General features: G+C 48.5%; 1 long non-coding RNA gene across 2 annotated transcripts; it reads left to right on the top strand.

The window, feature by feature from the left end:
- The first annotated feature begins 36,047 nt into the window (after nucleotides 1–36,047).
- Nucleotides 36,048–49,454, top strand: LOC143694801 (uncharacterized). 2 transcript variants are annotated; one of them, XR_013183523.1, is made up of 3 exons: nucleotides 36,048–36,211; nucleotides 41,745–42,059; nucleotides 49,383–49,454. It is a non-coding gene; the product is annotated as an uncharacterized LOC143694801 (long non-coding RNA). The 2 variants fall into 2 exon arrangements; XR_013183522.1 differs by lacking the exon at nucleotides 36,048–36,211 and adding an exon at nucleotides 41,083–41,557.
- The last annotated feature ends 21,335 nt before the right edge of the window (nucleotides 49,455–70,789 follow it).

Raw genomic sequence — 70,789 nt, 5'->3', positions numbered from 1 at the left:
TGCTTTTGTACTCTTTCAAGATATTTACATTCATTTAACATACACATTCACTGCCCATTGGTTGTAGGAAAGAAACAAAGTTCTCAGTGGGTGATGAGGAAGCCATGGCATTCTGTGAGCCAGCTAGAGTCCAAATCTCTTAACTTTCTCTCTTTCATCACATCTCCATGGTGGCAACCTTGGTGTCTTCCTCAGGAGAGATATGGGGCTTTCCTTTTCATCAGGAAGCCTTTGCTGGCTCACAAGAACAGCACAGAATGTCTTTCCTGCACCAGGTGGCTCTCCAAAATGCAGTTTATTCCATCCAAGAGGTCACAGCAGTCCAGGGTGGTGGGTGACAGAGCTGTGCCCACAGCTGTCAGCTCCAGCTGCAGGCAGGCCTGGAGACCCTTTGGGTTTGGTTACAATGCATTATAGACTTTTCTTTGGTTACAATGCATTATAGACTTTTCTTTTGGTCACAATGCATTATAGACTTTTCTTTTGGTTACAATGCATTATGGACTTTTCTCTGCTTAATACAGTAGGACCAATCTATACCTTAACTATTACCTATAGCCTATCATAACTACTATAATAACCATATTCATGTTACTATTCTCCAATCACTCAAAGTTAGTGCATTACAGTTTCAGCTAGAAGTTGTTTTTCAGTTTTCTTGCAGTGGAAAATTCTGAGACCTTTTTTCTACTTACCACATTTGCTGACTTGTTTGCCTGTGCTATCTTTGTGCTTGGTAAAAACATCTTGTTTGGGGTGGGTTTATCCTTTGCTCTAAGCCATAAAAACCCCTTCTAACTAACACATCCTTTGCCTCTTTGGTTATCCAATAAAACTGGCTCAGCAATTATTTTCTTCTATATCAAAACTTGCTTTCATTTCTATTCCTTCTTCAGATTCTACATTTAAAAAATCTTTCTGCTAAGCATAGATATCTGTGAGACTTTCTTGTCAAACTTTCATCCTTCCCAACATTTCCCTGTGCTTCAGGGCTGGGCTCATGCCTGAGCTCAGCTTTTTAAGGCCTGGCAGGGCAAATAAAGAGGCTTTTTGCCCTGAGCTCTGCCCAGAGAACATGGCAGGCTCTGCAGAGCAAGGGTGACTTTGGGCTATGCTTTGGGGATGGGCAAAGGAAGTCTGTGAGCACTAATCCTGCGTGGATCCACCTGCCCAGAGGGGCTGGGGGTAGGATTAGCCAGGGCACAGTGAAAACAGTGCAAGGGCTATGCACAGCTTAGGGGCAGACAGATCTGTGAGACCCCCAGGGATGAGCCCCAGCAGGGACAGGACCCCTGGGACAGTTAATTGTCATTGATGATGCCCTGTGAAGGCTGACCTGGAACAGAGACTAGACAGAGTTAGAGAATAAAGTAGGGATTTATTAAAAGGCCTCAATAGATCCACGTTGGGCAGCACAAGAGCCCAGCCAGGGCTGCACCCAAGGGGAACCAAAATGGTCCCAAAATGCACAACTGGTCATGGGGTCTCTCACTTTGATCAGTTCTGCTCCATTTGCATCTTGCAGTTCATTGTCCCATTCCAGCTCCAGCCCATGCAGTCCCATCCTGCTTGTTTTTCTCTCTCCAGCCCATGGTGTTTGTGCTCTTGGGGCTGAGATTTGGATCATTTGTCCTTGGTCCCCAGCTGGAGCAGGAATTGTTTTGTCTCCCTGCTCTGTGCACAGAACTCACCATCCCATAATATGAAGCTCAGACCCACACACTAAAGCAGCACAGAATGTGAAAAATAGAAAAGCTAAACCCTGAGGCCTCATAATGACCCTGAGCAGCCTCACCTGGAGCCTCCCACACCCATGGTCTGGCTCCATTTAACCCAGCCTGGGGTTGTTGCTCTTTCCCTTCCTCTGAGTGGGGTAGGAGGGTGCACATCTGGGGACAGAGCTGAGCTCCTGCTCCAGGCAGGTGAGGCCAGCTGCCACAGGTGGCAGGACCTGTTTCACAGCTCCCTCTGGGCCCTACACCCTGGCTGCTTTGGAGATGAACATCCCTTCCTGGATTGTTGGTACACACCTGATGGAGGAACAGCTTTTTGGTAGGAAGAGGCTGGGTGGGAAAAATTCATCACAGTATGGGGAAGGAGAGGGTTTCATCCAGCAGATGTGGTTTTGGGAAAGGTGAGCTCTGCCCTGTATGGGAATGTGAGTAGGTCTGACTGTTTGGCTGCATCTTTGTCTTGGTTTGAATGGACAGGTGTCTGCTAAGGAGGGCAGGAGTCTTCCTTGAAATGGACAGTGTAAACCTTCTCTTTCTGAATTATTATAGTTTTTAAATTAAGGGGTTCTCAGATAAAGATATGGGAATCGGAATAACAGTTCTTTAATAGGAAAATTAAAAATACAAATGTAATAGTACAAAAAAAAGAAGAAAACAAACTGCTAACAGAGTCAAAATATGACCTGACACCCTGTTACTCAGGGTGTTAGTAGCAGTGTAATTAAATAGTGGCTGTAGTCTTAGATTGACAGCTGCAGTTCTGTTGAAGTAGTAATTTTGTAGAGGGGTATGGTTTTCCTCTAAAAGTCTGGTAATAGTGTAGATAAGTTTAGTCTTCTTCTGGAAATCTAGTAAAGAAGACAGCTGCTCTTCTGGAAATCTAGTAGGAAAAAGCTGTTTTAGTACTCTAAGTCTCAGATTATATCTAAATAAAAATGCTTAGCTCCTCCCCCTGAGTAGAGCATCTCACAGTAAGATGATGTAATTTTATCAGTCATGCAGTGATACTCAATAGCCTATTAACAGAAGGTATTGCCAAGAAAGACAATTTGTTTGTAGAAGAGATAAAGAAAACTGTTTAATTAACAGAAAAGATGTCCCACTTCTAACAGATAACAAATAGAATACACACTCCTAATTAAATCTTTCAACTTGAGACAGTCTTCCACTTCCCACTCCTGGCTGTGCCTGTGCAGGCCAAGCTCTGTGGTGAGGACACAAGATCCAGGCTTTGTCTCTGCTGGCCTGGCCCAGGGAGGATGCAGGGAGGTGGGGGAAAGTGGTTCTTTTATCCATTCCCTGCCATCTGCATAAATACCCAGGAGAGATTTCCAACTTTTCCTTCAGTTTCCTGTGTGCTCCTGTGGGTGTTGCCCGATGGGTGAGGAGCTCAGCTTTGGAGGCAGAATGTGGAGGTAAACTAAGGTAACATCATGGCAGCTGGGTCAACATGATGATTCTTAAGCTGCTAAATTACCACAGGTTATGATGTCCCACTTAATTCAGGAGATTTACAGCACATTGGTTCTTATAAGTGCCTTTCCAGAGCTTCTCCATCCACCTCTGCTTCCCAAACAAATCCATTCTCATATATGCACGGCCACGCCCCAGACAGTGCATATATGGCAATAGGTTTGCATGGGAAAAATGTTTTGTGCAATTGAGAGCCCCGTGGGGTGTTTATTTGACTTCATTTTTAAACTTTTAGGTCATGGTATTTTTCTATATTCTGTTTTTTGGAAATTTGGCATCGGGCAGGGAACATTGCCTGGCCATGCTTTGCAAGGCTGAGTGTGTCTCTCCTGGCACAGGGCTGCTTTCTGCAGTGATGCTGGACGAATCTGTTGAGCAGAAGGTGGTAGAGGAGGAATTAACTTTAAAAACATACAGACAACACATATGCAAAGTATTCCTCTCTAATGCAGCACCTGGGATTTGAGCAAATGGCAATAACAGAGTGGGGCTGCGTGGGATGCAGGGCTGGCCTGGGCTGAAGGCAACAAAGGTCCAGCCAAACACAGGCAGGGCTGAGGAGCTCCTGGCAGCCACTGAGGAAATGTTGAGAGTTTTTAAACATTGTTATTTTTGCCACTGTGTCTCTGTTTTCCTGATAGTTCTCCCCGTCTGGGTACCCTGGGTCAGTGGTCCCCTCTGGCTGAGCTGGATGTAGGGATTTCATGAGCAAAATGTTCAATTTATGGACTTTGAAAACACTTTCTCTCTACTTATTGCATTAAAAAAATATTATTAAAAATATAAAAAAGTAACAATATTTAAATATAAATAGAAAGAGAAATTGAAATATATTGAAATATAAATAAAAAAAAATATAAATAAACTAAGAAATTAAATAAATTAAATAAAAATAAATTAAAACAAAATAAAATAAATAAAAATAAATTAAATAAATAAATAAATTAAATGAAAATAAAAATTAAAATATATTAAAATATGTATTAAATTAAATAACATTAAATGAAAATTTTAAAAATTATGTAACAAATAAATTAATTAAAATTAAATAAAAATAAAAAGAAATTAAAATATATTAAATTATGTATTAAAATTTATATATATATAAAAGTTTGTTTGTGGTATATATTAAAAAAATTGTTTAAAAATTATATATTTTTGCTAGCAAGAGGGGAGCCTTGCCTGGCTGAGCAGGGGCTGCTCTATATGTCCACTACCAGCAAAGCCCATCTGCTGAAGAGGTTTGGGGCAAAATTGCCTGTTAACACATGGATGTGCAAACCCTCACCTTGCAGGCAGACTCAGCCCTGCCACACTGGGGACAGTGACTTGAGTGGCATTTGGGTCCAGTGACAAGGACAGGAATCCAGGAGCTGCTCTGGCGAGGGGCAGGTGCAGGGAAGAGGCACCATATGTTAAACAGCCTGCAGGAACCTTTCAACCTCCGTTGTAAAAATCCCCCATCTTTCTCCCTGTATTTAATGCATCTTTGTACGGACACTAATTCCTCAAGTATCCACGCCAGGGTTGACTTTTAGTGTGTTTGTCCAGGCAGGCTGCCAGGGAGCAGTTCCTACAAGGCTCCCGAGCTCTGCCGTTTGTTGAGGCAGCCGTAAATCACAGCGCCCCTCGGGGCAAGGCTTTTCCTGACAAAAACGGCGGGGACGAGCAAAAGAGAGACAAGACAACAACAAAATGCAAAGGGTTTATTTACACCGGGGAAGAGTAACTGTCCTGAATGAAGCAGATGGGGGACAATGAGGGAAAGCTCCATCTCCACTCCCCCCATCTCCCTCTTCGTTGTTGGGCAATACAGTGAAAGGGGAACAGTCTGAGGCTGATGCTGTCAGCTGAAGAAGGTGATGAGGAAAGCCCAGCTGGCCAGGTCAGGCAGGGAGACACTTGCTGAGATGCCCAGGTCTTGGAAGCCTCAGACTCAATTGGAGCTTTGGTAATTGTTGGGGTCTCTGTTGCCGATTCCCCGACTTCTGGGACTCTGTTGGGAGAGACCCTCCTGGAGTGGTCCTGTGTCAGGAAAGAGAGATGCACTGAATCTTTTTGGTCTTCAGGTTCTTGTTTATTGTTATCTTATCTAGAGTTTTGCACGCTGTCCACATCAGGCTCAGCACACTGGAAAAGCACAGCAAAAATGGCCAACAGTCTCTTGTTGCAAGGTCTTTTAACACTAAACTATCCAATTAAGAACTGACAGCTAGATTATTTCCATTTTTAACCCAATAACTGATCCCCAAAAGCCCACAATGAGGACTTTTCCACCCAATTACAAAATGCCACCCAAAGAAGGAGAAGAAGCATGAAGAAGAAACCCAGGATGACACCCTGTGCCTTCCATCTACAACATCCTAAAAATCCCCAAACCTAAATTTCTCACCAAGTGATACACCTGCACTGCTCTCTACAATCTACTTCACACCTCAGTGGATCCTAATCTATTCTGGAGCTGGAGTTTAGGAAACTTTCTCCATGAATGAGGGTCAAAGTCAGTGTTCCCCTGGGAGTCAGGGCACCCCAGAGCAGATGGGGAAATATTCCTGGTGCCCTGGGTTTCCACAGGTAATAGTGGGATTATAACCCTAAAATCCCTTGTCCCAAGCCCCTTTGGTTAATTTTGTCCCCCTGCAGTTTATTTTGTGGGGAGGACGTGTGACACCCCTGCCCTCCCCATCCCCACTTGGCAGCTGGCTGTGGTTTTGAGTGAAAAGATGATTTGGGGAGGAAACAAACTCAGTGTTATCAGATGGGGAGACCTCACCCCAAAACAGGCACTTCTGAGGCAGCACCTCCATCCCAGTGTGGGCTGCATCCCATTCTGCTGCTGCAGCCCTTCCTCCTATGCCTACCCCCAGCCCTGCTGCAGCATGAGTATTTATTTATCCCTGCCAGCTTTCTGTCTTCCCTCTTTTTCCCAGTTTATTTATGGCTGTTGCCTTTCAGCTCCTGGCCAGTGCAGCCTGAACTTGGCCATTATGTGTGGTTTGTTGCAGAGGCCATCAATCTGTGGGGCCAGCACGCAGCCTGATGCACTTCCCTCATCATCATCAATTTTCCCCATCGTGCTGGTGCATCCCTTTGGATGTGGGGCAGCTGCTGATGTGCCCCTGGTGGCCTCTGCACTCCCAGCCCTGGACACCCTGACAGAAGCCTTTTGTCCTGGGATGCTCACAGCCATCAGGTGGGCCTGCAGAGTCCACACATTCAAGAAGGGCTTAAGGTGCCTTCAAAGAGGTGACAGGAATGCACTGCACAGAAAAAAAGTACATAATTTTGCTCTAAATAAGTACTGTGGAGTCCTGTATTTAAGCCTGGTATTTAAGCTCTTTAAGTTTAAACTCTTAAATTCTCTATATTAATTGGGCAGTAAAGTTGTGCCTGTGCTATATCCTGGGTGAAGGCAGAGGTGGGCTCTGCTGCCTTTGAAGATGACCCCCTCAAAGAGCTGCAGCTGTTGCCTTTTTTGGCCCTGGGAAGGCTCCCAAGGTGTTTTGTCCATCTTGCTGTGTGTGGGTGCCCCTTGCACCTTGATCTGTGAGGGAGTGGCACTACTTCAACAGCAAATGGCAAAGCTCCCCCTCATTTTAGACTGATGTCAGCAGAACGATGTGGGTACCACCAGCTGCAGGGATCTGTTTTGGAGGGGAGGCAAGAGACACTGCTGAGCTCTGCCTGCTCAGTGCCAGCAGTGTGATAGCCCTGGATTGTGCCAGTTTTTAGAGGTGCAAATGTCCCAGAGCAATAGCTCAGGCTGCAGGGAGATGACACCCAGCTCAGCCCAGGTGTCTAATGCCTCCCTGAACTGTCTCAACCATCTCTTCCTGTTAGGGGCAGGAAAGCAGCTGAAAATGAGAAGGTAATTCTTAGTGACATCCATGGTTTTATCCTGATTTATCCTGAATAAGTCAGAACTGGAAATAAAGCACTGTTCAGTTAAAAAAAAAACCCCAAAAATCAGGAGAGCTGCTTTGTGACCATGTTCACAGGGGTCTTAGGACGAGGGAAGAGACGAGGATTTGACTCTATGTTTCAGAAGGCTTGATTTATTATTTTATGATATATATTACATTAAAACTATACTAAAAGAAGAAAGGATTTCCTCAGAAGGCTGGCTAAGAATAGAATAAGAAGGAATGATAACAAAGGCTTCTGTCTTGGACAGAGAGACTGAGCCAGCTGATTGTGATTGGCCATTAATTAAAAACAACCACATGAGCCAATTAAAGATCCACCTGTTGCATTCCACAGCAGCAGATAACCATTGTTTACATTTTGTTCCTGAGGCCTCTCAGCTTCTTAGGAGGAAAAATCCTAAAGAAAGGATTTTTCATAAAAGATGTCTGTGACATAGCTTCAGGTCTGCTGGGTTCACATGCCTGGAGCTGAGGAATGATTTTTGTGCCTGGATGTTGATGCTCTATGTGGGTGCTCCATCTCTACTGAGGAGTGGGTTTTGGGGATGCCAGCAAGGTGCCTGGCATCTTTTGCCAGAGGGACCAACATTTTTTGGGCTAAAGCAATGCAGGGCTGGCCGCTGGTCAGACAGGAGTGCTCAGGAGCTTAATTCCATCAGAAGCACGGGTCGGAGTCCCTGGAGTGCCCCGTGGATGCCGAGAGCAGCGCCTGGGATGTCGGCTCCTGCCAGTGTGAGTGTGTTACCGTGGCTCTGCTGCTGCCTTGTGGTGGGTGATGCTGGGCTGTCACCGTCTGACCCGTGGGGAGGAGCAGAAGCCCAGGCTGGGCTCGTGTTGCTGCCTCATTTGAACAGAAGCGTGCGGCTGACATCTCTCCTTCCCGGGGGTATTTTTAGGGTGGCACTTAGACCTGGCACACGTACAAGCAGCTGGAAAATGCGTGGCATTTCCTCTTCCTGACAGGCAATCCGGGGAGGCTGGGTGATGCCTGTAGTCCTGCTGTGCTGGCTGCCTGCAGGTGACAGCTATGGAGAGCAGGGGCACTGAAATAATGTCACCCCTGGCCCTGCTGCCCAGCGGGTTTGGCGAGGTTGGTGCTTGCAGGTCTGGCTGAAATACAGGCAGGGTGCAGTGCCTCTGTGCAACTGAAACACTGCTGGTTCCCAGTGTGGGCTGGTGCTTCAAATCACCAAAACATTGCTGTGTGCACAAGGAGATTTTCCAGGGGGCAACTCCATCTGCTGTGATGGGGATTTCTGCTGTTGGTCTGGTGTGAGCTGAGAGTGCAGAGCCTGGGCTGGCTTTGTGCACGTTGTTGAGCCTGACATCTTCTGCTGCCATCACAGCTTGAGAGGGAATAGCAGCCTGGTCCCTTGCTGGTCCTTCTGCCCTATGTGCTTGCTGTGAGAAGAAAAGTGTGACCTGTGGTCTTGCCCTTACCCATCTCCCCACCTCTCCTTCCCTCCTCCTCTCTCCTTTCACCTGGAAAAAAAATCCACCATTGGAGACCCATCTGGAGAAGTCTTTTAGGAGGGGAAGCCCATAAATTTCCCTCTGGCTCCCCTGACCTTTGGTTTCCCAGGGGAGGTGTGTGGAGGGAGAGGAAGCGTTTTCCCCATGGCAGTGACACAGAGGACAGGGTCTCCCCTTGCTGAGCCAGATGTTAGATAGATCTGCAAACCCAGGCTGTTGGGGTGGAAAGGTGCCCTGAGCTTGGCCTTGAAGTCAAGGAGGAGGATGCTGGTAGGTGGGCTATGAAAGCTTTGCTCTGCTGGGGATGGCACTGAGGGAAATGGAACCCTCCAGCTTTGTCCAGCAACAGATTCCCCCACCACACGTGCAGAGGGGAGCGGAGGAGGCAAACTTGATCTTGGTATTTCCATTTCATCCATTACCAAGTGCATGGCTGTTCTGAAGCCATGTGAGGCTCGGAAGCACAATTCCCTGGAGCCTGGAGGGGAGGAAAGTGCAGCCCTTTGTCAGGGCTGGCTGTCACAGCAGCCTGGCCCACGGCACACGCGTTTGGGTTTCGGCGCAGACGTTCCCCGCGGTGTACCTGGCTCTGGCTGAACAATACCTGCTTTCTTCCCTGCACCCTGAGGGGGGCTGCCCTGCTTCCAGAGGGGAGATTTATGAGGTGCTCGGCTGCAGGGGACTCTGATATTGATCCCCCCTGCTTGGGAAGAAAGGGAAGGAAAAGGGCTCGTTTTCAGTACAGTAGTTGTCACAGTGGCATCTGGATTTATCCTGCTCTGGAGTAATGCAGTATGGGGTAGCACTGGGTAATGTCTCTACCCATAAAAGCTGGGTTTCAAAGCTAAACTCGGCTTTGGTTTCTAGCAGTGAAGTATTAATGCTGGATCCATTAGTCCAAGGCTTCCTGTGTCCTTCCTGTGAAAAGCAGACAAGCTGAATCCAGGTGCTTCCACTGAATTCTGCTGCCCAGCTTACTGCTGCCCCAAGCCAGGCAGGCTGGAGCACTGAGCTGTTACACTGTTAATCCTAATGCCACCCTTCATCCTTGTTAAGGAAAAATGAGTGTTGGGCAGCCAGCTGTGAACCTGAAGGTATCACCTGGTGCTCTCCCTTGATGTGTTTTTGGCTGGGCAGGTCTGGGAGGTGTCCCCAAACACAACCCAAGTTGTGGCACTGCTGATCTGCTCAGTGAGGGCACTTGACTCTTCAGGCTAAAAAACTGCTGGTCTGGTGTCTTCCAGTTGTCCCTTAATTTTGCCTTGGGAAGGTCTGGGTCAGGTTCATTTCAGGTTAGATGGTGACACTCTGCCTGGGGTGAGGGCAATAATGTACCCATCCCGGGCCATGCTTCTGTTCTGGTTCCCTGGAGGATGCTGTGGCTCCACTCTGGTTTGGAAAAGGGTTTTTCCTTGGAGATTCCTCGAGGAAATGTGCCAACTATCCTCCTTTTAAGGAAGATGATGTGTAGCTTCCAGAGGCTCTCAAATGGGCAGAGCCTGGGCTGTGTCCAGAAGAGTTGTTTTATTCTGAAGGAGACACCCCAGCCTCTCTGCAGAGGAATGACAGATTGACCACTGGACTGCTGGCTGAGAAACATGGTAAGAGGAACAGCCCAAGCCCTGTGTACACCACAAATGGCCTTTCCACCCTGTTCTGGACACCTGTGAGACAGCAGATACCCCTGGGACTGCACTCCTGCAGTGGCAGTGGAAGGACAGCAGTGATTTATTTGTTGAAGAAGCCAGAAAAGATTCCCTTAGGCACTTGGGGGTATCTCCAGCTGACTGTGACCCCTCTGAACTGCTGCATGGGCTGAAGCAGGGTGTTCTTGCCAGATTAATTGTGTTTAATAGACCCATCATCTCATTACTGTGGGTCCTCCTCCTGGACTGATTTCATCCATGATTTTGGCACTCAGTAGGGATTGAAAAGGTCCAGCTCTGTCCTCCCTTGTGTGTGTGTGTCTGTCCTGGTGTATATAACAGCTCAGGGCTTGAGAGGGGGTAGTTGATGGCCACTCTTCCACAGACAGCTCTGCACCTGTTTCTCCCCAGTGGTTTAAAGTGTAATAAAAGGATATAAATACTGCAGTGACGTTTCCTGGGGCCAGCTCAGAGCTCCTGGGCACCAGCAGCCCGTTGTGGGGCCATCAGCTGTGCCTTGCTCTTCAGGGAAGGCAATCCCAACTCCTTGCTGTAGCAGCATCAGGAAGAGATGGCTCAGATTTTTTCCTTTTTAGGGGACTGTTTGCCAGATGTGTTTATGAAAATGCATATCAGCACCAGAGAGAGGCTTCTGGGACTGCCAGTTATCTCAGTGTGGAGCTGTGGAAGGGGTGGGTTATATTTTGGGCAGTTCTATTTTGCATGGCCCGTGAGGTGCTGCAGAGGGAAAGAGACCCAGGGAGCACAATGATTTCCCCCTCAGCCTTCTGGGGGTGATGGGGTCCTGATGCCTGGTGTGGGGGGATCATCTTGAGCTGTTTCCTTTTCTCAAAAGCTCTGATTTTTCACTCGGGAGGAGGAGGAGGAGGAAACCCTTGTTTGCCTCGAGTCTTGTTTGTGCTGGTTGTTACTGGGAAGGAGCGTGTTCCTGAAGGCTCTGCTGACACCAAGGGTGGCCCCAGCCCCTGTCCCCACGGTGCCCACCTGTCCTCTCTGTGGTACCAGCCTGTAATCCTGCTCTCTGACATCCCCCTGGGTCATAGGCAGTGCCATGGGTGGGAGGATCGGGCCGTCCCTGGGGCAGCAGGTGTCGCTGGCCGCAGGTCCCCGTGCCGGGTGTCCTGGGAGCGCTGCCGCCGCTCTCCAGGGAAGGAGCCTCTTTCCAGGAGATGGCAGCAGCTTTTCGGAGCTGGGACCGCATTTCCAGCCTGTTTCTGAGGACAGGCAGCTGCGAGGCAGGATGAATGAACAGTCGGGAGAGAAGGCCAGGCTGGGTGACTGCAATAGTGACTCTTATGACAGTGGGGACTCCGGGTTGATGGCAAGCCTGTCCCCAGTGATGCTCAGTGCTACCTTTCAGTACTTAAAGGGGGCTTATAAAAAGAGAGAGTGACTTTTAATAGTGGTAGAACAAGGAGGAACATTTTCAAACCAAGAAAGGAGAGATTTAAATTAGATGGTAGAAAGAAATTCCTCCCTGTGAGAGTGGTGAGGCCCTGGCCCGTGTTGCCCAGACAAACTGAGAATGGCCCGTCCTGGAGGTGTTCAAGGTCAGGTTGGATGGGGCTGTGAGCTCATCTGGTGGAAGGTGTCCCTGCCCATGGCTGGGGAGTGGTACCAGATGATATTTAAGGTCCCTGCCATCCCAGACCTTTCTGTGATGATTCTCTGCTCCTGGGGCATGGTCACTCCTCCTGTGCATGTCCCTGCTGTGGTGGGATCATTCATCCCTGGCACCCCATTGCCTTCCTTTCACCTGGGCCACAGCACCCTTTGCTCCTACTCCCTCCCTGTTTTGGCTATTTTACTCTTCCATGACAAGCAGGTACCAACAGCCTGGCTGCTTCCCATGGCTGCCCTCCTCATCCTCCTCCATCCCCACCAGTTGACTGTGCAACAAGACCCGGGCAGGGAGGGCTCCCCCAGCCCCAGCTGACACTTTCTGGCTTTGTGGCTTTGCAAGCAGCTCCAGAAACAGCTGGAGGCTCCCTGGGGTGCAGAGACACGGGCTGCTCATAAAACCCCCTGTCTGTCAGTCCTGGTGCCTGGATGCCTGTCTGCTGCCTGAACTGGGGAAAAATGGGGATTAACAGAGGGCTGGGGGCTGGTTCCCAGCAGGGTGCACCACAGTCCTTCCCTGGGACACATCCCTGTGTGGTGCTGGACTCCAATGCCACTTTGGGACTCCACTGCGAGGGAGATTGTGCCAAGAGAGATGGTTTAATGGGAAATTTCTCTGGGCTGAGTCAAATACTGGGTCATGGTTGGTGAAGGTGGTTTGGTTTCTTTGGAAGTCCCTGCAGATGTGAACAGAATGGGCTTCAAGTGCTGACAGTGAGGAATGTGAAGGGAGGTGAGTGCTCTGTGAATCCATGGGTCAGTCACTGCTGACCTGCTCCTCTTGATGCCTTACAAGCTCAAAGGCTTTGGGATCATGGCTTCTGAGTGTTTATGTGCAATCTTTTGATTCCGTTGTGCCTCTGGTTTTCTGCCTTTTTATAAGTGGGAATAATGATACAGAAATTCTTTTAAAAGGACTTTGATATCTAAGGCTATGCAAGCAGGCATGGCTGGAGTTCATTGTGATGAATTTTATTTAGTGCCCTGCCTTAGGTACCTGTCCCTATAGGACACAAAACAATACAAGTGCACACACTGCTGCTCTCAAGGTGGAAAAGGGAGGTTTATTTTCTGACTCTAACATTTATAGATTTCTAAAAAGTGACAGTGGATTGGAGGGTGAAAGTGCCACCTCTCCAATGACACTGGACAAACCAACAGTCCATCAAATTTCTCTTCTTCTATAACGGAATGCAAAACAATAAGTTATTTACAGAAAGTGTGCGAGAAAGTTTGTTACAAGAATGTAAACACTAGAAGGCTTAGAAAATCTTAAAAAATCAGAGCAACTTTTGTAGCAGGAGGCATCAACTTCTGCATGCCAAGAATGAGATGAAGGCAAAGGCTTGGATCTTGGGATCTTTGGCAATCCTTATGCCTTTGACAAAGAAGAGTGAAGCCCTGCCTTTTAACCAAACAGTGCCTTGTGATGATTTTTTTTTTTTAAACAAAAACCCAGTGAGTGGGAAGGGAGCAGCCTCCCAGGCAGTGGCAGGGGTGCTGTGGGCTGCCAGGAGACAGTTTGCAAAGCGAGGGGAGATAAGACACCAAGTGACAGCCGCTAGTGAGCTGCTTCCAGAGGGCAGGGTATAAATAGACAACAAAGAGATTTGGTGTCAGAGCAGCTCTCGCACCTTTCTGCTGCCCAGCCTGGCAGGCGCGAGCGGGGCAGTGCAGCTGGGGAGCCAGTGAAATCTGCTCCAGGGTTTAAGTGCACATGGATAATGGAATGACAAGATAAGGCATTTCTCAGCCTGCTATGGAGCTCTGTCCATCTGCAGTGGGCTCGCTCTGCGGTGCTGACTGGCCATAGCAGGTGGCACTGGGATGGACCCCCCAGCCGGAGCCTGGAGCTGCTGGCTCCAGCCTTGGCTGCCCAGACAGCTCCTACACAAGGCTCTTGCTGTCCTAAAAAGGTGCCCTGCTTGTCTCAGCTCAATCCCTTGTAGTTTAGGGTGATACCTGCCATGTGTTGCCCCAGGTTGAGGCTCATCCAGCCTTATCCACTGCTCTTGGATAAAGGGCTCTCTGTGGGGTCCTGCCCACTGGTCATTCTGGGCAGCCTCACCTAGGATCTTCCTCCCTGTTTCCCTCTCTGGCTGGGCTGTGCTTCCCCCTCAGGTGCTGCTCTGCACATGCTCCATTTCCTACCTGCTCTCAGGGTAGGAACAAAACCACCAACCTAATGATGCTATGGCTTTGATGAGGTGTTGCAAATATTTGCCATAGCAGCACTGGCAGCCCAAGGGTATTTAAAATACCGAGAGTGGCACACCAGAAGTCAGCAGGTCCTTTCCAAGCTTGCTGGCTATTTTCAAAACTACCATAACTTTTCATAACGTTACCTATGGCATAATTTTGATGCTTTTCAGGCAGCTTTGTGCTGTTTGGGGTCTGGGTTTGTCTCCTAGCTTGCTGTCAGACTTGGCAGGCTTTGGCTCCTATGATGAGCATGTCCTGCCCTGAGCAGTTTGCGTGGATGCTGTAAAGCACCACCATAAGGACTTCAATGACTTGGTGAAAAGAACAGATTTAGGCTGAAGAAGGAAAAGGAGCAGAAAGACCTCTTCTATGGCAAATCAGCCCAGGCTGTGAGAAGGAGAAAAGCCCAAGTTTTTATGTGCTGGTGTAAATCCATGCTGGCTTTCTCAGGGAGAGGCATCTGTGGGGGTGTGTGGGGCTGCTGGGGCTTGCAGCGAGCTCAGCTGTGGGGATGCTGCGGTGCTGGGCAGGGACAGACAGACAGACTGACAGTGGTATGTGGGGCACAAAGCAGGGCTGCCCCCCTGCCTGTCAGCCATGTGGAATTCCTGGGAGACGGAGGGCCCTTTGTGTGGGGATCAGCTGTCGAACGGGTGCCTATTTTTAGGTTGGCAGATCCCATGCTATGCGAGGGGAAGGCTGATGGTGAGAGAGGTGTGTGCTCCTGCACCCCAGGTAGGGTTTTCTGCTGTAACTTGTACCCCTCTGCATCCAGATGTAGGTGCAGAACTGAGCAGAGACTCAGTATGTACACACAATTCTGTCTGGTGATGGGTTTGCTCAGCTTATTGCAGAAATGAAGTGAGCTACGATGGCAGCACTTCCATGCACAGACATCTGATGTGTCTTCCCCACTGGCTAGCTTCAGCCTGAGCTAAGGGCAAGGAGGGAGAAAACCCCAAGGCTTCTCACTTCTCTCAGAGTTTGAACAAAATGGGTGACCTTATAAAAAGGTTAAAAAAAACCCACAATCTTTCCATGTGCTTGAGGGGAACACTGTGTGAGTACAACTTGTATCAGACACTGGAGAGGCTAAGCCAGATGTCTGAGGGCGTAGTAAAGGGGTTTCACAAACTGCACTGCTCCACAGCTGTGTACAACAGCGTGGATCTTCCTGTGCCAGTGGCTCTGCTCTGCGTAGATGGCCCTGTTCTTTTATCACCAGGTGGATGGAAGTGCATCCATGTGTACAAATACAGCTTTTGGAGGTTTGCTCGCTCATCTCCAGATATGACCTGAAAGCTTTGCTTAAGTGCAGCTGAAAACAAGTCATTCATTGAGCAAAACCAGCCTCTGTGTAGTTTTTTTTTAGCTAATGTATAGAATAATGAAGCTTTTTCTACTGACCAAGCTCATGGATTCATCATCCCCACTGGTGATGCTGAGGGAGAGGAAAAGAGCCCAGAGCTGCTCTCTTTAATAAGAAATCCTTGCAACTGCTCTGACAGAGAAATAACTTTGCCAACAGCCTGCACACTTTCTTTACATGTGCTAAACTGCTCGAGATGCAGCTGAATTTCTTTAAACAAAAGGCATTTGTTTAAAAACATTCTGACAAAAGTGTTACAAATGTTTTATGTTTGGGTTTTTTTTTCCATGGGAATGAACTTATGGAAGTATCTTTACCTGAAGTAGGGTTTTCAGTTACATGAAATTTACACGTACATGTTTCTTTCTTTGCCATTTTTCTTACAAATGTTTGGGTTTGTTTTGTAATTTTAGAGAAATTAATATTGTCTCTATTTTTCTTGACTACTTTCTAGTAGATAAGAAGAGAAAATAAATATTGTCTCTATTTTTCTTGACTACTTTCTAGTAGATAAGAAGAGAAAATGAGCAGAAAGGAAAACCTTGCAACAATTCCCTGGACAAGTGGGAATGGCTTTAAGCTGAAGGAAAGTAGATTTAGGTCAGGTATTAGAAATCTTGACTGAGAGGCACTTGTGCAAGTTGCTGAGAGAAGCTGTGGATAGCACATTCCTGGAAGTGCTCAAGGCCAGGTGGAGCAATTGGTTTAGTGGAAGGTGTCCCTGCCTGGGGCAGGGGTTTGGAACACAATGATTGTTAAAGTACCTTCTAACCCAAACCATCCTAGGATTCTATGAACAATTCACCTGCCTCCCAGACTTGCTGCTGAACATTTTGGAAACCTTTTTGAAGGCTCCTTCCTGTGGAAGGATCTTTTCCTCTGCAGCCAGACCTGATTAGAAATTAGTATTCTTGGAAAGGATATTTTTTCTTCCCAAAAAGGAAGACAATTTGACATATTTTCTAAAGTTTTTCTAAAAATACATAATCAGAGGTCTGGGCTGATCAGGGTGTAAATGTAATGTGCTACTGAGGTGTGGTTTGGAGAGCTGCTCAGTGCCACTCAGGGAAAAGACAAGGAACACTGTGATTGCTTTGCTGATTCCATCCCTTTCCTATCACGGCTGGAAAACCACAGAAATCAGAAATCCTCTGCTCTCAGGCTGCAGTAATGCCTGCAGCAAGTGAGCCCTTGGTTTTTACCTGGTGTAAAGCAAGGGTGGTTTATAAAAGGAATGCCAAATGCCTGCACTGCTGGGCTGCAGCAGGGCTGGGTGGGTACAGCTCCCTGCCCTCCTGCTCTGGTGGCAGTGCTTACTCTCAGTGCTCTTTGAGGAAATCCTCTGCCTTTGTGGAATGGGAGAGGGGATGTGCTCTCCAGAAGCTGCCCTCAGCTGAGGTCAGTGTGTCTGTGCATGTACCTGTTCCAGTTCTGGGAGGGTGCAGTGTCTCAGAGGCTCTGAAGCCTCAGCCTCCTGTCAGTTTTATTTTCTTACTGATTTCTGCCCCCATCCTGGAATAAACATCTGCATATGTACAAGCCTTGAAGAGGAAGCAGAGTCTGTACCTAAACACTCTCCTGCACTGAGCCAGGAGCTCCCAGCCCACACAATTTTGGGGTACTTTCTACAAGAAATGAGACTGTCTGGGTGTCCCTTCCAAGCAGATGTAAGTTAGCAGTAAAGCACAGAGCACTTTGTCAGCCTGCTGCTGAAACCTTGACATGTGGGGATGTGATAGTCTTGGATCTTAGATCACCTCTGAATAATGTCAGCAATCAAAAACAATAATGGGGGAATGAGAAATTCAGGACACCAACTGCTCCTCTTTGAACAAAACCCAACAACCAAACAAAAAAAACCCAAACCCCAAAACCCCAAGCAAAGCAATAAAAAAGCCAAAAACAAACCCAAACCTCAGCCTTGGTCTGGGCAAAGAAACAGCAGGGGCTTGCCAGCACCAGTGGCTTGCAGCAAAGTCTCAGTGTTTGCAGAGCAGTGGCCAAGGTGTTACGGTTTTGACTCTAAATGAGGTTAATGAAAGTTGCATGTACTCAAATCCCTGAGTGCCACTTTGAAAATGCAGGAGCTAACAGTAGTTATTTATTGATTTCATTTTGTCCCCCTGGCTCATGTGGGAGGTTGGAGGAGGGAGAGCAGTGGCCTGTATGTGTATGAAAAGGTGGGGGAGAAAAAGTGTGTATGGATCCAGGGAATGTGAGGCTGGCACTTGAAATTTGTTTTGTTTTGTTTTTTCCCTTCAAGCACCAGTTCAGATGGTCCACAGGGGGCCTTTCTTTTGTGCCTCCATCCTCAACTAGGCAGCCATCCTGGCCAGCTCCTTCTACCTCGCCTGCAAGCTGCAAAAACTGGCAGGGCAAGGAGGAGTGGAGACCCACTGGGAAAGCTTCACCTCACAGGGACAGCAGGTCAGAAACTCAGGGGAAAAGCAAACTTGACTCATATAAAAAGGTCAGTTTTAAAAAATATCTTTTTTCTTCCCTCTCTTTCTAGTTTTTCAGAATCTCAGCCCATAAAACTTGGCAGTTCCTCAGGGTGGAGGAGGGTGACTCTTGGTTTACACGCAGCCATTGGTACCCCAGCATACCCAAAACATCTGTCACTGGGGGAAATGAGCATTGCTCTGGCAAGGCTCTTCTTTCTTTGCAGTAAAGAACAAGCAAATTTGCTTATTTGTGGTTAATGCTTCTTCCAGATGGACAGAAATAATACATGACACACAGCCCCACTGTTGCCCAAACTGTTGAAGCACTGTGGAACATATTTGCAGCACAAAGACAAGCTGGGGAGATTGTTTAACTTACTGGTCTCCAGTTTGGAGCAGCCCTTCAGCCACAATATAAATGCAACCTCCCAGCAAGACTAAACTTTCTCATAGAAATGAGAAAATTCTCAGAGGAGAAGAGCTGTTCTCCTTTGTCCTCCTCCACTGAGAGGGCAACCTCTGTGACACCTTCTTGGTAGCCACTTTCAGGCCAGTGTTTGCTGTGAAAGCAGTTACAGACCCCTTGTTTGCCACTGCAGACAGTGGTTTGCCTCTTGTGCTGATGCTGTGAAAAGGTGGTTTGAATGTATTTTGTATGTCACACCAATATGCCACAGATATGTGGGAATTTTCCTATGGAACTGAGGTTCTTGGTGAAGCTTGACCAATTTTTCCAGCTGTGCTCTTGCTAAAATTTATGAGAATGGGGGTGTCCTACCTTAGTGCCCTGATACTGGTTTAATTTACCATTCCCTTTTGCCAATTTAAGGTGGTTTGGGGTTTTATGGTGCCAAATCTTTCTCTGTGAATTTTACAGGAGTTGAAGAGAGGTTTTAAAAGGAGCAAGTCTGACGTTTTGCTCTTCAGTTCACCTGGCAGATCTGCTGTGAGGTGAGAGACCTTCTCCTGCACTTGGAACTTCCTTTCTGGCAGCAGTGATGTGATGCAAGTAGTGTCAGTCAGTGTGAGGAGCAGAGGAGCTCTGGATGTGCAGCTGTGGAAATGACTCAGTGGCTTTTCTGGCCCTTGTTTTCCACTGCAAGTCTCTTCTGTCTTGCCCTGCAAGAAGTGACCAGGACAGGAGTCAGTTTTCATGTTTCAAAAGGGGCAAAGCTAAGTATCAGCAGTGCCTTATGCCTGCAGTGTAACAGGCACGTATGATAACCCCTCTGATACCCCAGTGTCTGTAAAATGCAACCAGTCTCTGGAGTATCCTTAAATAAAAAAGCATTTTCCTACACCCTGCTAACTGGAGGTGACACCCAGCCCCTCTGCCTCTTTCACAAGCTTGTTTCTGACTTCATCTTTTGTGCAGTGCCCTCTCAGGTAAAGGGTTACTGATTAGGGTGCAGCTCTGCCTAATTAAGAGTAGCAGCATCTTTCCCTGCAGTGAGGTTTGGGTTTTTTTGAGAATTCATCACTTTGGAGGGAAATGCTGAAATAACTGCCTGGGCTGGACTTGGTCCCCTGTGCATTAACCCTTTGCTCCAGCCTGGCCTCTGAGACCTGCTGCCTTTTGCTCCTGCATTGTGCTGTGGTCCAGAATTGCAGTCTCACATGTGCTTGCAGGTTGAAGCAAAAATGAGGTAAAGCCTTCATGTATCTTATGGTTTTGACCCCAAACAATGCACTGACTGCATAAATTAGGAGTTGGCTCAGGCTCACTTGAAGCTCAGCCCAGGTTTGCTTGAAACTCAGCCTAATTTTTCCTGAAAGCAAAGCTGAGTGGGAGAGGAAGGGGTCAGGGAAGGGGTGCTTGGCAGGTCACAGCAGCCTGAAGAGCTGCAGTTTATCAGCTCACAGCAATTATCAGCCCACAGAAGCAGGGCTGCCTGTATTTCTAATTTCTTGCCTGTACAGAACCCTGCAGATGATGGGCAAAAATGCCTTTGGCATTTTAGAGCAAGCTGGGGATTGCTTCTGGCTGCTTGTGGATCATTAACACAGTTAGGCCCCTAAAAATCCACCCTGCTCAACCCCCCTGGCAAAAAGCTTTATTTCCCCTGCTGCTGCCTTTCCATGCAGGTGCTATGTGTCCTGGCTGATGACTGCACCAGCTCCTGGAGGCAATTCACATCCTCAGCAGTGCTGCACTGGGAGAGAGGCAGGGAGCCCTGTGGACTCCAATTCCCAGAAATGGAGAAGACAAATGATGGAAAAAGTTTTGAGAGGGGCTTGCTGCTCTCGTGGTTAGCAGCTGGGCCCTAAAACAGGCTGTAATTTGGAGGGCTGGTCTATAATTCCATGACAAGAGCAAACAGCCAAGCTGAGGGAAAAGCTTGCAAGCTGAAAAACCAAGTAGAGCAGGTAAGCTTCCTGTGTTTTGGGCTGAACCCAAAACAGGCACAGTGCTGCTGGGTGCTGAGCAGCTGTGGCTCCCTAAAATGTGGGAAAATGGTATTTTTTAAAGGGTTAGGGTTCAGCCTCCAGGTTCCTGTCGGGTTGGGACTTTCAAGTAGAGGCAGAAGGAAATGCATGGATGGGAAGGCACTTGAGGGAATAGGGAGCTTGTCTTGTACTGCTCCAGTGTTGTGTGAAGGGCTCTAGTGAGATCAGGGCTTTTGGGTGCTTGGGGCAGAGGGGTCCAGCAGTGCTTTTTGGCAGCCCTCACCTCAGTAAAGCCCCTTTGAATTCCAAGCAAGCAGTTTCTCTGTTCTGCTTTCTGCAGTAATTTTGGTTTTATTGCCTAGGGGTGAGGGTTCCTGCAAACAAGTGAAACACAGGCGGGGGTGATAAAAGGTGCAAATTGAACTGGCCTCATGCAGTCCCTGGGAAGCAGCAGTGGATGAAGAGACTTCCAACTCTTTTACAGCTCTCTCTTCTTTGTTGCAAATTGAGCTTGAGGTGTTACTGTAAGGAAAACAATAATTTCTTGATGGCTCCATTACAGTTGTGAGCATCCCCTGTGGAGAGCCTTATGGACTGGTGTTTTCTGTTCATTACACCTCACTTTGCCAAGACCTGGTTTCCTGCTGGCAGTCTCATATCCTCCATCTTTGTTTTTCCTTTATCTCCCTAAAAAAATAGGAAGTTAATTATGTTTTCCTTGCACCCTTGCTTACCTCTCCTTACCACGGGAGACGTGCAAAAGTGGTGTGGGCAGCAAGGAACCCTTGAGCTCTCACCCCTGGTGCCTATGGACCCCCTAGATTTAGCCTTTCCCCCCCTTTTTTTTTTCTGGAGGAAGATTTTAGGAAAAAGGAGGGAAGGAAGAAGAGGATCCTCTATCCATCCCTACCCAGGAGACCCAGGATCTGCTGCTGCATCACATCTCTGGCAGGAATTATAATCCTAATGGGACATCTATCCCTGCTTGCCTTTGGCTTATCTTCAGCTTCGGGCCCTAGCAGATGCTTTGCAGCCTTTCCACAAATGTTTGGGAAGAGAAGCCAAAGTTAGGCTCTTTTGGCAGGGTTTCCACAACAAACCCCTTGCTCCCAGGGAAGATGGATGTCATTAACCCAAGCTGAGTCCATGGAGGGGTCCTGAGGCTGGTGCCAGGGGCTGCTGCTGGGGGCTCGCCTCCAGCCAGTGGTGTAAACTGAGGAGGAAATAAAGGCTCTCCTCCATCCCTGCCAGCTCTTGCTCTCCACAAAGAGCTGGAATCCTGGCTGCTCTGACAACCAGACAGAGTAGCAGGAGATCCCTTTCCTTCAGCACTATTTGCTTTGCATTCAGTGGGATTTAAGGTCCACTGTCCGCCCCTGCTCGCTGTTTGTTTGGCCTTCCCTGTTTTGGCAGGGCTCCTTGCTACTTGTTTCTTCTCTTTGAAGGTCTGTGTTCAGCCACAACGAGGGGCTCCTGAATTTGGAGTCAAAAATGACCTTACTGAGCTGTGCAAGGCTAACATGAGACAACAGGGAGGTGACTCAGTCCTTTCAGTACATGTTTCCATGTTCCCAGCTGCTGTAGGAAATAAACAGTAAGTGGTTAACATCAATAGTAAGACACATATAGAAGAAAATGTTGTCCTAACAACGTTAAATCTATGGTTTAAATTGGGCAATGGCAGGAAATTTGGAATTAAGGACGGACGCTTGTCTCACGCTTCTCCATTTGCCTTGGGAAATAAAAATAATTCAGGCACAAAGTGAATGAAATGGCACTGGAAATGCCATATTACTGCATTTCCTGGCTTTTATGGCAGGGAACGAAGAAGTAAGACTAAACGAGGTCTTTTGTGTCCTTCAGTTCAAAGTGATGGCAACAAAATCCATCCAGGTCTCAGGAGTCAACAGAGACCGAGACCAGTTTTACTCAGTTTTATCACTGTGTTGTGTAGCTGTGACACTGGAGAGGTTCTTCCTTTGGGGGCAATGATTTCTGTTCTTTTAGTTGAGCAGTTTATTGAAGTTTCTTTTGGTTCAGATCCACTGGGACTACTTGGATGCCAGAGGACAAGTTCAGTCCAAAAAAACCCCCTCACATTTACTGAGGTAGAGAGCCTTCTGAGGAATAGAAATATTTCTATTTCAGGTCTAAAACCAAGGTGAAGCTGTTGCAGTCTATTTGTGAGCACTGTCTGGGCAGAAGGTCTGAAAGTACTGCACTATCTCAATAGGTCTGTAAGTCCCATGTGTTCCTACAAAGTCACCTTCTGATGCTCTTGTTGATGGCAAGGGGTGTTTTTTCAATGATCAGCTTCATGGAGGTCAGTGGGACTGTTGCAGAACATGAATTGCAGGATAAAGGCTGAGAAAGTCAACAGAATGACTGAAAGATTTGGCAGCTTTAATAACTGAGTCATTTGCATATTTCTGGAAGAAGGTGCTGCTCCAGAGGTGTTAAGAAATCCTATAGACAAAAATCAGAATTCAATTCTTTAGACTGGAAATGCCTTATTTGTCTTCTGTTCAACAGCTAACCTGGGAGATCTCTACAAACAGCCCATTTCAGGGCGTGTTTTAAGGTGGTTCCTAAAACCCAAGAAAGGGAAAAATCAAGTTTGAAAGGTATGTTGGCTGTGCCCTGGGTCAGAGATACATAAGGGAGAAAACACCATCTCAGGATGGAGTGGTTTGGAACACAGACAGACAGAAGTACCAGGAAGGCCTTTGGACTGGAAGTGTGTCATGCATTTTACATCCTCTGCTCTTTATCCTCCTTCTTCTGAAGAACTGTCTGTGGACATTTGGAGATTATGCTGTTAGCTGAACAAACAAAAGGGATTAAGGCTGGGCTGGTTCATTTTTCCACCCTCCACCCATCTTGGAATTCATTACCATTCATTTCCACTAACCAAAATAACAAGGGGACCAGCCGTGCACAGCGCTGCTTCCTGTGTCCCAGTCTCCATGTAATGGCAGATTTGTCCATGAAGACCACCAGGCTGGCACAGCCATAGGAAAGGAGCCAAGCTTCCCCAAAATGGCTTGGTCACACCAGGCTCCCAGCACAAGGCTAGCTTGCGTGCTAATTCCTTTCCACTAGAATCAATAAGGGCTGAGGGATGTTAAATTTATGTTTGCCTGTGTGTATTTAAATGTGTGCGTGTGCTCACGTTTAAATGCACATATGTCTGTGGGAAAGGCCTGAGCTTGGTCTTGTCTGACTTTTGGGCACAAACTTAGTTGAGTTGTTACCTGAGTCTGCCACAGTCCTCAAGACAGCCTTTCTGTGACCTGCTCTTCCTGCTGGGGTCAACTGCAAGAGCCACCCCTGAGGTCCTTTTTTCTGCCTCCACACATGGAAGGTATGAGCCTGAAGAGGAGCAGATGATCGAAGAGCGGCTGTTACATTTCCAGATGCCAGGAAGGATGAAAGCAGACCTCCTTCCACTCTGCCTTTGTGGGGGGTATCTGATGGGATGTGACATCTGAGCCTGTGGATGTCTGGTGAAATAACTCCAGGCAGTGCATGGAGACACTCATCTCCCTCTGCAACCAGTGGGAGAGCGAGGGAGCTGCTCCTACACGAGGTGAATCACTCACGAGCCCACCAAGAACCTGAGGGAGATCCTCAACATGAGGGTAATGCACGTTTTAAATGTGTAACACCAACTTCCCTCCATGCTGACCCTACCTGCAGCTGGGCTGGGTTGTGACCAGAAGAGTGGTGAGGTCCTGGAGAGCAAAACCAGCATCTGGCTCCCATGCTGGCATTCCATGGGGATATGTCACAGTGCCAAGGCCTCAGTGTGTTTCCTGCACCACTCACCAGTGTGAAGATTTTGGTATGCCACTTGAGGTGGTCTGGGAATTTAGCTGCCTCTTGGCTGTGGTGTCTGAAGCAGGGGTCCAAAAATTTGGTGTGCATTGCACTCTGTGACCACTCAGAAAATGTTGCCGATGGAGCCAAATTCCTTCCTCCAACTCGCATGCAAACAAGCCACTAATTTCACTGGCAGTTGAATGTGCATATCTGAGGACAAAATGTGGCCAAAAGCCTTTGAGCAGAAGTTTTAGCATAATCACCCAGAAAAAAAAAGGAGGTGGGGGGGGAGAATTGCAAGTGGAATTTTGCAGAGAAAAGAAGGATAAAAAAAGTAGAAATCAAAGTGTTGAAAAGCTTTCCAGTAACAAAAATCTTCTGAGTTTTTTAAACAGCACAATAGCTACTGATGAGTAAAAAATAAAACAGGACAGTATATCCTCTTGAATTTATTCTGGTCCCAACAGGCTGTCCTTGGCATTTTTTTTGGAAGAAACCCTTGAGTAAACATGTTGTCCAACGTGGAGAGACACGGAGCATGTCATAGAAGCAATTTGTAAAATGTTCTGGGAGACACACCAATGTTGTCAGGGCCAGGGAGCTGCTTAGCTTCACTTTGATTTACAGATAAATACAGCGTGTCTGGGGCTTCCAGTTGCCGACTGTGCGGGCGAGCTCCCGATTATGTGCTGTGTTCTGACTCCATGGGATTAATTGGGACCACCAGGAAGCATGGCAGCAAGAGGAACCTTCCTGATTGCAGGCTGTTGTAAGGACTGAGGAGAAGAGCTTGTGTGGCAAGGTGGGGGCTCAGCTTCTCCCACATGGCGTAGCATAAGATGAAAGGTAAAGAGGACATTGTAAAATTAGGATTTTTTTGGGTGTGCCTATGCAGGTAGAGCTCTGAGTATTGAATGTGGCTGGCTGTGTCTGCCCATTTTTTAACTGTGATGCACAGTTTAGTGTATTTGGGGGTTTCAGCAGGATATTGAAGTGAAGCAAGTGCCCAGTTGAGATATTTTGGTTTTTATGGCATGATGAAACCTGTATGGGACATTTACCCTTCAAGCCTATGGTGCAGCAAAGTAAATGCTGGAGTGGCCTGGAAAGGGCTGGTTGGGACCTGGCTTTTATGGATGAAGGGATCAATAGAGGCGGGATGGTGCTGTCTGAAAATCCAAGTACAAATATAACTCATGCAGAGTGATTAACCACCAGGGTTCTGATGTTTGTTAATTACTAGACTTTCCTTCTGGAAATGACTACTTCAGCATAGGGGCTGGGACAGAGCAGGAGTGTGTTTCAAGTGTAAATAAATGTCAGTTTTTGGTACAAGGTCCTAGAAAAACTGGGATTATAGAAAGGAGGAGGGAAGCCAGGAAGTTATGCCATGAAAAATAGCTTTGTGCTGAGTTGTTTATTAATTTCTTTTTAATGTGTCAGCAAGGTTATGAAAAATAGTACAAGTGGATCAGCTGGAAGTGTTATAATATTGAAGAGAACCTCATGTACTGCAGGAAAATAAGTACTATGTGTACATGGGGAGAATGGAGGTGAGGTGAAATTGCCTGCTTACAAGTGATACTTCTCCGTATTGCTCTTGTGGGGCTGGACAGTTCTGCACAGGAATGTGATGTCATGAGCCCCTGTCCCCAAAGAGAAGCTGTAGAGTTTTTGTCCAGCTCCAAGAGCTCCTTGATAGTCAGCAAGTTTGGATCATGATCCTCTACATTGTAGTCCCTGATTTTTCTAGTCCTGATCTTCAGCTTGCAACTGTGAATAAAGCCAAGATAGCATCACTTTCTACCCCTGCTGCCAGCAGGTTCTACACACCTCATGCAGGAGATTGCCAAATGGGAAGAGGAATGTTAGGGACACTTCAGGTTTCCAAGGCTTGGGAAGTGGTGAGTGAAAGCACCCCCTCACCCCTAAGACAGCATCTTTACCATTGTACAATTTCTTGCAGTTGGAGGGATTTGTCAGTGGGTTCCTATTCCAGACAGGTTTCTGAAAAGTTTCTCTACCTCTTATGAAGATCCTCTGACCCCAGCCCTGGAGACTCCTCTTGGTGCAGCTGCAGCAGGAGCTGTCGTGTGCAGGGTAGATGGACGCACAGGCTTTGTCATCAGAACCTGAGGTGATGGGGCTGGTATTCACTGCCTGCCTTCCCCATGGCTGTCCTTAGCATCACTGACATCAAAACTGAGCAATGACACCTTTCCTTCTCCTTTTCCCTTTTTTTCTTTTTTTTCCTTTTGAAGAGGCTTATAGAGTGGGTCCTTTCCACAGGTCTCCTCTCCACCAGCTCACCTCCCTCCCTGCCCTCAATTGAAGACAGCTGCCAGGAAATATTTCTGCTGTTTAGCTGAAGTGAAAACACATGGAGGTGGTGGGGGGGAAGAAAGGGCAGTGTTTATAACGTAATTAGTGTCATTTTGTGAAACTTAGTTTGAGGTGGGGAGAGGGGTGTGTTGAACATGGGGATGCATCTGTGCACAGGGTGAGACCCCCCCCCAGAGATGGCAGCTGAAGGGAAGAACTCAGTGGTCCCTGTGAGGAACAGGCTGCTCCTTGAGCACTGGCATGTTTATCCCAGGTATCCAGACCACTGAGGCTGAGTAGGTGCCCTCTGCCCAGGGATGGCATTGGGGATGAGGGATCTCTGAGGGGAGGCAGGAACTGCCTGGGGATGGCAGTGGGACTGAGGGGTGTCTGTGAGGACAGGCAGGAATGCCCAGGGATGGCAGTGGGGCTGAGGGGTGTCTGTGAGGACAGGCAGGAACTGCCTGGGGATGGCAGTGGGGCTGAGGGGTGTCTGTGAGGACAGGCAGGAATGTCCAGGGATGGCAGTGGGACTGAGGGGTGTCTGTGAGGATAGGCAGGAATGCCCAGGGATGGCAGTGGGGCTGAGGGGTGTTTGTAAGACAGGTAGAAATATCCAGGTATGGCAGTGGGGCTAAGGACAGGCAGAAATGCTCAGGGATGGTGGAGGGGCTGAGGGGATCTCTGAGGGGAGGTGGGAATGTCCAGGGGTGGCAGTGGAGCTGAAGACAGGCAGAAATGCTCGGGGATGGTGGCGGGACTGAGGGATCTCTGAGGGGAAACAGGAATGTTCAGCGATGGCGGTGGGGCTGAGGGGGGTCTGTGAGGACAGGCAGGAATGCCCGGGGTTGATGGTGGGGCTGAGGACAGGCAGGAATGCTCGGTGATGGCAGTGGGGCTGAGGGGTGTCTGTGAGAATAGGCAGGAATGTCCAGGGACGGCAGTGGGGCTGAGGACAGGCAGGAATGCTCAGCGATGGCGGTGGGGCTGAGGGATCTCTGAGGGGCGGTGGGGCTGAGGGGTGTCTGTGAGGAGAGGCAGGAATGCCCAGCGGTGATGGTGAGGCTGAGGGGTGTCTGTGAGGGCAGGCAGGAATGTCCTATGATGGTGGTGGGGCTGAGGGGGTCTGTGAGGACAGGCAGGAATGCCCGGGGATGATGGTGGAGCTGCGGGATCTGTGAGGACAGGCAGGAATGTCCAGGGATGGCAGTGGGGCTAAGGGGGTCTCTGAAGACAGGCAGGAATGTCCGGCGATTATGGTGGGGCTGAGGGGTTCTGTGTGGACAGGCAGGAATGTCCGATGATGGCGGTGGGGCTGAGGGAGCCTGTGTGGACAGGCAGGAATGCCCGGCGATGATGGTGGGGCAGAGAGATCTCTCTTTGAAAGAAGGCGGGAACTGCCCGAGGTACAGCCGGTTCCAGCCGGTTCCAGCCGGTTCCGGCGGCTCAGCCTGCTCAGCCCAGCCCCTCCGACCGGCTGGTGTGACACCTTGGGCAGAGTGAGGTAAGGACGGGGGAAAATGCTGGAAAAGAGAAATGAGGGGGGAAAAAAGTGATGAACAGCCCAGGGGGCAGCAGGAGGATGAGGAGGAGGTGTGGGGGTCCTGCCCCGTCCCACCTGTGGAGATGCCGTGATGGGGCAGGTACGTGCCCCCGGGTTTCTCCTTGTCCTGCTGAGGTGAGGAGTGTGGGTGACCCTCTGGGTGACAGCTGGGCACCTCCAACCTGACACAACCTGGGTTTGGGTCACATATATGTGAGGAGAGGTGGAAAATGAGCCTAGAAACGTGCATTTCTTCTGTATGGCTGTGGGTTCAAGTGGCAGACCCTGAGGGGTCAGCTCAAGCCCTGCAGACCCCACTGCTGGGTCTACACAGAGCTTTTTAGTTCCGTTTTCTCATTTCAAGGGAAGTATTTGGGTGGGTTTTCAGTTTCAGAGTACTAGATGTTGTGGTGACAACACAACTTTCTATTATCATGTAAGAAACCCTGTAATGTGCTCATTTTCTGGGGCAAGAAGGTGTTTTGTCTAAGCAAAGAGGAAGAAAAGTTGCTTTGGCACTTGCAACTGATAACATGTATTTTGTGAGACAATCGGTTTTGACTATAGGATAGATTTGATAGATTTGTGCAAAGTTAAACGAAGATAACATGATTTTATTGCAATTGTGATGTAAACTGAGACACAGCTCTGCCAGGAAAGGTATCCCTCCCTCTGGTATATTGTAGAATTGTGTATAGTTCATGACTGTGCAGATTAGTTGGCTTAGGGCTAAAAGGGGATGTTGAAGACTACTTCTTTGGATCATTCATTGTGGTTTTGTCCTTGTGAGGCGGGGAGCATGAGGCAGCTTGATGGACTGATTTGCTGCTCACACAGAAAAAATACTTAACTGCTTAGTGTCTGGCTTCAAATTGAAAGAGGAGAGATCTAGATTAGGGAGAAATTCTTAGAGGGTGATGAGGCTCTGGCACAGGTTGGCCAGAGCATCTGTGGCTGCCCCATCCCTGGAAGTGTTCAAAGCCAAGCTGGACAGTGCTTGGAGCAACCTGATCTAGTGGGAGGTGTCCCTGCTCATGAGAGGGGGTTGGAATGAGCTGATCTTTAAGGTCCCTTCCAGTCTGAATCATTCTGGGATTTGTTCTGTGATTCTATGCACTTTCCAGCACCGCTCCCCACAACAACCCTTGCAGGTTCTTTGGAAGGGTAGCCCCAAGAAATCTGCCAGATGGGAGTACTTAGGAAATTGATTCCCTGATGGAAGGAGGCTTTGATCCCCAGCAGGTGCTTCTTGGCACGGTGGGGTGGGAGTGGAAAAACCTGCAAAATGGGCTCTGTCTAGGTGCAAGCAGAGCAAGAAGAGGGGGCTGGTGACCCTGGCATGTGGTAGGCAAGAGCTTGCCATTAACAGATTGATAAATGTGCCTGCTGTTGGGACCATACCATTCCCAGAAACTGCACATAATTTATGAATAGAGCTCCAGGCCAGAGTGGGGATTTTAGTGGCTCTTGCCAGCAGTGGTTGTGAGGACTCTGGTTTATTCTGACATAGACACAGCAGTGCAGCCAGGCAATATGCTTTTGTCAAAAAACAATATTTAATTTTTCATTCTTTCTTTCTGCATTTGGGCTTTTCTTTTCATCGAAGCCATCACTATTTTCCTTCCTATTTCCAAAGGCAGCAAACAAACAAGCCTTCAAAGCGAAACAAGCCTGAGTTTTGTTTTCCCTCAGGAAACTTGTTTTCCTTATTTTCAGAAACCAGTTTTCATAAGTCCCTGCTGCTGGGCCTCCCAGTCCCGTGCAAGGGGAGCATCAAAGGGGACAGGGCCTGGTGGGAGCTGTTTGCAGCCTGAGAGTGTTTGGTGTTGCAGTCTCCATACTTTGCAAAATGCCAGTTTTTGGGGAGAATTGCCTGAATTTGACTTGGGTCCTATTGTATAGCTGCCTGGTCCTCCAGACTTTTAATGTTTTTTATCCAATGGAGCAATGAGCATCAGCCCTGGAGCTCTCTTGCACACCTGCAGTTATTGCTTATAGTTTAACATGTCAGTTCTTCTGCATATGTTATTTTTTTCACATCTGCTTCTGCACACATTATTTGATTTACTCCACAGAGGAATCCAGGACTTGGCCACAGCAGCACAGGAGTCAAAGGCAGAGCCTGTTAGGACCACAGTGTCCCTTGTGAAGTCAGCCAGGAAAACATTGCATGCCTGCAAATATCCCAGGCAAACAGAGGGCAGTTTCAGAGAGGTGTGGGCAGGGAAGTGAAACCAAAACAAACTATTCCTTTCAAGAAACACACTGGCTCGGTCTTTGCAAGTGTGGACTCCCGTGCAGTTGTTTGGGCCTGAGCTGAAGTGGCTGTAAAGTGCAGCCACTCAGATTTGATGGTGGTTTACACTTGTTTGCTAAATGTGTGTCCCTACAAGAGGTTCTGGGAGGTGGAGACTCGGGAGGTGCGTGGGTACTGTTAGGTTGTGTCGTGGACACCTGGCAGCAGATATGTGCCTGTCTCTGCTGGGTGTTGCTCAACACCTTGGCTCTCCCTCACAGAAAACGTGCCTGGCTGAGCCTCTCTTTGCAGGCCAGCCACTGTGGTCGTGTTCTTGTGTAATGCAGTCTCGTTACAAGTGAGTCCACCCACTCAGCTGCAGTGTGGGGCTTCACTAAGGCTTTCAGGAGTGACCTTGCCCATCCACAGAATGGCTGACAATCCTCTGACCTGCTTTACAAGCTCTGGCTGTCCAGAGACAATAGTCCCAAGAAAGCTTGTTCTTAACCTTTTCCCAAAGAGCTAATTTTGGTGCCATGCATGCTGCTAGGCTGACAGAGCCCCTAAAACATGGAGGAACTTGGGAAGGGCACAGAGTCATTGCAATGGAATGGTTGTTCTTCTATCAGCTTCAAAGCATTAAGGGTGAGGGAGGCTTACTCACTGGTGTCCCTAAGGGCTTCTCAGGTCACCCTCAGCACCACTCACTGCCTTTCCCTGGATGACACATGGCACATGTGTCTTGGAGGTGTGAGTTGAACATAAGCAGGCTTTTAAGTGATGTCCTGGTTGACAGGAACCTCTCCAGACCTGGAGGAGGATGCCTTCGTGGGCACCATGAGATTCAGGACTTGCAAAGTAAGGGATTGATAACTTTGCCTTGAAACTCCTGGTGGCTGACTGTTTATTCATCTCTTTCTTTCTTTGACCCTTGTCAGCAGTTTATCTCAAGACAGCTCAGAGTGGCCTTGTTTCCCTGAGGAGGAAAGGGAGGAATACTCCAAGAGTGAAAAGCATTCATTGATCACCAAAGGCCACCAAGCAATAGAGTGGCAGAGGTGGGAAAAACACCAAGGTGTCCATCCATCAGGCCAGAGCCCTAGAATTATATGTGCCTTGCAACAAAAAACACTTAAAGGACAAAAAATGCCACAGGGACTGAGAGAAAGCCACAGACTGTCTATCTGAGGCCAGCCTCTTATGCAGATTACACCTGGCTCTGCTGCAGACAGTGGGCACTTCCAGTGCTGCTTCCCTGCAAGTGCTCAGCCCCTGGAACTGCTCCTGCCTGTGTGCTACAGTTTGTGTCAACCTGGGCTGCTGCTGCCCCCAGCTCCCCAGTTGGATGTGTGGAGCAGTGCAACTCAGAGTCCTGCTCCAGCCACGTTTGGGGGCTGCCTCAAGGCCCTTGCCACCTTGCCTCAGTGGTGCCTAACAAAGCAAAAGGCAGCTCAGCCTTGTTGCTGTCAGTGGCAGGATTTTAACACCTGGTGGCTGTCAGCAGAGTTAGTGTCCCATGCACAGCATGCCACTGGCCATACTCTGGCTGTAACCCAAGCCAGCCTTGAATGTATCCTTGATTTTGTCTTGGCAGGAGACCTGAGAATCCAAACCCAAAGGCAGCATGGCGTTTGCTTTCTTAAAACTGTGTTTGATGTGGGGTAGTGTTAAACAGGTTGACCAAGCCTAGGAGAGAGAGTCACTCTTGGAAAAGACAACCTGAAAGGACTTTCCCAGGAAGACCAGTTCTGAATCTGGCAGTTATAAAGCTGCTGCAGCTGTCAGATAGGCTTCTAGGAAAAATAACAGGACAGCAGGGCAGAGCTGACAGCTGAACTGGTACAGGTGACAAAAAACCATGCTGCCTCACCAGGGACTGAAGTGACCATTAGCCTCTCATAGGGTGTAAAAAAAATCAAATTGCATGCCAGAGAATGCTTTGGACAAAGCTGATTTGGGACCTGAATGTGCTGGGATATTTGCTGGTGAGTGCAATTGGATTTTCCATCTGGAAGGCATGACTGTCTGGCCTAGAAGCCAATTTAAAGAACAAATTAGATCTGGCTGTTTGTCAGAGCCTCCTCCTCAAAATGCAATAAGGACAGGGTGGTTATATAATGTAAACCATTCTTGGTAGTTTAGTGGTCCTGAAACAACAAACAAGCCAAGGAGGGAAAAATTGGTTTGTAGAATTCAAAGCCAAAGGAGTTCAGCTGAGGAATTCAGTCCACATGATCCAGCAGAGATGTGTGCTGCTATTCCTGTATGTCTTGAAAGGAAACTGCCACCAGATCCTCTGCTATTTTCTGTCCACAGGGCCCTACTGATAGGCGTGATATTTCAGCCTGTGCACTAAACCCCCGTGCTCCAAATATGCAGGGACAGTTGTGTGCAGAGCCAAGCAGTGTTCCCCACTGCTGGGGCGCCAGTGGGAGGCAGCTCCTTCCTCACCAACGCATATCAGAGCCCTCAGGAAAGGCAAAGCTCTGTGATAAACATGGGTTATGGTGGCTTTGCCCTGATCCATTGCAACATCCACTGACACAGGCAGGATGGGCACTTCAGAAAGAATTTCTTCACCTACAGGTAAAGCACTGGAGCGGGCTGCCCAAGGAGGTGGTGGAGTCACCATTCCTGGAGGTTTTCAAGGAATGACTGAGTGTGTCCCTTAGTGCTATGGTTTTGTTGGCAAAGAGAGGTGATTGGACAAAGGTTACACTCCATAATCTTGGAGGTCTTTTCCAACCTAAATGAGTCTGTGATTTGCAAGGTGTGTGGTAGGCAGCAGTCCCCGCTCACAACTGTCTCCTTGCTGACCCTTCTTAAAGCAGAGAAGTTTATTTTAATCACTGTATTGGTAGCAGCATCTGGCCAAATTAAAGAAAAATATTTTTTGAGCCTGAAGCAGGTGAACCACCCTTTCAGACTGATCTCCTTCAAGGGCTGCTGCAAGGGTCTGTTGACTACTTAATACTGATCTAGTAATTATCTGTGCTTTACTTCCTGCTGTTTGCAATCATGAACAGGCCTCTCAAACTTAAAAAAATACGAACTGTGCACGTGAAGTGGACAGCACTGATTTATTGAGGAGAAAGAGGAAGAATGTTGCAGTGCATCAAGATGAGGTTTCAGATGCCTGAGGTAAAAAAGGAGTGCTTGGCTTAGCCATGTGGACAGGGAGTTTGGTAGTGGGATGACCCAGATCTCCCCTCTTCTCACTGGGGCCTGTCACAACAGATTCCCTTTTTCTGGACTGGCATAAATCTAGAGTGACTGAACTCATGTTGAGCTGGCACGAGACCTAAGTGGCAAAGACTAAGGAAGCTAAAAAGAGCTTTTTTTCCATTGACTTTAATGAGTCCCAAAAGGAGAAGGATTGGACCCTTTCTGTTAAAACAAGTTTGTTTATTGGCACTCAGCTTCAGACATACCCTTTGGGCACCCAGCCTGATGGAGATGCTACATCCTGGAATACTGCAGCCATTGTGTGAACTGGTCTTGCCAAGTGTGCCTTTGGGATAGAAAAGCATCTTTCCACAGTCCCCTGTGATGCTGCTAAAAGGAGGCAGAGCCCCCAGTGGCAGCTAAAAACCCAACAAGCTGGAAGAGACTCCGTAGATGGCTGTAAGTTTACTGGTAGAGCTGCTTTTAATGAAGCAGGTTAATTACCCTGCCAGGGAGGATTTACATCAGGTGCTATGAAAGCAACGGTGGTGGGAGGGAAAACTCTGCTGTGGAGCCATGCTGCTCTCTGACACCATCAATCTGCTCCTAGGCTCACACCCTTCCTGCTTCACCTTGCTTGCCTCTCCTCACATTGACAGAAACAGCAATGGGGAAATAGAAAAACTCACAGCAGCTTTCAGGGCCCTTGTGAGGAAAGGTCAGAACATTCTCACACAAATGGGACACCAGGGCAGAGAGATTTAGGTTTTTTTTTCCTTTCCTGGTCCTGGCCCTTCCCAGTCCTCAGCTGCTCTATATCCCAGAGGCTGGCAGGCTTGTAGTGGGACAATGTCACCTCCATAACAGTTTGGCAGCAGCTGCCACTGGGAAGGGTCTAGGGCTCCCACAGTATCCTGTCTGTCCCAAGCAGCCTGCTCTCAAAAGGCAAGCAGAGTGGAAACCTCCCATGCCAGGGGCTTGGAAGGACCAAGGGGTCCTGCTGTGATGTGAGTCTTGATATCACAGCCCAAATGTAGAGAATATTTAGAAAATGGCCCAGGGTTAACTGTGTGTGCTGGAGTGACCCCTGGGGGGGCAGAGGGCACAGGTGAGGGCTCTGCCCTGCACAGGGGAGCAGTGGTGCTGCAGAAGGACATTAGCAGTGCTCCTTGTCTCCTGGCTTTCCTCTGTGAGGAATTTCCAGGGAAATTGAACCCGACTCCGCTCCATTAGCCACTCACCTCTCGTCCTCTGGGCCTGTCTTTTGCATTACGATGGAGCAGAGCTGCCTTGCACGCTGCTGTCAGGGTCTGAATCAGCTTTGATAAAAGACCAAATGTTGGAATGAGAGGAAGTATTCACCTAAAGTTGTTTTCAATTTCCTGAGCTTGCTATATCCATTCTCCTTCTCTTCTGGATTCCCAAACAATCAGTCTTCTGGGGGAGCCTTGCTTCATTACTTTTGCTTCCCCCAGTGCAATTGTCACTTAGTCTGGGTTTCCCAGTCCTCCCAGCTCTGATTCATTAACTTCAGAGTTTGTACAAAGCTGCTGTGGGTTTCCTGGCTGCTTGTGCAGGGATACTCACCTGCCCTGGCACTGCAGGGTTTGGTTTTCCTAGACAGAACTGTGGCACAGCTCTGCCTCCCTATGCACCTGGCATCTGGTTGGCCCTGGGCTGGACCCAAGATTTTGGGGTTTCTGGCTCACCCCATAGGGTGTTCACCCTACATGTATTGACTGGTTGTCCTGGGTTTGATGGCAGCTTGAGCCTGGTCTGCACCTGCCAAAGCTGAAGAGCAAGGGTTTTCTTAGTGATGTGTGTGGAAATAGGAGTGGAGGATTAACAGGAACCCTCTGCCTGGCAGAGGTGAGGGGGAGGCTGGAGGAGGGTGGGCTTTGGGGGGATGGAATAGCCCAGCAGTGCAGTGAAGCTGAAGGCATTCAGCAATAGCTTTTCACTAAACTGTTTAATGGTAAATCTAAATGCAAATCAGTGCTCTGGCTTATCAGTCCCACGTGTGCCAATGCACTGTGGCAAGCACCACGGTGTGCAAGTAACTAACTGAGCATACAATGCCTGAGCTTGGTTTTAATTGAGGGAGGCTTTCTGCTCAGCCAGGGGCCAAGGGAGTTGCTGTTGGGAACAGAGGAGCTTTTCCTCAGAGCCCCAGCCTTAGGATGGAGAACATTGTGCCCTGATGATTTCATGCATGAAAACCTCACCTTTATTTTTCCACCTGGATGAGAAGATTGTGAGTGTTCAGTCTAAGAACCTCTTTGCTACAGCTAAAGCTTCGTACTGCTCCAGCTGTGCTGAGAGCCTGTAGCAATGCTCTGCACCAGGGATTTCCCAGCTTCACCAAAACAAAGAATTTCCAAAGCAGCTCTCCCAGTGTAGGCACATCTCTGTCATGAGTAAAACCCATCTCCCACAGGCTGCTGTGGGAATTCTTGGACTTGCAGGGAATAGTACCGCAGGGATGGAGGCTTTTTCTTGTCTTATTTGTAGCAATGTTGTTCTTAATTTAACTTCTCTTTCCCACCCAGGCTCTGCAGGAACCAAGATAACAGTAAAAAACAGCCTAGCAGAGATGACCATCTCTGCAGACTCCACTGGCAGCGAAAATTAAAAATCAGCTCCAAACAAGTAAGAAAAAGCCCAGCAACAAACAGAAAACCAAACAACTGCTGCAAAGAAATCAAACTTCTTCTTGTGAAATGCTTCTTGGCCGTGCAGGGCTTCTGCTGTGAGAAAAAGTTGCTCCATGAAGAAGGGTGCAGAGCTTGATTTGCTCAGAGCCATTTCCCTCATCATCTGAACAAAAGGTGAGAGGTTAGTTGAAAACACAAGGACAAGCGTGGGCAGTTTAACTGTGTGTCCACCACTTGCTGCCTTCTGCTTTCCTCCAGCAAAGCCTTCCCTCTGTGGGGTGTGTGAGAGACGGGGTGGCCCCAAACTGTGCACAACCTGTGTTTGCTCCATCCTCTCTTGGAAGCTCTGACACAGCCTCTGCGGGAGCTGCTGGTGGCCAGGCTCCCACCCTGGACGTGGCTCAGCTCTGCCTGAGTGTTCTCACCCAGCTCTGGGGACAGGTTCCCAGCACTGCAGCTGCACAAAGCCACTTTGGCTTTGTTGGGAGGGAGGCAACAACGAGCTCAGGCATTTTAGGGTTATGAAAATATAAAAGCCTAACCAGATACTACTAACTTTGCTTCTTGCTTACTTCCTTTGCTGCTACCAGTGCTAAGAGTTCATATTGTGCAGTGAGCCCCTTTGTTTTGTAGGAGACCGAGTGATTGAAAACAGCCATGATATTACTATGCATGGACAGTATATTTTTTCCATGTATTTTCATAACCCTTTTCCCAAAGGATCAAATGTGTCTTTATTCTATAACTCCACAATGGGTTAGAGCAGCTCCTCGGGCGGGAATTGTTCTGCTCCATAGGCCACTTAATGCTTCCTATAAACAAATACCAAATTAGGTAGGTAATACTCAATATTCCTGACCTTACTTGCAAAGTATGTGTAACTGCATCTTAGAGAGACAAGGGTGTGGAGATACCCATTGTGAACCTGAGGTTAAAGATGACAAAATACTTAGGGGTTTTGGGTTTTTTTTCTGTTTTAGTTTTTGGAGTTGTTTGTTGGCTTTAGTTTTATTTTAATACAAAGAGAGGGTATGTGTATGTGTAAAACTGCATTTCCCACAAAAGAACTGCAGAGAAGCTTTGATCTCAGACCTCTTTTGTACCTTAGGCATCTCTGGTACCTATGCCAAAGTGTATCTAGATGAGAATGGAGTTTCACAATACTGCCATGAGATATATTTTTAAGTATGCATGTGCATGCTTGCTTTTTGTCCCTAGTTAACACTGTGTAATTTCCTAAATATTGTCTAAATTTGAGCCATGACATCAAGACTCCACTTCACAGCAGGACCCCTTGGTCCTTCCAAGTCCCTGGCATGGGAGGTTTCCACTCTGCTTGCCTTTTGAGAGCAGGCTGCTTGGGACAGACAGGATACTGTGGGAGCCCTAGACCTTGCCTACACTAAGGGCCCATGGCAGCTGCTGCCAAACTGTTATGGAGGTGACATTGTCCCACTACAAGCCTGCCAGCCTCTGGGATATAGAGCAGCTGAGGACTGGGAAGGGCCAGGACCAGGAGAGGAAAAACCCCTAAACCCCCAGTGTCCCATTTATGTGTGTTCTGACCTTTCCTCATAAGGGCCCTGAAAGCTGCTGTGAGTTTTTCTATTCCCCCATTGCTGTTTCTGTCAGGCAGCCCCCCCAAGACGTTCCACTCTCGCTGCCTTGCCTTGGAGGGATGTGGCTGTGCTTGCCTCAGCCCCTTGCAGTGCTCCATCTGAGCAGCATTTTGCACAGGGATGGTCTGCAGACCATGTACTTCCACTTGCAAGAGTCCTTCCCAGCCCCTTGTTTTGTTACACTCCTTCCTCCTCTCTTTGCTCAGAAAACATCTGTTTCCAGATGTTGTTCTTGAGCCTAATAAATGCAGGGAAAGGCCTTGAGTTAATATATTTACAATAGCTGGAGATGTTGGCTGCTGGTTAATGGCTGGTTCCAGCACACCAAGACCCCCGTGTTTCCTGCAGGGGGTGGTGGGGGGGGGGAAGCAGAAGAACAGAAAGAGAAAGAGAACTGGGATGGTGTTTTTCTCCCTGGTAAACAGCCTGAAAAGGGGGAGATTAGTGGGAGGACAGAGCACATGGCATCTCCAGGCAGCTGGCTTCAACTTCCAGGTAGTGACAGGAAGGACACCATTTTTTAATGGAAGGCTGTCTTTAAGTGATGGAAGGTGAGGAAAGCCTGCTGCTGTTATCTATCCCTTTACAGATGAAGACCTGTTGTAGATACCTGGCTGGCTTGAACTGTGCTCATAGAAGCAAGAACCTCATCCATGCCCAGCTCTATCCATTTCTGGCCTGTGGCATGGAGTGAGTGGTTCACATCCACAGTGCCTGCCTTGGGTCAAAGAGAATTTATGGTCTGTTGCAATGAGAGCACATTGTGCCACGTGAGGAATCCCCACGTATTGTGAGCACCGTGTGTCTGTTGTAGAGCAGTGCTGGGCAAACTCTGTGGGGTGCTTTGCCCACTTACAGATGTCCCTGAGAAAGACCAAGTGCCTGTGCCAGCTCCAGACTGACCAAGCTGGAGTCTTGCCACACCTGCTTGTAACTGATCAATTGACCCAGTGAAACATTTTCATTGTACAGAGGAGTTTTGGCTGCTTTGGGAGGTTATGTGTGAGTTCTGTTTGGTCCAGTTCTTTATTTATTTGTGCTGAGATCCCTAAACACCCTGGAGGACCTGATAGGAGCGATGGAAGTGTGTGGTTCCTGTCCTTGTAAGGAATATCATCAGCCTCCCCAAGGAAAGAGGGATACAGCCTCAAGCTCAGTGTCTGCAGGGCTTTCTGAGAGTCACTAGTCAGTGAAATGACTGCTGATTGCAAGTGAGTATTTGTTTCTACTCCACCAGCTTTGAGAGTCAGGAACTTGCAGGGGGACTGGTTTCAGGCCAGCGCTCACCTCCTTTCAGCCTGTTGAGAGAGCTGAAATCTCTGGGCTGTGCTCAACCCAAGGAGTGCTGAGATGATTCCACATGCCAGGCCTGTCTCTGGAGGCAGCTTTTTTGTTGAGCAGTGCTTGACATGCACAGTTGGCTCAGGTTTGGGGCTAAATTAGTCCATCTCTATTGGCATGGGATGACAGGGCTCCTTAATATCTCATGGATAGAAAAATTACCCTCCTGCACATCTGCAGCTAAGGCTTGTGCCTGAAACCTGTGTGAGTGCAGCTCCCCAGCCTGCAGCAGCTATGACATGCCCTCTAAATGAGCTGATCAGCTGGAGAGGGGCTGGGGGGAGGCAGGAAAAGACACTTAGAGAGTCATTCAGGCGATGCTCATGTCTGGACAGCAGGATCTGTATCAAAAAACAGAGCAAAAAAGTAGAAAGCTCTCCCCAGCCAGTGGCGAGAAAAGAGATGTAGACACCCAGCAGATTTCCATTTTTAGCTTAGAGGGTGTGTTTTTGTGATTTCAGTGCTTAGGTTGGTATAAAGGGGGGAGAGACAGACAGCTTTAGGTGAAACTTTGTATTACACAGGCAGGTAGCTGCAGTCATCAGTAGTTCAACCCCAGCCTAGTGTACTGCAGCACTCTCTGGGACACTCAGCACCAGTTGTGAACTGGTATTTTCCCAAGAAGATCTCTGCTTCTCAAACACTGTATCATCAGCCTCTAGGCATCTCCCTTTCATTTCTCTCTGTCTACTTATTTGCTGTGATTGCAGGTGGTATCTTGGGGAACTCCCATGGAGCCAGGGCCTCAAAGACTTGTTTTTCTTTTGTAAAGAAGTAGGCTGCAAACACAGGGGGTAGGAGACCAGGGTGGCTACACCTCCTGAACGAATAGACACCCTTTGTGTGCCAGGTCTGTGGGTTACACATCTCTGCCCTGCTCATATGAAAAACTGTTGAAAGGCTGCAGCCATCAGAGGGGTGTTTTCCCTGCGTGCCGGAACAGCAACGCAAATTTGAGCAGCAAGATGACAAGAAACCCACTAAAAGAAATAAAGAAAGGATTTCCTGCCTCGCAGACGCTAAAACCCCATTTTGGGAAGTGAGTGGCTGTGAAAGGCATGAGGCCATCCAAAGAATTGGGGCTGTGTGCTACCGGGCCCTCTGAGGGTTTGTCTGGTGGAGGAGAAACAGCTCGTGCTTGCGTTAACCTGCTCCCAGAAGGTCTGGCTCTTCCAGCCCCCTGAAACAGAGACCAGGCCAGAGATGAATATGAGTTTTCTCTGCCAGTTAATTTCCAGCACAGACTGCACGCAAAATCTTCATTTAAAACGTGTAAATGACAGCAAAAGAGCCACAAGGGAGCCGGATTTTAAGAGACCAATTTGCTGCCTGGCTTTTAATGACTGTGCACCACGGTGAGCTCTGTGCTGCTTCACTGCTGAGCGTGCCTAAGGAGAGGATGAAAGAACGGACAGACAGACAGGCAGGGGCTCAGCAGAGCCTGCATGTCACCCTGGAGGATAAAATATTGTATGTTATGCTCAGAAAAACTGGGAGAGGTGGCCCTCCCTTGCTGCTGAAGAACAGAAGGAGGCTTTGTTTCCCAGACTCATGGCTCGGAGCTGCCCTACGGCACGTTTTGGGGAGACTGCTCCCTGCCAAAGGGAGATTGTCTGTCTGTCTGTCTGGTGCCCTGTGCCTGGTGGGACACGCAGATGATGGGAAGCTCTGCTTCACTAGAGGGCCTCAGCAGATTAGTTCCTCTGAGCACCCTTGGCATGTTGTATACCCCCAAGTCAGGCCCCAGATGTTCCCCCCTTGCACTGCAGCCTGCCTGGGGTGTTTCTCCCTGCTGCCCTTCGCTTGTTCCTTGCAGAGCCCTCAGCTGCCAGCTCTTGTTTCCCGATGTTTCCCTCTGCTTCTCACCCTGCCTGGCTGCTCTCCTCAAAATATCGGGCTCCAAATCCCCCACTGCCGGTGCCTCGGGGCTGCCTCAGGATCTGCGTGGGGGACGCCACAGCCCGTTTGTGCCATCCCATGAAGTGCTCCCGGCTGCCTGGAGGAAAGGAAGACGCAGGCTGGTGTGAGCCCAGCCTCTGCTTTACAATCTCTTTCCTGCCACTATAAATAACCTCGGCGAGAGTCACTTCAAAGGGAAGGGCTGGCGGCGGAGAGGTGGTTTGGGGACCGAGCGGGACAGGGGCGTCCCACTGCCCGATCCCACCCCGGCGCTTTGCATAAATAAATAAATCATGCAGCAAGGGAGAGGTGGAGAGAGAGGGCGAGCAGAGGAGGTTACTTTGGGAAGCCGCGCAGCTCGCTCATCCCAGCCCCGTAGTTCGGAGGGAGTGTGTCATGTTACAGGGGAGCCACGATCAGCCAGAGCACAACGTCGCCGGAGCAGCTGAGAATTACCTCTCTCTAATGGGGACTTTCATGTGCGAGCTCCTGGCCAGTCTGCGAAGGAACTGAAACTGACAGCTTAGAAAGAATCAAAAACTTACCAGCGAACCAAAAGACTGAAATACAGGAGGAAAAAAAAGAAATCTTGATCAGATTATTTTTTCCCCCCTCGCACTCTTTGCTGCAGTTGGATCCCTTTTTTCTGCACCCCTTTTATGTGTGTGTGGTTTGTTTTTATTTTTTAAAGACACCCCCCCATCCACTTTTGTCATTATTGCTGTCACTTGTGATTTGCTGGCACTGGGATTCCCTTCGACGTTCTTTTTCTTATGCCTTCTGGATTGCGCGTCTTGGAGTAGGAGCGAAGTTTTATTTATTCTATTTATTTATTTATTGTTTCTCAGGACAGGGAGGGAATGTTGGAGGAGAAGAGCTGGAAAGGCGTCGACGAAGCAGCTTTTGACAGGGGGTGTGTGGCTCCCCCCAGGAGCGGCGATGGGGAGCGATGCTGCCGCCTCCCTCTGCTGCTGGGCTCGGGGCTGCCCGGCGTGTCCCTGCTCTCTCTGGTGCTCAGCCTCCTGCTGTACTTTCGGACCTCCGATCTGCAGTCCCGCGTGTCCCACTTGGAAGCAGACAGACCCACACAGCTCCCAGCCTGGCTCTCAGCAGACCAAATGGAGACAGCTATTTTGGGAAGAGTTGACCAACTGCTCAATGAGGTCAGTGTTCTTTCATTTTGCATGTATAGGTTGTAGTATTACAGGTTTTAGGCATATGCATGCTTGCATTGTGACATTATCCAGTTTTTCCCCCTCCTTAAAAGTGTATCTCTTCACGAGTGATGCTGCTGCTAGGTTGAATTCCCTGTTCCTTCAGGTCCCTCCCACCTCTCAAACTTGCTTGGCGTTCACTTCTCTCTTCTCAGCCCATGCTGTAGCTGAAGCCTGCACTTTGCAAAGAGGAAAACCCAATCCCTTACCCTGCTGGGGAGGCAAAAACCTCCAGCCCTTCTCTTCAGGAGTCTTGCATGCTGAAAGAGTTAGAATTAGAGGTTAAACCTGGGGATTCAGCCTGGGTTTGAGCCCCAGAAGGGAGACAGGCAAGGCATGTCACAGCCAGCATGGCTATGGGAGGAGGTAATTGCAAGCACACCAATGTTGTGATGGGCTGGTGTTGGTGCTGTACCAGCCCTGACCCCTTCCACAGCTCCTGGCTCAGGAAAATGAGACGCACTGGTGTTGCCAGGATGGTTTCTGGTACTGCCAGGGCATCAGTGCAGAGCATATGGCTGTGTTATACTCACTTGAGTCCCATCCAAACTCCACTGGACACTGTGGGCTCTCCTCTGGTGATGGGGGAATGCTGCTGCTGGTTTCAGCAGGTCACTAAAGAGAGTCCAAAAGTGCAGATTATTGTTGCTGACACCTTTTACTTTGCTGTGTTGGTGCTGCTGGGGGCTGTCTGTGTTCCTCTACTCTGGCTGTGATGAGTATTCCTTGCCTTGTTGGGCTTTGAAGTGGTGTTGACATGTGTCAGGGAGCAGATGGTGGCTGATGTCTCTGAACTCTCCAGACAGGTCCCCACTGACCTGTTCCCACAGCTCTAGGAGAGGCTTGGGGGTGAAATTCAGGGCTGGAGCCGTTTCCACCCACCTCTCCTTTTCTCTGTTTACTCTAGCTTTGGCTTGAGTCATGCTGGAGAGATCCCTGGGGCTAGCCCAAAAACTGTTTGTGGCTTAAAAAAATCTCTTCTGGGCTGCTATTGCCAGATGAGGTGAGGAATGGGATGATCAGAGTGCTGGCTACTGGGACCTGCCTTGGGCAGTGCTGCCTGGCACCTGGGGTGACCTGGAGCCCCTCCTGCTTTCTAGGAGCAGTGAAAGTCTGTGGTGAGGAGTTCAAACCTACAGCTGACAGGCTCTGCTTCTGTTTATGGGTCTTGTGAGAGCACTCCCTGGATCTGCTGGGCTGTGCAGCCAAAAGCTGTGAACCTTGAGCTAGCAAACACTGCAGGAGCTGAAGGATATGGTTTTGAGTTGCCTCTTTGGATGAGGAATAAGGGAAAGACAGGGTCCATGGGGCAATATCCTACTTTAAAAAGGGGTTTGGGGAGGCAGAAGCATTTAGAGTGATTGGATCTGTGCCCTATGGCTGCACTCTCATGCAGGGACTCCTTCCCTGCTACCAGGCAGGGGATAGTGCAGCATTCCCTCTGTTGCTGCTGGCATGAATCTGCTGGGAAGTCAAAGTTTACTGAGATTTGAGAAGTGCCTCCCGGGAATGGTGCCTGGGGCCGGATGGCCCTGTGTGTCCTGCTGGCTCTGCTGGCAAGCGACACCTTTACACCTTTTTATAGCTCAGCTTAGCGAGGAAATGGGGGGCTCATGATGCCCATGTGCCCAGAGCAGCCCCTCCTGTGCTCCTGGAAGTGCCCACAGCCCCACTGCAGCCAGGGTGGAGAGCAGCTGTAGGACAGGAATGACTGCTTGAGGGGCCAGCACTTGCTCCTGAGTACCACCAGGGTTACCAGCTCCATCCTGGGCCACAACTTCTAAAAGAGCTTGGAGAAAAGTGCTGGAGACTGCGGAGGAGGAAGGATGTGTGGCCCACATCTCCTGTCCCTTTATACCTGTGGAGGTCTGATGCCTGTGGGGGAGGTGGGCTCTGTCCCCCAGGGAGAACACCCTTGCCAGCTGTGCTGCCCACTTGTGCTAAGCATCTAAACCTCAGAGCTGCACACTCAGCCAGAGGCACTGGCATGGAGCAAACAGCTCGAGGTGCAGGGCAAGGGGCTGCTGGTGGACACATGGTGGGGTGCCATGTGAGGCTTTTGATTAGGAAAGAAAAATCCTTCTGGTCCTCCTTTTCATTCTGTCTGAACTTGGGCCCAGGACTGACTGAGGGGGCAAGGATGGAGGAAAACAAGGTAGATAAAGGGAACAGGGAAAGGATGGGAGAAAAAAAAGTAAGGAAAGCAAAGTAAGTCGTGCTGACCATGATGGGGGAGAGGGGCTGCAGATGGGTTTGTTGTGATGGACGTGGAAGTGGGAAATTCATCTCCCCCTGCTCAGTCAGACCCTCACCGCCTCTCATTGCCACATCCTCACCGTTTCCTGGTGTTTCAACCTTAATGGGTTTCACAGCTGCCAGCTCAGTGAATCCATCACAAAATAAAACAGCAAAGCTTTAAAGGAACCCCAGCTTTAGACAAAGCTGATCAGAGGTGGGAAGGAAGGCACAGCACACTTCTAGCTCTGGTGGCTGTGAAGATTAGCTGGAGGAATGTGAATAAGTAAAGCCTGTGAGGGCTGATAGAGGAGCTCTAAGGTTATGCTCAAAACCTGTACTGCTCTGAGCTGGAGTGTGTAATGCCCTCCAGTGTGGGTCATGAGTGTGCCCAGGTGTGTCCTGGGTGTTCCCAAGGGTCACCGTCCATATTACACTGAGAAGTGCAAATTGCCAAAGTCCTTTTAGAGGCCTTTCTTCTAGACATGCAAAAATAAAGCAAAGTGGCAGGGAGAGGAGCTGGGGTGGTTTGCTTAAGATGTTAATTTTAAGGCAGCTGGTGGGGATGTTTTCTCCATCTCAGAGCCTGGTTTTTGAGCACTGGTGGCTGGCTGTGGCAGAGTTTCCATCTCAGCTCGGGAGGAGCGAGGAGAGGGGGCAGATGCTTTCCCAGAAGCAGCCTGACCAGTGCTGCATTTGCTACTGTGTAAACCTCTGCCTGGTGTAGGCGAATGCCACAAGGGAATTTTCTACCAGACTCAAATTGACTCGGTTTTCTTGTAAAAACATCTGTGCAGAATGGGCCAGAAGCAGGTAGTACAGGGAGAACTTTAACTCCATGTAGGAATTCGAATTCCTCTGCATTTATGAGACATCATAAAGTCATACAAGGAGCACAAATAAACTCACTCCTGGCATTTGCAAGAGAGGTAAAGCTTTCCAAAGAAGAAAACAAGGTCCTTTCCCATGCTGGGTAACACTTGGTGCTATTTCACTTGCCAAAAACTCATCAGAGTGGAGAATGGGATGGATTCAGTGCTGTTGCAAGGAAAAAGAAATCCCAGAATTTGTGAGTTTGTAGAGATAGAAATGTGTATGTGTGATGCAGCAGCAGGTTATCCTGTGCACCCTGGGGGAAGATCACCTGCCCCTCAGCCTTCTCAGGGGCTTGTGTTGAAGGTGTTTGTTGTGGTTTCAGTGACTCTTAAGGGATTCAGGAACGTGCCTGTGAATGGGGAGGGAGCACTGATCCTCACTGCTTTCCCTGGAACTCTTTCCTTACTTATGCAAGCAAAGGAGGGACACCAGAAAACTCTTTCCCTCCTGACTTGAAACATTTTTCCCCCCTCATTTTATTCTTTATCTCAGAGCACACTGCACAATTGTTTCCTAGGGTCTGCAAGCTTGCTCTAAGCATCCCTGCCTACATCTTTAGCTTAGTGCTCTTTGCCCCACAATCAGGGGATCTATTTTTTTCTTTCAGCTTCTCTGGTAGCTGAGTTCCATTTCCTTTCAGCTGCTTGCAATCCCTGTACCTAGGTGGTGTTATTTCCAAGCTTTTTGCTCCATCTGGGAGGACCTGCTGCTCTCTTTTGCTTTGTGCCACATGGTCCCATGATTCCAGGAGCTGGGCCTTTAAGAAAAAACGGGGAAATTGGAGGTAAAACAATAAGAGTTAACAAAACCACCCACCCCTGAAATCCTCCTGATGGTTGTAATAGATTATCTATTTAAAATGTGTTTCTCTTAGCTGTTGGAGATAGTGGTGGGAAATGATTTCACCTCCCCGGGTGACTGCAAACAACTGGGAATGCTAAAGAGCTATTAATCTGCCCCCTTTGAAGAAGTGCCCTCCCTCTCACCTAATCTCAAGTGCCCATCCAAAATAGACAGGCACTGCAAGGTTTAGGAGACCACAGCCTAATGACACTTCACTGTCAGAAGTGGCCTTGCTGTCACTGCTCTGCCCACCCATGTCAGCCCTGTCCTGTCACACTTGTGGTGAGTTAACAAAATCCATGGGAAAAGCCCATGCTGACTTCAGTGCCCATTCCCAGCAGGTGTTTCAGCATTGCCCTCCTGGCCTTGCCCTCTTGCAGCCGGGATTTTCCCTTTCCCCTCCCTCAGCAATGTGCCGTGGCTCCTGAATCCTCAGAGTTGCAGACAGGGGTGATCAGCTGTGGCTCCAGTGCTGGCAAAGGCTTTTTTCAGCCACTTGCCCTGGTGTAGGGGGAAGATGCAGCTGTTATGTCACTGGATAACGTGACAGACGAGAGCAGGCTCTGCTGACAAAGCAATGCCCTCCATAGGAAGTGTTTTCAACCTTTCTGGAAGGCAGCCTGTTGCTGCTCTTGATGTTACATGCTCCAGGTATCCCCCAGGTGAAAAAATTCCCCCAGATCCCAGGAAGGAGATTGCAAACACTAGATTCCCAGAGCCAACCTTCTTTTTAAATTTTGCTTATAGAAGCCAACCTGGCCCTAAAATTGAATGCTTTTCTATTGCCTGGGAATGAAAGTTTTCTCTTGGAAATGACATTTTTAGAGGGAAGTACATTTGGTTTGCTGTCCTGAACAAAACCAGCTTCTTGTGTTGGACCAGGCAATATTTTGCACAGTGGAAACGAGGGAAGCAGAAAAGGCTGGGGGGTTTGTTTTGTTTTGCCATCTCCACCCAAAGTTGAATTGAGGTCTCCAAGAGCCAAGGATTTTTTTCTGTGGCAGTGTTTATTTAATAGACTGTGCAGGAGAATGAACACCAGACGTTCCTAAATCCCTGGTAGGTTTTACCTCCCACTAAAGTGGAGCAGTCCCATGGCACCAGTGCCCTTTGCACTCCCCAGGGGTGTGCAGAGCTCTTGGGCTTGAGGGAGACACGAGGGATGGGGCAGAATGTCCAAAGGCTGGTAAGTGAGTGATGGCTGCATGCTCATGGTGCACAGGGCTGTGCTCCAGCCTGCCCAGCAGCACCAGCACCTCCCTCCCCAGGGGCCCCTGTCCTTGAGAAGGCTATTTCAGTTGTCCCAGGTCTTTCCACTACCTTGACCCTGCAGATAAAGCCTCAGGGAAATGTTATCAGCCCTGTTCCGTTCCCAGTCATGCTCGAGTCCTGCTGGGTCATCACTTCCCTGTCCAGTTATGCTGCTCCTCTCTTTGTAAGCCTGCACAGCAACCCAGCCAAGGCTTCTTGCAGCACAGCCTAACTCAGCCATTCCCCCTTACAGCCCCTCCAGTGCCTCTGCCCTTGGTGGGGCAGGGATCTGTTCCATGTTTCCTTGCAGATTTGTGTCCTGTAAAGCCCCTGTTGCATGCAGGGTGTTTGGACCCTTGTTGGCTAGGAAATGGCTTTCTGCTCCTGCCATTGCAAACCATCATCCCTTCCTTGTCTGAGCCTAATTCCAAGCAGCTCCACCCAAACATGGCAGTGTGGTGTTGGAGACGTTTTGGTTGGCACATGTGTGGGTGGGAATGGGGCTGTGTGTGTCCACGCAGCAGTGTGAGTATCCAAATAAAGGCTCTGCTGTCCTGCTTGTGCCCATGTTTGACCACTAGCAGTTGGAAGCCAGAGCAGAGCTGTGCCATCTGGGGTGGCAGCAGGATGGGAAGGTGCCCAAATGCAGAAATTCACAGAGTATCTGTGCTTTTAACTGAGAAAGTAAACACCAATGAAATGCTCTATGGGAACTGGCAATTTTCCTTGCCTAAAACCCTCTCCTCACCCTGCTATCAAATCAACTTGCTATCAAAACATTTCAATCTACCATGCAAAATAAAGCTCTGAAAATATTTAATTTCTAGTCAGTCACAACAACCATTACTCCTCTGACTTGCAAAGAGGAAGCCAATCCTTTCAAAGTGAAAAAATGGAAATGTTCCAGCCAATTCTGCCTTCCTTCATCTCAGGCAGAAACAAGTTGATTCACTTTTATCCTCTCTAAAAGAATTTTTCCCCAAACTGATGCTTTCTTGCAGGAAGATACTCAATTACTTGTGAAAATAAAGCAATTTCTATATTATCTTGGGCATGGGTTTCTGTTGTGTTCTATGTAAAGCTATTTCTTTTGAAATATTGGCCCATGTGTGAAGTAGTTCAAAAAATAGAAAGGCTCAATGGGGATGGGAAGAGAGAGTGATTCCAGAGCTTAGGAACCCCAGCAGCTCAGTGGTCTCAAATCATTAACCAAGTGTGGTTCGCAGGCATTAATAAATAACCTATTTGGATTGATTTGCATTTTCTGAACTAAATTACAGCTATTTTATAAAGCCTGTGAGGGGTGGTGAGGATGCTACCCCTGAAGCACATTTTTCTCAGGACATGGGTTAATTTTGTTGATGTTCCCAGGGAGGGAAGATGCAGTGACCTCAGGTGGACTTGATTTGCCCTTCAAGAGATGCACAGGTGGACCCAGAGAGCAGGAGACTGACACACTGGCACCGTTAGAAATCCAAACTCATATATGAAATCAACATTCTGACAAGATTCCACCTTGTGGAAGCTCTTGATAGGTTTTGTTGTGTTCTGCCCTTGGGGGAAAAATTAAGTTTTACAGAGTCTGAAGATTTCAGGGGATGCTGTTGATGTTTTCAGTTCATCTTCAGCCACAATCTTGCAGAGGGACCCTTCTGTCCATCCAGGTGTCTCCAAGAACATCAGGAATGTGCTGCAGGGTGGAAGAGGACCTGCTTCAGATCTTCATTTTCTGCCCACTGAGTGGGTCTTCTGAGGAATGTGGCTTTGTCACGAGGACACAGTCACCAATTTATTTGCCACTGCTGGCTCTTGGTTTTGTAATGCCTGTCAGGAGGACCACATTTGGAGGCCATTACGAAACTCCCTCAGCCTGCTTTCAATCAGACCCTGCATTTCTAGTTAAGGGCTATGAACTTTATTGCCTTTTTTCGTTCCCAAACTGCTCTGCCCTGTCTCTCCCATCTCTACTTGGGCAGCATCCCCTCCCAGTTCCACTTTTTCAAGAATTTGAGGCTTTGGTTTCAATGGTATAAATTAATCCTTCTTCTGTTTTTCCTCTCTTGGCAGAAATTAAAGTTCCACTTGCCAAGACATCGAGAAGTTCGAGACACACACCAGCGATGCAACTGCCCGGCAGGTAGGGATCTGGGACAGCTGGCACTGTGGAAAGTGACAAAAACTTCTCTGTTTTTATGTCTCATTGAAGGATTTTTGAAGGCAGTCTCCTGTGTGAATGCAAAGTTCTGTGTACTTACATAACAGTTTGCTCAAATACAGGAAGTTGATATGGAGATGTGGGCAACAAGCCTGGTGCCAGCATCTGACAGGAACAACAGGAAAAGGGATAGAGATCCACGTGGATGTCCTGATAGCCAAGAGAGAAGGACACATCTGGAGGGCCAATGTTCCCACTGATTTTAGATATCAGTTTTGAATTGGGCAGAGAGGCTCTTGGGAAATTCATCTTTCTTGCCTGATATTGGAAGGTATGAGACATGTAGGCTAGATCCAACACCAAAGCTGAATTTTGGTGAGCCAAATGCCTCTAGGGTGAGAAGATTTGAATTCCTTGGTGTTCTACAACTATCCAAGGCATGTTGCAGAATTAACAGCCTTCTGCTAGAAGCAGCCATTTATGAGGGGCTTGAATGAAGTGGTCACTTGAGGTCCCACTCATATAACATACAGAAATATTATGGGATTGCCTAATTGCATTATGGTTTTAATCATGTTAATATCAAAAGGCTCTTTGAGACACATCTTCTGAAGTGGTTTCAATACAATAAGTGACAAATTGCTATGGAAAAAACGTTTGTGAATGGCATTTCATTCCACGGGTATGAATCATTCAGCCTTCCTCATTGTCTTTTGATGCATTTGACTAGAAAAAAAATAGAGAAGTGCCAGCTACCACTCACATCCAAAGCTGAAGTTCTGGCAGAATTTGAATTTGTATATTCAAACTGGGTGACTGAAACTTGTTTTGCCAAGAAGGTGGCAGGGGAAGTTATGTCTGGATGAGCACATGAAAGTAGCATTTCCATTTTCAGTTGTTTCCCCTTTGGCTCTCCTTCGTGTCCAGTGTGACAGTACCTGGCAGTGTGCTTAACAAAGGGTACTTAAATGTGGCCAACAGTTGGGATAAGGGGGGATAAAATTACAAAGGGGTTGTCTTTGCTGTAGGTAAGGTCTCAAAAGCGTTGTATTTATTCTTGTACACACACAGTCTCTTGCCAGACTAAAATGAATTTGTAGCACAGCAGTTTGTAAAAGCAAGAGTTAAAATTCTTCAGGTTTGTGGTGGAAAATCCAGAACTGTAGAACACTGGAAAAAGCCTAATTTGACTAGTCCAGATCAGGACTGTTGGACTTTCTTTTTAGTCCCAGAAATAAACAACAGGAGCAATTTTCGTTTAAATTTAAAAGATGGTACAAATAAAATGTTTTCTAAGTATCATTTCTCAAAAGAGCAGATCAAAACTGACTTCAGCTCATTTTAAATACCAACATTTTCCCTTCAATGGGAACACAAATCACAACCCTCCTCCATTTTTAAGTTCTTGCCTGGGCTTGACAAATAAATGCCATAAAACCACAGGAGTGAATGTCCTCCTGGTGTTTCTGAGGCAGCTTGAAGAAGGAAACTTTGAACTTAAGTGCAGAGCAGAGAAAAAAGATATTAGTTCCTTTCTGAGGCCATGTGAATGTCCCTCCTACACCATTTGTGTGATAGATGAAATGCCCAGGTATTTCAGCATCGAGATCATAACACTTGGTTACAGATAGCCACATTCCTTGGGAAGCTTTGGCAGCAATCTGTGCTGGATTTCTCATAAATCTTAGGTGCCCGTTCATTCCATTAAGCTCACAGTATTGCTGAGTAACAGCTTTGATTTAGAAGGACAATAATAATAATACATTTCTCCTAAGGATTGAGGCTTCCTTTTTCCCTGTCAAACTTGCTTGTCTTTGTCAAATATTCTATGGATAAACTATATATAAAATTCTCCCCCACCCATCAGCTAATCTGTTGAGGGAAATGAAACCATGGTGTAAAGCTGATGTTGTGGCAGGTGAGGTTTTGATTGCCTTGGAGCAGGACAGAAACCAAGGCACCTTCAGCCAGCTGTTGTCTCCTCTTAGACCCTTTGCTCCAGGGTACTTCTCTTTGGTCTCCAGGCTGGTCAGTGCAGGCCACCTGACCACGTTTCAGTGTGGTCTCTCTTCAGGACAAGACCTTGGGAGTCCTTTTCTTCCATGCATTTTTTTCCCTGGTGTTTAAAATGCCCCAAGGACCAGACAAGATGATTTTGCAGGAGACCAAGGTATTCAGAAGCCGTCAGGATGTCGCAAGACTTGGCGCATGCCCGTTGCTTCTCAATTGCCCACTTCACTGCCTATAAACACACCACACACCGTGCTCCTCAGCAAAATAAATGTTTATCAGAAGTGACATTTGAGTTCATCCCTGTCTGGGAGTCAGGTCCCTGCATGGCACAGAAGGGGAAAAGGAAGACAAGTTCATCTGCTGACCTGTTCAGTGTGGATGTGGAGGTCTCCAGGGCGGTGTCACCCATTGCCATAGAAGAACTTCTGAACTGATGGGATTGTGAACAGAAATGGTTTGGAAAAGCTGGGAATAGGAGAAAAAGAAGATTGTGAAGTGTGTGACTGTGCTGTGGCTATCTGAGAGCGTGTGATAAGGATTCTAGAAATAACATGGTCAGGAAAACAGCACAGCTGTATTTACAGCAAATGATAAGGAAATACAAGCTTCATTTGACTGGAGAGCAGCTACTTCAGATCACTTGGGCTGGGTGTGACTACCTGTGAGATGTTGCTCCTTGGCATTGTGTTTTTTGAGTTTGGAGGTCACAGTGGGCTTCTCCAACAGTGTCTTGGTGGGGAGGACACAGCCCTCAAGTTTAACATAACCTATCTGGGTAATTAATGACTTTGTTCCCTTCAATAGATAACCTCTGTCACTCATTCTGTCCCCACTTACTGCTAGACAGATCTGGGACAACTTTGTACAGGTTGAAGAAGAGAAACCTCCATGGCAGCAGTGACTGCACCCAGCTGTTCTCCAACCCCAGACCCTGTGCTGGGGATGGGGCCACGTGTGGGCAGAGAGCTCACACTTGTTTTGCTCTGAGGTTGTTGAATGCATGGATTTAACTTGGGGAATTTTTCTGGGACTGAGCAGATGCTTTTCCATATGGTGTGTGGATGTGGTCGGGAGCTACCTGAGGCTGGAGGATCCTCTTACAGCCAACTGACCTCCCTTAATTTCCTCCATGTAATAAAAAAATGCTGCAAGGGGAAAGCATTTTGTTTCAGGTTGACAGGGCAAAAAAATCTAAGCTTTCCTGGTCTAATCTTGATCCAGTTGCAGATCCAGACTCTGTCTGCCTGGGCAGCCTCAAACAGCCAGGGATTACACCACAATCCCTTCCCACAGCTTTCCTGGCGGAGGTGGGCGCTTGTGTATTTTGTATATTGTGACTCTCTTTATTAGACCTTTCCCATCTTCCTCTCCTCAGCTCTGATTTTCACAGTCCCCACGTGGTTGTTTTTCACTGTGCTGGCTCTCTTCTCTGGTCTTCAATATCCCTTAAAAAAAAAAAAAAAAAAAGAAGAAAAGGGCTGGCTGCTTTCCCTCTGCCTCCACAGTGCTTGTTTTGGTCCGGTTTCTCCTTGGTCAGGTTGGGAGCCCGCGGTGCTGGAGGCGGTCAGCCATGCAAGAAGGGAAGCAGCTCAGAGGGATGCTGAATGACTTTTCCATCCCTCCCTGTGGCAGCACTCGGGGGCAGAGGAGGGACCTGGGCTGCAGGAGGAGGCAGCTCCCAGGCACTGGCACTGGCAGTCAGAGGAAGGGTGCACAGCCCTTCCACAAACCAATGTAGCTTCTGTTGTCACAGGGGCTTGGAGGATGGTGTGGGGCAGCTGCAAGAATTTTGGCAGTGGCCAGGAACTGAGCTTTTCTCTGGAATGTCTTTGAGGCTTTGCAAAGGAATGTCCCCTGGGCATTTCTTCTCATACAAAATTTCACCCACGTTTCCTATCTGCCCCACCATGGGGCACAGAGAAGGCTGCTTGGCCCCCCTTCAGCTGCAACTGACTTTGCAGAAATACCAGCAGCAGATATTGCAACTCAAAATTGTTGCTGCTGTTCCCCTTCTTGCAGGGAAGCTTGCAGGAGCCAAGGTGCAGCCATGGCCCCAGCTGCACCCAGGGCACATGTGCCACTTGGTGCATACACTCAGTCTAGGAATTCTGCTTTCCTTCTTGGCTACACCCATCCTGTGCTGTCCAGACCCCTCAACACACTGGCAGCTGCTGGATGAGGCCAGCAAGAAACAGTGTAGGGCTGCAGTGGGGTGTTGGCTTCCACCCAGGATGTGACACCCAGAGCCAGCGGGGCCAGCTGATGGGAAGTGGATTTATTTCCCACACCCCAACCTGTGCCTGTCCCCACAGACAGGTACAGAGGAAGGAAAAAATGCTGGGAGAGGCAGCAGATGAGGGGTTGGTGGAGATGGCTGGAGCAAGGGGAGACTCCTGGGCAGTGTGGGCTGAACCTTGGCCCTGCAGCAGACAGGCAGGATGTTGTATCCAAGTGGATGCATCCGTTTCTAACTTGGGATTTGTATCTTCTCCCCAGACATCTCTGTGGAGATGAGCCAGAAAGGGGGACAGTGCCCAAGTCCTGCCTTCTCCCCACATCCCAGCTGGGGTGCTCCATCTCTTGCCAGGTTGTTTTCATGGCTTTTGTATTTTCTCACTGTCATGTTTAATGTGATCCTTTTTCAGCTTGCTGGGGCTGCTTGGACAGATCACAGAATCAAAGATAGGTTTGGGTTGGAAGGGACCTTAAAAGATTATCTAGATCCATTCCTCTGCCACAGAAAGGGGCACCTTCTGTTAGACCAGGTTGCTCCAAGACCTGTCCAACCTGCCTTGAACACTTCAGGGATGGGGCAGCCCCGGCTTCTCTGGGCAACCCATGTCTTAATGCTGCTGCAGGGCTCCCATGAGATTAAAAACATGGACACACTGGTGAGCCCTGAGAGGTGAAGGTGGTGTTTGGGGTCCCTGGTGTGGGGTGAGGGTGTGGAAAGGTCAACTCCAGCTATTTAAACCCCAGCAGCCACAAGCCGTGTCAGTGGCCCTGGCTCAGAGCCATGAGGAGGATGAGGTGGGAGGGTGCAATGGAACACCCTTGGCCCCGTGGCCTTACTGTCAGGAGGTGCATTGAACTGGTTGAAATGCTGTGGTTTTGTATTTCACCCCTTTTGAGGACAGTAAGTCAGCGTGGCTTTCTGTGCTGACTGTGCAAAAGGTGTTTTCCGCTTTGGAAGTGCCTCAACGCAGCTTTTTGACAAGCACTGGGAAAAAAATTGGAAAAGAGGACTTGTGTCTCAAGCTCTTTGCCAAAAGCTTTGGGCTCTCTGAATTGTGTTTTCCCTTGGAAGGACTAAGCCCTCGTGGCAGGGCTGACCAGAGAGCTGGGATGTGGAGGGAGCAGTGCCTGGGCTGCTGTGATGGGCATCCAGCAGCACATTGCCATGGCAGAAAATGGGGTTCTCTGGCACACCACCCCCCTTGCACATCTGGAAGAAAAATTGCAGTATAATCATTGCTTAAGTACTACCCTCCTTTTTTCCCTGGGAATTCTGTTATTCCCTGAAATTTAAATATATTCCCCCATCCACATTTTTGGGCCCTCCAGAGTATATACACACTTCAGCCTGGAAAGTTGCTCATGCGCCCTGGGCTGCTGGCTGTATTTTGGGTTGGGGTTTGTTTGGTTTAGACATACTGTTGTTTCATTTGTTTTGAAGATGCAAACCACACAATGAATTCCATGGATTCTGTGAGTAGTTATGAATAAATGGGGATGAACAATTCAGGAAAAAACCAAACAAATAGTTTGTTTGGTCACTTAGCTATCTTTCTCTGAACATGTAGCCTGCTGTGCTCTTAACTGGAGTGGCTTGAGGAGTCACCCCAACCTTGGCTTTTGTCACCTGTATGTTGCCACATCCCTGTTTGAGGGACAGGAAGAGGGAGAAAGGATGTTCCTTAAACCTCTAAGCATCAACTCATCCGGCTTAGTCTGCTTTTGGGATTTAAACTGACTTTATTAAGGAGTATTTAATTGATTTTAATTAAGCTGCAGTTGTTGCCTGAGTGCAGACTAGGAGGGCTTGTGTAAGCTGTTAATACTTTTGTGAGCGTGGCCTGTGCTGCCAAATGGTTGGAGGGCTCAAAGCATCCCTGTGGTGCTACCATGCAATAGAGTTAGGATGGCAAACACCTTGGCCTTTCCCTATTTATCCAAAATATGCTTAGAAACAGCCAAAGCATTGGAAAGGTTAGGTACCCTGGAACAGTGGTGCTCTGAAAGAGGGTGGCCTGTTTATTTACAGCCATCTACTTGTTCAGATAATTCCCCCTTGCCATGTTCAGGCCTGCTTCCTGTACACCCCAAGGCTCCCCTCTCTGTCTTTTATATGTTTTATTTTAAAATTTTTATTTTTTGCTCTTTTAAAATTTTGAACTGGATGGAAGGTGGGAGGAATTTCCTCCAAAGACATGGAATTGCTATGGAGGCTGAGCTCTGCCCAAAGGTGCAAACAGGTGAACATTTATATTCAGGTGTGCATGAGTCCTGGTGACACAAGCATTAACTTTAACAGTGCTTGCGTATTATGGCCCAAATGTTACATCCTAGCCCTTGGTTGTTTGAGACAGCCGTTCCCCATGCAAAACCAGGGATAAAGTAACCTATTCCTCAGGCAAAGGTATGGTGCAGAGAGAGACACTGAGGATTAAATGCATGTCTCGCCTTGCTGTTGTTAATTGCTGCCCCAAGATGTGCAGGATGTCTCTGCTTCGGCCCACACAACTGAAGAACGAGTCTGGACTCTTCAGTTTTTGCTCTTGAGGTTGTTTATTAATTCTTACCTATAAAATTTTCTTTCTGCCCAGCTGAGATCTGCTCAGCAGGGCAGCCACAGGCACTCTGACCGCCCCCGGGGCGGTGTTGTCCTTTTATACTACAAACTACGTATAACGTATTTACACTTAATTCCCAACACCTATCACCCATGTTAGACAGTGCACTTCTACTCTAAACCAATCCCAAAGTGCCAGCATCACTGCAGAAAATGGAGAACAAGAAGAAGAAAGGCTAGACATGCCCAAGTTCCTCCATCTTGTCCCCATAATCCCCATACCAAAAATCCTAAAATCTACATTTTCACCCTGTGATCATTTTGTTATCACACTATTCAAACCTCTGTGACTTTCAGGTCCTCATACAAAGCTGGCAACTTGCTCCAGGGGTCAAAATCAAATCCCCAGGTGTTTTGGGCTGTGTGCCAGGGTCTCTGAGCCCCCCGGTGGGGTCCTCAGCAACTCTGGACACCCAGAGGGATGTACTGAGTTCCGACATGCATGGGGAAGAGATTTTGGAGCAGACAGCCGCCGTGAAGTGCTCTGGCCAAAGCACAGATTGGGGCAGGAGAAAAGCATTGTGGCTGTGCTGATTTTTATCAGGCAGCGGTCCCGGTGTGACCTTCACTGTCCATGTCTCAGTAACAATCCAGTGGCACACGGCACCCCATGTGCAGCCTGGGCCCTGACAGGCCTGTGGGGCACCGTGGAGCATGTTGAGGGAGCTTCTGCATGTTTGACGGGTTTGCGTACAGATGTTCGGTGGAAGTGTTTACACCATTGCGTGCCTGCGCTTACAATGTACATGGTACATATGGGCATAAATCAGCGCCTTGACAAAGCAAGGCAAACCCATCCCAGCTGGCTGAGGAAACCCAGAGAGCACATTGCACTGCTACTGTGTGCGACGGCTCTGATGGAGCGCGAGCGTGCTACCGGGGCCGAGGGTGTTCCCCAGGCCCGGGCTGAGCGCACATGGCCGGGCTGGTTTGCGTCAGCCGCTGACGCACGTCCGGGCCCCGCGCCGTGGGCCTCGCGTGTGCTGCCCATGCTGGCAGCTCTGCGGCGGCCCGAGGAATGAGGGTGAGCCCAGCCGGCCGCCAGGATCCATGGCGGGGCACGAGCCCCTTGCGCAAAGCGAAGCGTGGGCGCCCGCCAGCCGCCGAGGAGCGCTGGAAATACCCGGTGTGGGCCCAGGGAGATGGTGCAGGCGCCAAGCGGCTCCGTCCGAAGCTGTTAGTGAGAGAACTTCGCTTTGGTGCTGATGGTAGGTGCTGCCATGAGGGCCACGGGGAGGTAAAAAGTGTGTTGCTGGCCTGGCCAGTGGCAGGATGGCTCGGCTGGGTGTGCCTGTGGGATGCAGAGGCCCGTGAGGAGCCGTCCTCTCCAAGGTTTCTGCTTTCAGTGTGGTGATACCCGATTCCCTGTTGGCTTTTCCGGGCATCTGCCTACCCCTTTGCCCTATGGGGACCAAGGACCAGGCTGATCCGCCGGTGCCCGAGGGTGTCCCAGGACGCCGATCAACAGGAAGAGGGGAGGGGCAGCTTTCCTTCCCCCGGATCGCCTTTCAGCCCTTGTGCCAGGCTGGGGCCGCAGGTACGCTGATGGTACAGGGGCAGAGTCAGCCTTTAAAAGGGAGAGGTTGCATCATGCGGGGCTGGGCGGGCCTTGGGAGGCAGAAACCTCATCTGTTAAACATATACCGCCCCCCCTCCGCCGGGGAACATTCAATCCTCTCTTTGATGGACGTCCAAGAAAATACTTCTTCCACATCCTAAACTTGTTAGCACCAGTTAATCATCTTAACCTTCTTCCCCTCCGAACACACACTCCAATGAGTTTCCCATCGCTGGCAGCTGTTAAAGACGCAGCGACGCTTTTTGCTCCAGCCTCCGCAGGCGAGCGCACGGCCACTAATTATTGCACCTCCCGGCTGTCCCCCAGGTGGCACAGCAGCAACCCACACCTTGTGCTGAAGCCCCTTCCAAGTGACTGTCCAATGAGTCAATTTGAAGGTGGATGCACTTGATGCAGGTCTCCCCTTCCCGGAGCTGTACCAGGTCTGGGTCCCTCTGTGCACAGCCTCTATGGCGTTATGAATGCATCGTGAAGCAGAAGCCCTGGAAAATATTTGTTTGCATTCGAGTGATGGTCCAGCATCCCAGATGAACACTGCAGAATGCCAGCAGTGTGACAGTCAGAGGGGTTGGAGAGGTGCACTCACGTGTGGGGTCTGTGCCACGTACCTGGTGAGAGGAGTGGGCTGTGACATGACACCTGGTAGCTGGTTGTCTGCCCTTTATTGCATCTGGCTATTTCTCTCCTTTCCAGTCTGGAAACCCCCTCATTGCCCACTGTGTGTCTTCGCTTTTCCCCTCAGAAGAAGGTTGTGTTTCAGATAGAAGAAAGGTGACAGCCTGGTGCATCCATCCCCTCTGCAGTGCCCAGGGCTCTGCTGGGGCAGTGATGTGCCCTTCCATGGTGTCTGCCTCTTGCACATAGGGGATTGGCTGGCAGCCCGCTTGCATGGGCTCCCTGGACCAATTCAACCCCTCACTCCCCAAACCAGTGCTGAGATGATTCTTGCTCTGCTGCCCATCCTGCTCTAGCCTGGCTGCTGAGGCTCAGTGTCTGTTTCTTCCTCATGCAATGTCTTGGGTGAGCAGCATTGCAGACGGGCTGTGCAAGCAGGCAGTAATTAAATCAGTGTATTCCCCGGGGGGGGCAGCTGATTAACAGCACATGGGGGGCTGAGGCTCACACGGGCAGTATCAATCCATCGCTTGCCTCACTCCTCTCCCTTAGGATGTCTGTTTTTTTTCTTTCTGCTTTTCTTTTTTTCCTTTCTTTCAAAGAGAAAATGAAGATTATATCAGCTGAACTGGAATTTGAACTGACAGAGCTTTGTGTTTTGAGGGACTTGTTTATTATGATTTGGTGTTGCTCCGGGCAGCGTGTCCACCTCGCTGGGGACCACCCAGCTGTCCCATCCACGCCAGGCTACCCTTGCTGGGCAGCTCAGCCAGCAGCAGGTAGAGGATCTCTGGGCAGGGCTCTTCCAGAGGCTGAACCTGGTACTGGAATGTGGCACTGGGTGGATGCAGCCAGATCCTGGTGGCTGCTCTTTTCTTGTCCTTCTCCTCTGTCATCTGCTGCTGCTGTCCCAGGGAGGAGATGTTGCTGGAGGCAACAGCAGCTGCTGGGAGTTGTGTGTTGGCCTCGTCCCTAACGGAGCTGAAGAACACAATGGGCTAGGATTTTTTTTTAATCCTTTTTTTGTTTAGGTTTTAAATATTAGCTCCTTATTAGAGCAATTTTGGCAGCAAAGAGGCAGTAGTTATGTTTCCCAAAGTGGCAGTCCTTGCCTACAGATTAACTTCCCATTAGACTCTAAGATATACAAGTGCCACACACATGGCAGAGGGGTTGAAAGCCCAAAAGCACCCACAGAGATTACAGGTCTGTGGCAGTGCCCTGGCCACAGTGAGGGAGCCATGTGTCAGCTCAGCAGGGAGCAGTGTGCCTGGCTCTGACCCCTCTGAAACCCAGGGACAAGCTGTGTTATTGTGAGGCTCTTTGCCCCCAACCTGTGCATTGGGATTTCATCTGGGTTTAAATATAGAAGGAGAGGGGAAAATAAGAGTGTGTTTTTCTGAAAGGTGTAGCCTTGTGTTTATTGGTTTACCCTCAATTCATGTGTGTGGTGATCTCTTGCTTATAGATGACCTTAATGCTTATAGAAAATGCTTATTTTCTGTGGAAGCAGGTGGAGATGGGGGTTATCAGGTGCGGTTGTGAATATTTCTGTCTCTGAATTCCAAAGCCATCCTGGATAGATCCTCATGCTCTGCTATTGGACTAAACTGTATTTTTATAGGTAGGGTCCTGGGGTTTGCTGGGACAGTGATGGGAAGTGGCTCTCCAGCCCTTTAGGAAGGGAAGCTACAAAAATGTGACTCTTGGCTGGAGGGCTGGTGTGGGGCATGTGCCACATGATTTGGCATGCATTCAGCCATTTTCCCCTCCTCCACATGGGTTTTTCTACATGCCTTTCCCATGCAGCAAACTGTTGCAGACCTTGGTTCTCATTCCTCCTCTTTGCTCTCTTCTTTTCTAGAACACTGAGGGTTTCCTGTTTTGATAGAATTTGCCTCTTTAGCAGTGGCTGAGGAGCCTCAACCTTTTTTTTTACCAGGTGTACCACACAGCCCATGTACTTTGGAGAAACTTCTCTCTGAATATAATGCCCTTTTGCCCTTGTGCCCTCAGGGCCTTTCCTTTTGTCTGGCAGGAAGAGCTTCAGAGTAACTGATGTCTAAATTTGCTTGGTTTTCCTCCAATTTTTTCTCTGCTCTGGGGAGAAGGGAAAGTATCTCTTGTCCATTTTCTTTGTGTTCTCTTTTCTTTTTGAGATTATAATGGGATCTCTCACTACCTTAAAAAATAACCACCTGTATGCCTAAATAAGAAAAAATCCTGCCCTCTTGAACAAGATGGAGGTCCTGACAGAATTTAGCAGACTTAGTGAGTCAAATTTGCCATGTTGGGAAGATGAGAGCATACAGGTGCCTTCCAGCCCATGCTCGGCGGGAGGCAGAAGTTGGTTGGGGTTCCTTCTTTGCCTTTCTGCTCGGATGGCTCTCTCCACAGTGTGTGCTGTGCATCTGCTGCTGGCACTGGAGGCAGCAGGGAAGGGATCTGCACGCACAGTTCATTCTAGGTAAGGGAAGCCTGAGTCCTTTATCCCTGTAAGTCAGTGCAGGTTGTCTCCATATGTGCATGCTGCCCCAGCCTGGCTCCCACTGGGCATGGGGTAGCCAAGCCAACCTCTCCAGCTTGAGATGTGCTAAAAAGCATCAGCTAGAGTTGGCTGAATGAACACTCTCCTCTTCTGCTCCATAAAACATGCTGAACAAACCCACTTAGGCTCATAAACCCCATCACATTTTTCCTTTTGAAAGGACTAGCATCAGCCCCACTCTCCTCCACATGCTCTGTTTGGAAACAAGGCGACGCATCAGGAAGAGCCTGAAGGAAGAATTTATGGTGTCTCTAATTAGTCAGTTTGTTCCATCTTTGAAGAAGAGGATAACGAGCGACAGGGATGCATTGCTGGCCTCTGGAGGAAGAGCACTGTGGCTAGGCTCATGTCCAACTGCTGATAGGGTAATTAGTGGTAACTGGGAGCTATCAATCATCCGGGGTGGAAAAATGTCTGGGCTAAAGGAAAGACCCTCCCAAACATTTTCATAACTCAAAAGGGTGTGAGACAGGGTCTGGAAGGGAGTACTGGCAGTCCGTGAGGTATTTGAGGAAGGAGTCTATTAAAAGATAAATTGAACACAATGGTCTTTTGTTCGTCCCTGGGTAGGTGACAGAATTTGCTGTTATAAAAGTTGCAAAGTATTTTGGAAGGAGGAAGGAAGAAGAAAAGAGTTAGCAGATGGAAAAGAGAGAAGAATAACAAAAATTAAGGGGGAGAAAAAAGTAACAGTGCGCTAGTTATTAAAGTCAGCTGCTAATTGCAAAAATTATATAGGATTAAAATGAATTATGCAATTTGTCAAATGAATAAAGTGTGCAGTTTGCATTTGAAGTGCACAAGCAGAGAATTTATTCAAATAATTATTAGCTGTAGTAAGGTCCAACTTTCTACTTTTCCCAGACAACCACATTATGAGAGAGATTGTAATTTTCAGCAGGAAGTAAAAATGCCATGGATTTTGGTTTTTGCTTTGCCCAGCCATGATTTACTTTGGCCATTTTTTCCTTGTGGTTCCTTCCTAATTCTGCAACTCTCAGAGGAATAGGGCTTGTGCAGGGCCTGGCCGAGTGCTGAAGAAGTCAGCTCCTCAGTGCAGAAACAAGAGACTCCTCTTGAACAACCAGCTGTAACTCTCAAACTGGATTGGATCTCTCCAGAGCTTTCAGATGTCACCTTCTTATTCCTGGCATGGAAGAGGAAGTGCTAGGGGATGTAGGGTGGGAGTTCCAGATTATCAAACATCTGCCAAAGGGTAGGGTTTGTTGGAGTGATACCTTATTGAACTGGCATGTGTGTCTTCAGACTAAGAGTTGGGAGGTGCTTCTCTGCTCAGGTGTTTGAGGTGGATTTCAAAAACACAGAAAGAGCTGGGGAACTGGTGGGGTAGTGCCCCTGGAGAGCAGAAACTGGGGAAGAAGTTGAGAAAACTCAGCAGCCTGACAGAGAAACTGTTGAAGTTGTCCCAGTGCAAAGGAGCCACAGGAAGAGATGAGCTAAAGAAAATCAGGAAGTCCTCAGCAAGATGAAATTCAAGACAGGAGGAAAGTAAAGTTGAAAGGATTTAAAATGAATGGGTATGTAAGATGAAAATCTGAGAGCCTAGGCTGAGGTGGGACTGTCAAGGACACCAAGGAAAGGCTGAAGTTGTTCTTTGTGAGTGAGCAGGAGACCTTCCTCCTCCCTGGAACATGAATGCCAGTCACACCCGACAGTGAGGACATCAGCTTCTTAAGGAAAAGAGCCCTTGAGGGCTCATGGAGAACGAGTGACATGTCAGAACATAAGGGCAAGGCAGAGGTGGTGACAGGGAGGAACTCATTTTCCCTCTGTGAGTAAGAGCCTGTGGATAAGGTAAATGGACACCATGTCTTCTGCCTTCACTGAGTCATCTGCCATTGACTCATGCAATGAGCTGGAGAGGCGGTTGCTGTTTGAGACTTGCATTTCAAGAGGCAAAAAGGCCACTGAGGGGGAACAATGAGAGCAACCAGAGGTCCAAAAAACATGGCCTCTGAGGAGAGACTGGAAGAATTAGGTTTTGTTTAGTCTAAAGACAAGAGAAGACTGAGGAACAGGACTGCAGACATCAAATACACGAGGTAACCGCAAAAAGGAGAGAAATAAAAAAATCTCTTCTTTGAATTTGCTGTGCATCAGAGGTCATTGACTGACTTAAACAACAACACTGGAAATTTTGGGTAGTCTCTAAGAAAGATAATAAATATGGCCTTATGAATCAGGGCTTGGGTATTGCCTGGACTGGATCACTAGGGAAGCATGTGGTGTCGCTATCCCCAGAGGACAGCGGCAGGTTAGAGAAATATTTGCCCAAATGGGCTAGGTACAGACTTTTTATTCCTTTGGTTGCTTTGAAGATGTTCCCTCCTCAGTTTCGTGTCACTCTCATTTCACAGGAATCCTTTAATCTCTGTTTGGTTTGCTCAGGGGAGGCAGAAGGGGAAGAGAAAGGGGGATAGTCAAGAGCAGCGGTTTTGGGCTGGTGGTTTGCTGGAGCCTGGGGGCTCTTTGGCAGAAGGTGGTGGAGTGGAATGAGCCTGCCACCATAAGGTTTCCATTTACCATCCAGGGGTCTGCACCACTACTGGGAAACCTTGGGGGGCCTCCAAGTATGAAAACCCACTGGGTGAGCTGACCCTGGGAGTCCTTCCCAGCCCGGATTTCTCTGCTTTCTGTGATGCTAAGTGCTTCAGCATGGCAGGGACAAATGTGATTGTTTGCTGCTTGGGAAGAGCTTGCTGACCCATGGATGCTTGCCCAAAAGGAGCATTGTGCTGCCCAGCATTGGCCATCCCACCATCTCTCCCCTGGCAGTGCCAGAGGTGTTCTTTTTGTCCTGGGTGCAGCCAGCATTGTGTGGGCCATCTACTCTTGACCCTTTCCTGCCCTTTGTTTTTGCAAGGGGGTCTCCCAAATGTTTGTCAGAATATTTTTTGCTTGTCTATTGTTGAGCATTTTAATTTGCCTAATGGGCTGGCTTTGGTTATGCCAAAGGCCCCACTTACCCTTATTAGATTCTTTTGGCTCTGGAGGCTGACTGGCTCCTGTTGTCCTTATTTTGAAACAAGCAGAGATGTTTTGGAAATGCACTGGGGATCTGTGATGAAAACTCCACTATCCAACACCCTCTTTTATTTTTGAGACTAATGCTTAATCGTGTTAATTTTTCTGTGAGGCTTCACCTTGATGTCTACCTTGATCATAGCAGCATCCTTTGGACTTTTTTTGGTGCTATGTCTGTTGCCTTCTGCCTGGCTTGGGCTGGTGGTGGTGATGCTGGGATGCTCAGAGTGCCTGAGCAGTGACTTTTATCCTCAACAGCTGCTGCTATTAACTGCCGACTCTCAGTGATGTCATGGGTTTGATTTTGGGGGCCAGCTTGAATGACTGGCATAACCTGGTGCCTCAGCTTAGCGTTGGTCAGATTTTTTGGCAGTGAAATCCTGATGGTCCTTTCACTGTCCAACATTTCTGCAATCCTTTGAAGAACCTCTTGCCATTCTGCAAGGGTGTAGCCTAGAAGGGAATGTTTTAGGGATGGAGGAGCCTGGCCTTTTGCAATGGCCTTCTGCTCTCTAGAGTGAGTTATCCACACAGATTGTCTGCCACTGTTGATAAAGCCTGAAGTAAAATTACTGGAGGTTGTTCTTTGGGTAGTCAGTGTTTAAAATTTTTCTTATTATTTTCAAGATTTTTTTTGTCTTTAATTCCACCTACAGCTAATAATAATGAATTATGGCAAGGCACATGACATTTTTTGCCTTTTCATTTGAAGTTCTCTGAGTTAACGTTCCCTCTGCCTCTGCTTGTACCATTTTTCCCCTGATGGAGGTAGGGAGGTTGGCTCTAGAAGAATATGAGTACTCTGTATCTGTTGTGAGAAAACTGCAGCATGGTCTGTGTTTAAAATAGGCCAAACCCATTGTTTGTGCTCCATGCACCCATGGGGTATGCCTGCTCTGAAATGGGGTCAGTCTGCACTGAATGCCCATGGAGCCATGAATTAGGGGCTCCATGCCACCCTGGGTAGGGTCATGCTCAAGGCTGCTGGCATTTCAATCAGCATTTCATAACTAATTGCCTGGCCACAGCTATCTTGTTATCAATTAACATAGCCCTGAATGTCAGGAAGTAACTGTATCTCTCTAACTCCCTAAGGCTGGCTTCTGGGTCTGTGAAATGGCTGGATTTCCTCACAGGGATGGATTACATGTTTACATCTTTGCTGCTGCCAGTGTGTAGTGAAGATGACCCAAGTAACCAACAATAATGTCTTCGTGTTCCCTCTTTCTCCTCCTTGTCTTATGTATGCTGTACAGGAGGGAAAAAAAAACCCTTGTATGCTCTTGGAGCAGGCTGGAAGATACACATATTGCAGACACTGTGCTGCCTGAATCCAAGAAATAAGAGGGAAAAATAAGCAACAGCATTTGGGAACCTTTTGAGAATGGACACTTTTCCAGACTTCAGGAAATGCCCGTAAGTGGATGGGATCATTTCAATGATCCTCTCTGTCCAGAGAGCACTGCTGTCTCAAGCTGGAGAGTATCTCTGTCATCAGCAGAAGGCTTCTCACCAAACCTGCTCCGCTACGTCCAGCTTTTAACATCTGATAGTCTGGAACATGAGACTTTCCAGATTAGAATGAATTTGACCGGCTTGCAAAACGAAGCCTCTCCTTTTCTGAGGCCAGTGAGGCTACGGCGTGGAGGGTGGCATTTTATCTCTGTTAGTGGCTAAGAGAAAAGGAGTCATTGCAGCTGTGTTGTGATCAGTTGCTGGTTGAACATGGTGAAAATCAAGTGAGCAGAGGGCTCTGTGGCATGACCTTGCAGTTCACCACAGGTGTGGTCTTTCTGTATGTGCAGTAAGGTGGACCCTTATCCTTAGGTGGCTGCTCATTTGCTCACTTGGGCTATGGAAAGGCAGAGCTTCTTTAAGGAAGTTTTCAGTCTGCATAAAAACCAGAGCAGCTGAGAAGGGACAGTGCAGATGGTGCTAATTTCCAGAGGCCATATGTTTGGAGGGACCTTGGGTACCCCTACAAGAATTCTTTGTTTTCTCAATGTTCCGTTTCAAAGGTACTCTGGAGGTCTCCTCCTTGCAGGAGACCACTGCTTCCTCCCACTCGTCCACTCCTGACACGTTTTCCCTGTCCCCTCCTCCATCCCCTGCTGCTCCACAAGCCCTGCAGCTGGATAAACAGCGCTTGCAGTCACTTACAGCCCTCCAGTGCCTTGCAGCGCGGCGCCGGCACGGAGAGGAGCTTCCTGAGCAGCCCGTGGTGGGCGGACGGCCGTGCTGCAGCCCGCGTGCCAGCACCGGCATCGCCCCGCTCCCAGCGAGATCAGCTTCAAAACACACAGCCTCTGGAGGTGCTAATTACAACTGTGGGTTCTCTGCCGTGCATGGCTGAGGAATTTGGTGATCTGGAAGCTCTGGGTCTGTCTGCTGGCTGGGCTTCGCTGTGGAATGGGCTTGGAGATGTTCAGAGAAGCTTTTATCGCTTCTCTGTTGACTCATCCTTTCTCTGTTTATACGGAGAGGGGATCTAGCTGATCTCCTGTGCAGCACCACCTCTGTCTCACCCCAAGAGCCTGCTGTAAGGAGGGGAGGAGTCCCCAGTAGGTGTGATTTGTACTTGTGGCTGTCCTGGTTGTTTGTGGAGCTCTTTGGAGTTCACCACCAAGAGCTGGCCCATGTGGGGGCAAGCAGGCCTGGTTCCACATGGTTGCCCCAAACTGTCAGGGCCTGTGAGAGGCGTGGGACACAGGGACTACATGCAGTGGTGGTGTGGTGACTCTGTTGCAGTTCAGGTGGCTTTTGTAAAGGGTCCCATTCAGCCTGGTCAACCTGTGGGCTTGTTCCTTTGGCTTGCTGGGTTGTCAGCATCCCTGCCTGGGACAGAGCAGCTCTGCCAGAGCTTTGGCCAGGACTGAGCTCAATGCACTGCTGATGTTGGAGTTGTTGAGAGTAGAGGCTCAAGTATCTCTGTCCTCTTTTATCCACTCTTTCCTCTAATGTGTGTTAATTTACTACTTGTATTAAGAACGGAGCCACTTGAGAACCTCTGCTCCACCTTGTCATTTATCACTGTAGCAGAATATGACCAAAGCATTTTGCTGAAGCTTTATTCTGCTTCGTAAAATCCCCTATGCTTTGCAAAAGCTTATCCAGCAGCACCTCCTTCCTTCCTGCTGTCTTTGGGACATCTTTCCTCCTCCTCCTCCTTCTCCTCCTCCAGCCCATGCAAGATGATGTTGCTTTTGGAAATGACTCTGTCTGAGGGCTTTGCTTTCTCCTGGGTCACACGGATGATCCCTGCATTTGAAGCCCAGTCCCTGGATGGTGTCTCCCGATTGACTTATTGCAGCCAAGACTGTGTCCCTGCAGCTCACTGATGAGTGTTTACACAAGACTGTGCAGTCCCCTTCACATAACCATTAATTTTATAGGGGGCACATAGCAGAGATGGGCCTCCACTGTTCCTCCTGCCTTTGATCTGTGTGGGGTGTGTGGCCCAGAGCTGCCGGCATTGCTGATTTACTCCGCTCTGCGGACGGAGCTTCTGGAGCAAACAAGAGCTTGTGTTTGCTCTCAGTGGTATGGCAATGCTGTTACAGGCTGTGCTGGCTGGTTGTGTTGGGGCTGGAAGGACAGGCATGGCTCAGGGTTTGCATGTCCTTAAGTTTTTCTTTTCATATCAGCTCAGCAGGTTGATTCATGCAATCCATGAGTGCCCCAAGTCCATGCAGACAGGTAGATGGGATATTAAGGGTCTGAAGCGTTGCTAATGGAAATAAAGTCCGTGTATTGGCAAGCTATAAGCATTGACCTTGTGTCAGGGCACTCAATCTGAAACAAAATCTCTCCAAAACAGTTCTCTCACAGAACTTTATTGTGATCCAAGCCAGACTGAGAAAACTCTCTCTTTTTTTTTTCTTTCTTTTCTCCCAGTCTGGCATAAATTAGGATTCCAGCATCAGTGTGACCTTGCCCTCCTAAATGAGCTGTCTGATCAGAAACCCTTTTGTTGTTTAGGCTTGGTGTAGCAAGTAGGACAGTGACCTCAGCACCAGCACCAGTGGTGGGCCATTTTCAGGCCAAGCAAATCTGGATTGCCCCTGAACTCCTGTCCTAAACTTGATTGGAGTTGTTTTGAGTTGTTGAGTGTTGACTTTAGCTCTGTCAGCCATCATGAAGGTGGTTATAATTCTTTGTATTTTAACCAAAAGCTACTTTATCAAGAGGTAACCTCTTCTGATCAACCACAATGAAAGCTGTATCTAACAGTGGCATCTGACAGGGCAGTTTCAGGTCACCAAACCTGGTATGAGAGAGTCACACTAAGGGAGAGATTTCCAATGTGGAAATCGTTTGTTCATCCAAGGTCTCCAGTTTCTTTAGTGGACTTTGAGCCAGGGGCATTTTCAGGATGAGGACTGTTCCACAGGTGCTCACCGTGACATCCGCCTGCCGTGCAAGGAGGAGGCTGCTGCTGTTATCTGTCAGCTCGCCTGTTATTCTGCTTAGCCTTGCTTCTTGGCACTCTGTGCGAGGGAAAAAAAGAGAAAACACAATGTCTATAAAGTATGGAAAATGTAGAAACCCCTGACAGTTGTATGGTGTGTCTTGCTTCTCCCACAGAGAGGAAACCACAAAATAGTGAGTCCGGGGGTTTCTTTCCACACACACAATATCTGTCAGGATTTTGAGGAATTTTCTGGGAACTGATGAAAGAAATGTGCTGTTTAAGCCCTGATATATATTGTACAACCATTCTGTATGAGGGAGATGCAGTGCTCCGCACTGACAGGTTCCAAAAAAGATTTCCAAAATAAAAGAAACCCAAAGGATTTGAGGGAATTTCTTCCGAGAGGGCAGGTTGGCTTCAATGGGATCAGAGGCAGAAGAAAAGGGGAAAATTTGCTTGTATTAAAGAGAAAAGGTACCTGATATCTTTGATAGCTGTAGTTTCCTCATTAATCATTTCACACCTTTGCAAGATTACCGATTCTGGTGAGAAAGGGGTAGGAATTTTAGCAGCAAAGGGGCACTTGCCTCCTCAATTTCAACTTTCTCGGCCCCCATGGGTGGGCAGAATGTGAGGAGGAATCATATAAATAACAAGTTCTCCACTCTCATGTGTGCTGGACGACCAAAACTGAGTTTGACAGTGTCAAGAGCCTGACTTGCATGGCCTTCCCAACATAGGGCTCTGGCAGGGCTGTCAGAGGCTGCCCTGCACTCATGGTGGTTATTGTGGGGATACCTTAATTAACAAGCACAGAGCTGGTGAAAGTGGATCAGCAAATAGGAGCAGCCTGAGGATAATGCCCAAAAGATGGTGCAATGTTTTTTTCTAGCTCTTCTTGTTAGGATTCATCGCATTAAAAAAATTAATTATTGTTTATTTTTCTTCTCTCTTCCAGGTCCACCTGTAAGTACCAAATCTCTTGTAGAAGCTGTTGACATGGAGTCTGGGGGCATGCAGCCTCCTGTCTGTGGTGTCTGGTGTGGCAGCCACCTTTGCAGTCCTGGCAGCCTGGGCTATCCCAAACAGCAAGTACTGGGGGAGCTCAGGCCTGGGTTGGGGTGGGATTGCTCCTGGCTGCAGCTCAGCAGGGCAGGGACAGGGCAGATCCACGTGGTGCAGGGATCTGTGTGTTAGCAGCTGGCCTCTGGGGGAACCGGCTGTGTGCGCCTCACATGCATGGGATGCCACGTGCTGAATGAGATGTGTTTGCAGGAAAGGGAAAGACAGATCACAAACACATGGCAGGAGCTGAGCTGCAGGGACTCGTTGCCTGCTACTCACCCGGGCTGGCTGAACTGCTGGGCCTTCAAGTGTAGCTGCGCAACAATCAATTTCAGAGGAAAAATTGTGTTGACAGCTTCCTTTTCAAATGTTAGCTAATGTAAAACCTCAGCACAGACAATTTAGGCTTCAGGAAAATAGCTAGGTTATTGCAGAAATTTTCTTGCAGCTATTACCAGACCCACAGTGAACCAGAAGCAGCAACTCAAGGACTGAAGCCATGTATCATCGATAGCTCTCAGGATTATAAAGAAATGCTGCATTGTCTCATAGCAGGGTCCTTCCAGAGGAAATGGTTTATATTCGTGTACAATAGAGGGACTATTCAGGGTTTCTGTGAAGGAACATGAGAAGTTACACATACGGTAGTCATCTTTTGTCTGTTCACGCAAAAATGTCTTAAACAGTTTGCAGATGACGTTCTGAGTAGTAGTTGCTGCACAACCTATTTTCTTTCCCCTTTCATCAGGCTGAAATGCTATAGACTCAACTCCCCCAGATATACGAGCACAGACCTATTTAATGACAGCAATCTTCCAAAAAGTTGCACCTTCTAGGCCAAAAGGTCTGAAAGGATTTCACAGCTGGAAGGCCTGATCCACACAAAACCTCAGTGATAGCTTATCCCAGGGGCTTTCAGGGCTGGCTATTTCAGCATTAGCTGTGGCTTTCTGGGAGGAGAGCATGCCTCTGCAGGCAGCTCCAAACTGGAGTCCCTCCATGGCAGTCCCTGCCACTTCAGCCTGGGCAGCCCACATGTTGGCACTAAAGGGAGGAGTTGGGCACAAAATTGGCAGTGGTGTTGGGGTTTCTATTATTGCTGTGAGAAATTAGAGAGAAATCACCTGATCAACACAGATGTCTTCTAGAGAGCAGTCAGTGCCTTTGTGGGGTGAGGAAGATGCACGCTCC

The sequence above is a fragment of the Agelaius phoeniceus genome, chromosome 9 (assembly GCF_051311805.1).
Source record: "Agelaius phoeniceus isolate bAgePho1 chromosome 9, bAgePho1.hap1, whole genome shotgun sequence".
Lineage (NCBI taxonomy): Eukaryota > Metazoa > Chordata > Aves > Passeriformes > Icteridae > Agelaius > Agelaius phoeniceus.
The sequence above is the reverse complement of the archived record's forward strand: the minus strand, read 5'-3'. Positions and strand labels throughout refer to the sequence as shown.